Raw genomic sequence first — 72089 nt, forward strand, 5'->3', positions numbered from 1 at the left:
CCAAGGTGCTACAAAAAATTGCTCAGGGTTTAACCTCAAGCCTCTACTGCCAGGAGTCATTCTACCCACCATAGTCGTGGTCAAGACAGTCACAGATCTTATAGGAAAGTAAAGCCCATACCTGTATCTGATGTTTTCAGAGCTTTAGAACAAAACCATGAAACTATAGCAATGAAGTAAGCAGCTAGATGCTGAAATCAGTTCTGTGACTTCCTTGAGTGATGCACACACACACATAATCTGCAAGGAAGTCAGTTTGATTTATAAGCTTTACGTGTTTAGGAAGAACAAATACAGAAACGCGAACAACATTTCAGAATGCGTACAACTGGCAGAGAATAATAATGCTAACTTACTTACACTTAGGTAGAGGTTTTCCAGGAGCATGAATCAGAAACCAAACAGAGGAACCACAACAAAAACTGACGGCATAGGCATGAGGTGAAATACCCCAGAATTAGAGTTTCTGTTCTTTGATATAAAAACCATCTTTTATATCAAAACTTCACATTAATCCAGATGAGTCCAGTGGACCCATCAAAAGCTATAATAGCCAGACCTCTGAATACCATTCCAGCATACAGTATATGCACGTTCCACACCTTCAACCAAAACAGTAACTTTTAGGAACAGTCATTTTCATTAATTTTGGGAGAGCAAAAAAACAAAGATACTAATGTAGGCTTATGGGCCACTCTAGGAGGCTCTGGATCTCATAAAAAGGATTTTTTTTTTTGAGAGGGACACATGCAAACACATTTGTGTTTTTATGGCTCTGAATTTACCACCGTGATGATCCTTGCATCGAATTATCGCCACTAATTCAGAAGGGTAGTTGGTGGTGGAAAGAACATAGATGGTCTCTTAAGCAGCTGCTCCAAGGGGATGGGACATCTTGCTGAAGAACGTTACACGACCTCTCTCTTTGCTGCCCTTCCGCTGGCAGACGAAACAGCTTTATTCAGAAAGATCTTTGGCCTTTAAGCTAGATCGTTACTGAGCAGAGTTTTAACTGGGTGTGTACTGTTTATTCTTTTTTTTTCTGCAGCATGTTAAATCAATTTTAATTTATTTGATTTAATTTTAAATTGAAGTTCTGTGTTTTTTTTTTAAAATCTCTTTAATTATTGCTATTTGCCTCCTAGGTGGAAAGTTGCAAGAGAAATGTAATTCATTAACTATTTAAATTCATGTCATATAGCATCAGTGAGGGTTTCAAGTTAATGGAGTACATGTGCTAGCATGGGAAATCTAAGAGGTGATGCACCATTACAGCGTGTCACGTCTCCTTTATAACTCACAAAGCAGTTCTTGCAGTTTCTCTTTTGTATGACTGGAGACCAAAATCAGGCTCCCACTTTGTAAGCTTACAATAAGAATTTCCCTGTTACTTTCAGTTCCCTTTGTGCTTTTGGGGTGCAGAGGGAAATATTAACTCACTCTTTCCTTCATATGTTCTACAACCTAATCTCTTGTCTTGTACAATTTCTCAAAGATTATTCTTCTGGGAATTCTTGCGCTAAGGTAGAGATAAAAGAAGGGTAACTTTTATTATCTTCCCTTTCATCCTATTTACACATTTGTCCTACAAACTGCTAGAGAAAATACCATACTATCTCTAGTTTTCACTTTGAGACTGTTCTTCTCTGACGTGTTGAATTCATTTTGCCTTAATTACTTGATTTGAAGCTTAAATGCATACTGCAGAAACAGTGTTTCCAAACAAACTCTGACATTGTAACTGTTAAGCAAATCCATATGGTGTGTTTCAAAAACCAAATCTGTATTTTCACAGAGGAGGTTGCAACGGGTCAGATAAGAATCAAAGGGGAAAATCTAAGCAGATCCTGCTGGCATGGATTCTATCAAAATGAAGGCTGAAATAATGAAGTCTAATACTGCTGACCCATTGATCAAAATGGAGCTATGAAACAGGTGCTTCATGCTAAATTAATGGATGAAATCATCACTGCACAGATTTAAAAACAAATAAACAAATTAATGATAGCAATGTAGAATTAATTAACTTTTATTCACATGCACGTATCTTCTTAACCCCCTCGGTTGCCATGAATAACAATGCTATTCCACACAGAAATCGTGAGTAGTATAAAGAATAAGTTGTTTTTTATGTGCTGCCAAGTCATATCTGAATTATGGCAATGCTATGAATGAGAAATCTCCAAAATGCCCTGTCCTCAACAGCCTTGCTCGGTGCTTGTAAACTCAAGCATGTGACTTCCTTTCGTTGTTGTTGTTGTTTAGTCGTTTAGTCGTGTCCGACTCTTCGTGACCCCATGGACCAGAGCACGCCAGGCCCTCCTGTCTTCCATTGCCTCCCGGAGTTGGGTCAAATTCATGTTGGTAGCTTCGATGAAACTGTCCAACTATCTCGTCCTCTGTCGGCCCCTTCTCCTCTTGCCTTCACTCTTTCCCAACATCAGAGTCTTTTCCAGGGAGTCTTCTCTTCTCATGAGATGGCCAAAGGATTGGAGCCTCAGCTTCAGGATCTGTCCTTCCAGTGAGCACTCAGGGTTGATTTCCTTCAGAATGGACAGGTTTGTTCTCCTTGCAGCCAAAAATACCACAGCTCCTCCTAAGTAGGAAACCTTACCTTCATTCCAAAGGTGTTTTTCCCACAAAGAGTTTTTCAGAACATTTCAGTTGCTCCACTTTTTCCATCATTGTCCACACCCACCCTGCTAGGACGAAAGGAAATTATCTTCACAAGCGCCACCAAGCCTGCTGTTTCCAACAAATGTACTAACAATCCACCAAATAGAGCTGTGCCAAATGATCTAATTAATTGGACGGACCCTGTTGAGTTCCCTTGCCCCCTGGCTGAGTACCTGGTGGGTCAGATTGATTTGGAGGACGACCTTTCAGCTGCTTATAAAGACCTGTCTACCATTGAGCAACAACTAATTACAGCTGGATCTGAGGAACTGAGATCCTGTTTGTCTCACCCAAACAAGAATGAGAAATGTTTGATTTCTTTCCCCCTGCAAAATTCCATGATTGTGCCTATATGTCCCATATCAATTCAAAACCTAGCCGGCTCTCCTAAGCATCTGATTGAGGTAGAAGCAGAGATCCACTCCCCATTGGACTTGGGGATGTCCAACCCTATGCAGCCTAGAGCGGTCAACCCTACATACCCTCCCCTTGATGTACCCACTGGTTCCAGCCTCAACAATGGTTGCATCAATTTTGATTCGAACAGTTCATTTGATCAGCTGGCTGAAACTAACTGACAATCAACAAAGCCCCAGCCCTCATTGGTGAAATTGCTATCCTGGAATATAGCTGGCTGGGCAGCCAAGAAAAGCGCCCTTGACCTCCGCTCTTACCTCCAACAATTTAATATCATCTGTCTTCAGGAAACTTGGACGGACTCCCTAATCCACCTAGAGGGCTTCCTAGCGTACTCCTTGCCTGGATTCAAAAATAATCCACGTGGTCGGTTCTAAGCAGGCCTATCTCTATTAGTCTCTCAGCAATCTAAAGTGCTGGAATTACCTCCTTGCAACCCCCTTGCCCACGCTTTTCGTTTTAGTCACAGCTTTGTGTTTATTGTCGTTAACGTTTACCTTCCCCCTTCTCCCGACAAAGCCTCGTTATGCCTCCTTTGGGAGAGTTTGACTACATACCTTGAGTATCTCGAACATCTCTTCCCCACGACAGATACTATTCTACTCGGAGACTTCAATGCCAGAATTGATAAAGACGATTGGGACCTCTTGGATGTCTTGAATCTAGATCCTAACATTTCCCTCCCTTGGTTTTTTAGGTCAGGCAGGATCTCCAAAGATCCTCACATCAATCAGGCCGGCATCCAATATACTAAGTTTTGTATCCAATTCGACAAACTAGTGCTAAATGGCTCCTCTGTCGGGGACTCCCTGGGGGAAATTACTTTTGCATCAACCCAAAGCTGCAGTGTTTTAGATTATGTTTTAATTCCCCCATCTTTTAAAGATAATTTAAAACACTTCTATATTGACATTTTGAGAGTGACTGTTACATACAGCACTGATGTTACCTGTCTGTCATGGGTTTGGAGGGAAAGTTCCATCCTATGGGGAGTGGAAGGCGGGACATCAGGAGGAGGGGCTGTACTGTATAAATATGTGATGCCTGTGTGGTGAGAGAGATGATGCTGAGAGACACTGGGTTGTGACGAAGCAGCAGCTGGGAAGAAGAAGCTGTTGTGGGAGTCAGTGTGTCAGACAGGGTACTACTGTGTGTCAGAGTACCAACCTGATAGGTTCAGGTGTCTGTTGGTTAGCCAGAACTGATAGGTTCAGGGTCTGTGCTTCAAGTTAAGGGTTCTGGGTGAACCAAACTGTATGCATGTATGAGTGAAATAAGCCACGTTACTTTATTTTATTCACCTGATTGTTTATTTTTCCCTGTGTGTATATAAATAAACCTTATTCTTTTTATTGTTTAAAAATCCATCCCTGGTCTGTGTGACTTATTAAAGGGAATGGTTGGTGGCAGCTTAGTGTAACTGTGTGACATATCCCAGTAGGTCTGGGTTTGTCACATTGATTGGTGTCCAGCGGGTGGGATACGACTGGTCCAGTTGTCCAGTGGTCCAGCAAAGCCTTGGCAAGTGTGCCCAGAGCAAGGGGGGTCTAGTCAGGGACAGTCTGAGGCGCGTAGGTAATCTTCTAGGTGTACCTCACGGGGAGGTGCGCTAGTAGAAGAACGTGCCAACTGGGGAGACTTAGATTAAGGTGCTCTGAGGTAGCCTAGTTTTGGCGGGAAAAAGCTGAGGCAAAACTGCGTAGTAACAGTGAGCTAGCTTGCCAGCTGAGAGGCCCAGCAGAGGGGGGTAGGCTCTGACTCGATACTGTTGCAGGTTTAGTGCTGAAGAACAGCAGCAATCTCTAGGGAGAGCTGGTTCTGAGGCAAAAAGGAAAAAAGTGGTCGTTTTATTTTGAGGCTTGACTTTTTAAAGCAGCCTGTTCTGAGGGGGGATTATGCCCTTGACTCGAAGCCAGATGGCAGAAATGAGTGAAGTGAAAGACCCCCAGATTGACCAAGGTTCTGAGGATGAATTTGGCTCAGTGCAAGGTGACAGCACAGGAGAGCAGAACCCAGAACTCAGAAAAATACTCCTAGCCCAACAGCATGAACTGAGGGTGAGGGAAATGGAGGAAAGGGAAAGAGAGAAACAGCGGCAATTTGAATTAGAGAGAGAGAGAGAGAGAATGGAGAGGGAGGAAAGATTGGAGAGAGAGAGAATGGCGTTTGAATTAAGAAAACTGGAACTGATGAACCAGAACAATAATAACAATAGGGATTCTGAGGGAGGCCAATTGTCTAAGGCTGACCTGAAGAAATTCCCTGTGTACCACAAGGGAGATTGTCCTGAGGTGTTCTTCTCCCTAGTGGAAAGAGCGTTTGTGGACTTCTCAGTGAGGGAAACTGAGAAGATGACCATCATGCGATCTTTAATCAGTGGTAGCCTGGCTGAGGTTTATGCCGAGATGCCTGAGGAACTGATGAAAGATTTTGCAGAGTTTAAAAAACTGGTGTTTGCCAGACATGGGATAAATGCAGAGCAGCTGAGACAAAGATTCAGGTCCCTCACAAAAAAACCAGAACAGACTTTTACCCAAGTGGGGGCCCAATTGGTGAGGCTGCTTGAGAAATGGCTATCGCAGGAAGGGACAGAGACCTATGAGCAGCTTAAAGACTTGATAGCACTGGAACAGTTCTATTCAGTCCTGCATGGGGAATTGAAATTCCAGGTGAGGGAAAGGAAACCGAAATCTGTGGCAGAAGCCGCGGAGGTCGCAGATTTTATTTCCCAAATAAGAAAGCCCTTGGGTGAGGGGAAATCTGTAGGTAAACCCAAAGAAACCTACAGCAAGTACTCTCAGGGACCAGGGAAAAGCCAGCAAGGGGGAGGGGCCCATGGTGAAGGGAAGCCCTCAGACATGAAACCAAGACCTCAGATTTTGGAGGGAAAACCAAAACAAGATGAGAGAGAATCAAAATACACCAGAAAATGTTATTTCTGTCAGGGAAAGGGTCATCTAATCTCAGAGTGTGAGAAATTAAAGCAGCTAAAAGGAATGGTGCCTCAGAATTCTAGTGGGACCAAGCCAAAAGCTGTGTTCTGTGTCCAGAAAGAGCAAGGCTCAGTGTCACAGAGGGAGCCGGTTGCCATGACTACTCAGTCTGGAACAGCTACCTCTGCTGATCAGGCTGAGGAAAATGGTCCTCTTGTGGAGGTAAAACGCTGCTTGCTGATAAAAACAGATTCTCAGTTGTTTGAGACAGCAGGGGTGGACGTAGGAATACTTGACCGTCAGTATAGGGGGCTGCGGGACACTTGTTCCCAGGTAACCCTGTGCCATCCAGATATCATTCCTAGGGAGTTGATAATCCCAAATGAGAGCATAAAGGTGGCAGGGATTGAGGGGCAGGTAATCTCTCTGCCAGTAGGAGAGGTACCTGTCAACTTTCAAGGCTGGAGGGGAGTTTGGCGGCTAGCGATTTCATCGACTCTGCCAGCAGCCGTGCTCGTGGGAAATGACCTGGCTGAACATGTGAAACGGGTGCTAGTGATTACACGCTCACAAGCCACCACAGGGACAGTTCAGGGGGGTAATGATGAGCCAGAGACGGAAGCAGAAGGGAGTTCAGAAGCTGTGGTGGAAACCTTAACCACAGACAGCAGATTTGGACAGGAGCAAAAGGCAGACGCCACTCTCCAAAAGTGTTTTGAACAGGTGACTGACGCCCAGCTAACACCTGAAACCCCAGTGAGATTTCTGGAGAAAAAGGGGATTTTATACAGAGAAACCCTGAGGAATATCTCAAAAGGGGGAGATGGGATCAGAAGTCAGCTGGTGGTACCTGAAAAGTATCGCCCCATGATCTTACAAAGGGGGCACTCTGACATGTTTGCTGCACACTTAGGGGTGAACAAAACACAGCAGAGAATCACACAGAATTTCTACTGGCCTGACATAGGGAAGCAGATCAGGGAGTTCTGTAAACAATGTGATGTGTGTCAAAGGCAGGGGAATAGCCGCGACAGGACCAAAGCAAAGTTGTGCCCTTTGCCTGTGATTGACACTCCGTTCAAATGCATAGGGGTGGATATTGTGGGACCTTTGCCCAAGGCCACAAAGAGGGGGAACAGGTTCATTCTAACAATTGTGGACCATGCCACAAGGTATCCTGAAGCCATACCCTTGACCAACATTGAAACTAACACAGTGGCCGATGCTTTGGTGGGGTATATGTCCAGGATGGGATTTGCCTCAGAGATAATCACAGATTTGGGCGCATCGTTCACATCAAAGCTCATGAAACGCTTATGGCAAATCTGTGGAATTAAGCACAAGGAAACCACTGCCTATCATCCAGAAAGTAATGGGTTAACTGAGAAGTTCAATGGGACTCTAATGAGCATGATTAGGGCTTACTTGGCAGAGAATCCAAACAATTGGGACCAGAAGCTGCAATCCCTTTTGTTTGCTTATCGATCAGTGCCACAAGCCAGTACCGGGTTTAGTCCATTTGAACTTTTATTTGGGAGAAGGGTGAAAGGGCCCCTTGATTTGATCAAACAAAATTGGGAGCAGATCACCCAGGATGACCCACAAGACGTTGTAACATACATAGACACCTTGATGAATGACCTAAAGAGAAATCTAGAGCTGGCAGCAGAAAACCTGCAAGCTCAGAAGGTCAGACAGAAAACATGGTATGACCACAAAGCTAGAGAGAGGCACTTTGACCCAGGGGAGGAAGTGCTTTGGCTTAGGCCCTGCAGAGAGAATAAACTGCAGCTCAAATGGGCAGGACCATATAGGGTCATTTCCAAGATGTCAGACCTGAACTACCTAATAGAGCAGGAGGAGAGCCAAGCAAGGAGGGTGGTTCATGTGAATGCCCTAAAACCCTACTACAGAGGGGAACAGAGGGTTTTATTCGCGATAAAAGCAGCTGAGAGTGAGGAAGCGGAATTACCCTTCTGGGAGGGTAGAGGGGAAGTAAAATACAACCCAGAGGAGGTAAAGATCAGTCCTGCACTCACCCAAGACCAGCAGCAAGAACTAAAAATGCTGCTTAGTAAATATCAACAGGTGTTTTCCAACAAGCCGGGGATAGTGAAGGGAGTGATGCATCGGATCCACACAGGGGATGCACCCCCGCAGGCAGTATCCCCATACCGAGTAACGGGACCCTATAGGGACAAGGTGCGGAAGGAGCTGGACGAGATGCTTAGGGAGAACATAATCGTCCCCTCTTCTAGTCCTTGGTCCTCTCCGATAGTCCTTGTGGACAAGCCTGATGGGAGCATTAGGTTTTGTGTCGATTACAGGAAATTAAACCGTGTAACCACTCCTGATGCCTACCCAATGCCCAGGCTAGACAACCTGATTGAAACCATAGGGGGTTGTCGGTTCATCTCATCATTGGACCTGGTAAAGGGATATTGGCAATTAAGAATTGATCCCAGGGATCAAGAAAAGACTGCCTTTTGCAGCCCTTTTGGTCTCTATGAGTTTCGAGTCCTGAGCTTTGGTCTCAGAAATGCACCAGCCACATTCCAAAGGCTGATGGACCAGACCTTGGCAGGGCTCAGTGACTTTACAGTGGCCTACATTGACGACATAGGGATCTTCAGTAATACCTGGGAAGATCACCTGATACACCTGGAGTTAGTGCTGCAGAGGTTAAGTGCAGCAGGGCTAACAGTAAAGGCCAGCAAGTGTCAGCTGGGTAGCCCAGAAATAAAATACTTGGGTCACATGGTAGGGGGAGGAGTGATAAAACCCCTGGAGGCCAAAATAGAAGCTGTTCGTGATTGGCCTAGACCCAACACCAAGAAAAAAGTCAAATCATTTCTTGGGTTGGTGGGCTACTACAGAAAGTTCATCCCGAGGTTTAGCGAGATTGCGGCTCCGCTGACCGATCTGACGAGGAAGAAGGCTGATGACCGCATCCCGTGGACCAGCGACTGTGAGGCGGCGTTCCAGAGGTTGAAGGAGGCGTTAATCAACTATCCTGTCCTGCGTGCTCCAGACTTCGACCGGGAGTTCATCATCTACACCGATGCGTCTAACAGCGGGGTAGGAGCAGTTCTGTGCCAGGAGGATGAGAATGGTGACCAGCATCCAGTGTCCTACCTGAGTAGGAAACTTCAAAAAGGTGAGAGACATTTGGCAACCGTGGAGAAGGAGTGTTTGGCCATAGTCTACGCGATCCAGAAGGCCAAGCCTTACATCTGGGGAAGACATTTTGTTCTGTGTACTGACCATTCACCATTGCAATGGTTAAAGACAATGAAAACCCACAATAGCAAACTTATGAGGTGGGCTTTAAACCTACAGGACTATGACTTTGAAGTGAAGGTGGTCAGAGGGTCAGTGAACTGTGTTGCTGACGCCTTATCAAGAAGACCTGAAGAATGAAGACGGCGAAAGAACATGGACTATATGTGTATATAATGATGACAAAAGTTAAATGTACCTGGTTTTTCTGAATTTGGTTTGTATGAATAAAGGTAAAATTGATGTAATGTATATGGTAACTGTTTAAATGCCTAAATGGTAAATGTTTAACTTCGAATGTAAGTATAAGTAAGTATGGTATGTATAGCTGTTGTTGTGTATTTTATTCAGGTTGTTTTTTGGTGAAAAGCACGTTAGCTTTTCCCCTACAAAACAACTTATAAAGAGGGGAGGTGTTACATACAGCACTGATGTTACCTGTCTGTCATGGGTTTGGAGGGAAAGTTCCATCCTATGGGGAGTGGAAGGCGGGACATCAGGAGGAGGGGCTGTACTGTATAAATATGTGATGCCTGTGTGGTGAGAGAGATGATGCTGAGAGACACTGGGTTGTGACGAAGCAGCAGCTGGGAAGAAGAAGCTGTTGTGGGAGTCAGTGTGTCAGACAGGGTACTACTGTGTGTCAGAGTACCAACCTGATAGGTTCAGGTGTCTGTTGGTTAGCCAGAACTGATAGGTTCAGGGTCTGTGCTTCAAGTTAAGGGTTCTGGGTGAACCAAACTGTATGCATGTATGAGTGAAATAAGCCACGTTACTTTATTTTATTCACCTGATTGTTTATTTTTCCCTGTGTGTATATAAATAAACCTTATTCTTTTTATTGTTTAAAAATCCATCCCTGGTCTGTGTGACTTATTAAAGGGAATGGTTGGTGGCAGCTTAGTGTAACTGTGTGACATATCCCAGTAGGTCTGGGTTTGTCACAGTGACCACTTCCCCTTGGTTTTTATATTTCATAATCCATCACCTCTCGATGATAATTCAGCCTGTGAAACAGTAGATATGTCTGTTGGGTCCCTCCCCAGACTAAATTGGTCACGCAACCTTGCCATGAAAATCCTTTACTAATTACTGAGCAAGCAGTTCAGAATTCACGTCTTACCCTTTTGTCTTCCATGAATCCCGAGGAAGTCATCCTTTCTGATGATAATCTTGTTACTAATCTTACCTCCTTGCTCAATCATTCCTGACCCATGGTCCCTAAAAGCAAATTTAAATACAATCCTTGGCACAACAGAGAATGTCTCCATTTGAAGTCACTCTTCGCTCCATTTTCCATTGCTATAGCAGCCAAAATAAGCGCGGCCTACCAAAAGATTATTTTGTTATTAAACATCAGTTGTCAGATATGGTCAACACTAAGAAGCTCCAGCTCTCCAGGACCCAATGGGAGCATTTGATTGAACCTTCAAGGTCCAACAATAGCGGGGAATTTTGGGCTTTAATCTCTGGAGACCTGCAGGGGAAACCCCATCCAATAACAATTCCCCCCTCCCAGATCTGATACTCATATTTTATAAACCTTTTTGGTAGCGATGGGGCAAATTTCTCCATTTCCCTTGAAACTGACATTGGTGAACACCCTGAGTGGCTATCAGTATCCCCTGAGGACATTATCACCTCGATTTCGCAACTTAAATCCAAAAATGCCCCTGGCCCTGACACAGTCATCCCAGAACTATTGAAGTTCCATCCAGAATGGTGGACTCCTCCTTTAGCTGACATTTTAAAGAGGTTTTTTTATGATAAATAGCACTGGAATAATGCCCAAGACATGGACCCATGCCATCATTGTCCCTATCTACAAAAAGGGCAATCCTTCATTGCCCGAGAATTATCAGCCGATTAGTCTTTTATCAGTTGTCGACAAGCTTTATGCTAAACTTCTCTTAGCGAAATTAGAAGGCTGGCTGACAACTTGCAACATATTAGGCCCTGAACAAATAGGGTTTCGCCATAGCAAGTCCACCCTCGACCACTGTGTCGTATTATCACATTTAGTTTCTAAATACAGTGGGAAATCTGGAAGCAAACTCTTCGCTGCCTTCTTAGACCTCAAGGCGGCATTTGATTCAATCCTGAGAGAACTGCTTTGGGTTAAGTTGGCCAAGATGAACATGGACCCCAGATTGCTTTTCCTGATTAAAAACCTGTATACTGTACATGTACCAGCTGCCAAGTTAGGCACAATCTTCAGGGGAACTTAACTCCAGAAATCCCAATCTAAATTTCTTGACCTCCATACTCACTGCATAATAATACCCCTTTCTTGTCCTCGGTGTCAGGGCCAGACCTACTGCCCTTTCCACATCCTCATTCCAGTTTGCCAGACCTCTGGGGGAAGAGTCTCCAGGAACTCGTTAGCTCCTGGATCTAACTCTCTGAACCGCTCAATCTGTTGGCATGATAATGCATCAGCTAAGCTATTGTCGATGCCGGGTATATGTCTGCCCTGTACCAAAACATTAAATTTCATGGCATGTAATGTGAATGCCCTAACCAAGGCCATGACCCCCTCTGACTGGGACGTGAGGTTATTAACAATATGGACCACCACCTGGTTATCACACCAGAATCGTACCACTGAGTTGGCCCATTTGCCTGCCCAAAGCCATAAATCACCAACTATGGGGAAAAAAACCTCTTTAAAATGTCAGATCTCTGGTGATACTAGCTTGGTGCCACTCCTCTGACCACCTGCCGGCACACCCCCCCCTCTAAAATAAATACAAAAACCCAAGGAGCCTGCTGCATCTGACTGGACCTGAAACTCAGCCTTAAGCATTCTCTGACCTCTCCAAAAGGAAATGCCATTGAAATCTTCTAAAAACTACCTCCAAGCTTCCAAATCCTCCCTTATGCCAAATGTAATCCTTGTCCTATGCAATGGACGATGCAGCCCCTACATTGCATTACAAAGCCGATGCAGGAAAGCGCGACCCGGCACCACAACTCTGCAGGCAATATCTAGATGCCCAACCATCTCCTGTAATTCCTGCAGGGTCACTTTCTTTCCTTTGTGGCATCAAGGCTACCCTAACCTTAAGGTCAGCTAATTTTTCTTTTTGCAACCTAGATGATTCCTGCACTGTGTCCAATCTGATACTCTTACGTAGCTTTCTGACAAGCTATGATATCTGTAAATATCTTTTCCAGCAGTAGATTTCAAATAAGTGAAATGTGTGTATACACTTTATGTAGTGTATAAAATGTAGGTATACACTTAAAAATTTGCACTCCTATATATAGCTGCTTTTCTGAGGGTAGCTTACTTTGGAGGAAACAAGTTCAGGATTTCAAGGTACTTAATAAGCTTTATAAATAGGGTGCATTTAATTCAGTGTAGCATTTTGCACTTGACTTTTTTTTCTAAAAGAGCTGTCAGATGGAGGAATCAATAAAGAACCAGAGAATCAAAATGTGTAAATGACATCAGTTGTTTTTTTTCTAAACTAAAATCTCAGTATTCAGGTTTAATTGCAGTGTTAGCACTTTGAAATAAATAATTTGGTTTTGTGTTGCCGTTTGGGCACTTGGGCTCAAAAAGTTTTGCCATCACTGCTGAGAGCTTGTTGAAAAATTGAATACTGGGGACTGGCCAATAATTATCCAATGCAGTGGGATTCAGGGAGGGCTTTTTAAGAGATTCTGGCACCTTACCTTGTTGCAATGAAGCATTCCCCAGTCCCCTCACCCACCCCAGTGGCTGCTTTGATAAGCCAGGAAGGGCAAGGCACACTTTTGCTGGCTTTCAAACACTCCAGTGATCCTGTCCACATTATCAGGCTGCCCACGTTATCAGGACAAGCAGGGCTCAATGTTACATCAACAAGATTTGTGACAATTACAGCATCTAAGTCAGAGCAAATCCGAGTGAATTTCTCTGCAAAGTGCTGGGCAAAATCTTCACAGTGCTCCATTGAGTGGTCAGCATCCACTCTTGTGGCTATCTACGCAACAGGCCCTTGGCCACCGGAAAGAGCTCTGCTGGATGGCTTTGTGCAGATGTGATAGTGGCAGAGAAGAACATCTTCGCTGCCTCCACTGCCATGGAGTCGGCTTTCCAATGGGCTTTCACCTGTGTTCAAGCAGATCTGCTCCTGGTTTTCTACCACCATCATGCTAGTCTCCATCATCCCCCTCATGTCATCATCCTCATCTACTTAGTAGCTAGTTCAACTGCACTTTGTGGGAAGGGACTCTAAGGAGTGATCATGTCAATAGCCTTGGCCTCTTGCGCGTTTTAGAGATCCACCAAAGCCTCAAAATGATCACCAGCCAAGACAGAAAGAAACTCCACACGAACTATCAGGTAACCATTTGGCTTCATCAGACTCTTAGGGTGGATCATTTTAATTGCCCCACCTCCACCCTTGCAGAGGTTCGGAGATCCGATAAGCCTAAACTCTACCAAGTGGTGATCTGTCCATGACCAAGAGTTCCTTGAGACCCAGATTACCACTGTCCTTTCCTGAGAAACCAGGGCAAGAGTGAACCCTGCAACATAAGTGGACCCAGATACCATGGTTGTCATGGCAGACATGAAGCTCTGAGCTGCTCTTGATAAACTGTTATCCGCATGGATGCTAACGTCCCCTGCTCAACAAGCTGCGGCAACTGCAGTACCACACATGATACTAGATCAGACAGGGAGGCTGCTGTGCAGTGGGGTGGGTGGTACACCTGCAGGATCCCTATTTTGTCCTGGGCACCCACTCTCAGGTACAGGTGTTCAAATCCCTCAGTCTAGGGCACAGGGCACCTGGCAAGGGGGTTTGAATTTCAATAGACTATTGCAACTCCTCCTCCCAGACCCCTTGGGTCTGGTCTGTGCCGAGAACCCAGGTGGAGAAAGCTGAAAGAGAGACTCCTTCAGCTTCATCCAATCAGTTCTGCGTAATGGAAACCAGCATGTTCATCCAGGATAAAATCCTGGAGATTAGTTGACTTACCTTTCACTTGTTAGTGTATGAATTACACATGGTAATTCAGCAGGTCCTGGTGGTAAAGTGACTCATGCAGACACAATCAGCTTCTTCAGCACCAGACGTATATTTACAACAGTATTTACAGATGTACAGACCAACAGCATGACAGCATGAGCTCATCAAGAAGAGAAGGAATACATGTATTTATTTTATTTATTTATTTATTTGATTTTTACCCGGCCCCTCTAGACAACGTCTACTCGGGGCGGCTATATACAGTCCACATATATACACTTGTGTATCTGGCTGTGTCCAAGCAGCACAGATGTTGCATCATCCCTGAGCCAGCCCTCCTGAGTCACTATGACTCAGCAGTTTAACACACTTGAACATTATGGCTGCTCATTAAGACATTTGCACTGCTCAGGCCTGTAAATTTTTTACTTTGACATCACTGACCACCTGGCATCTAGCAATGGCACCTTTACGCCAGGGGGTTTGGCATCAAGGCTATCCAGGCTATTTCAGTTGAGAGTCATTTTTTTGGGGGGGGAGGCAACCAGGATTCTGTTTTCTTCTGTTGTCCTGAGACATTATTGACGTCCCCCAACTCTTATCTGCACTTGCCTTCTGCAATTGCAATGGCTGCTCCCTGCCTTGTGGAGCCTTGTGGTGCAGTACTGCAAGGGTTGCTCACGACCGGGGGTTCAAATCCTAGGTAGCCGGCTCAAGGTTGACTCAGCCTTCTATCCTTCCGAGGTCAGTAAAATGAGTACCCAGCTCACTGGGGGAGGGGGGGAGGGGTAGCCTGCATAATTAACTTGTAAACCACTGAGAGAGTACTTTAAGTGCTATGGAGGTGGTATATAAGCAGCACACTCTTTCGCTTTTTCTTTCTTCCCTTGCAACATCAACCCTCCTTTGAAAACATTTCCTTCCTTGGCAGACAAAGACCTCATAGCATCAAACAGGGAGGCAGGCACAAGCCACATTCAGTAAATCCCTGCAGATGACATGCAGGACCTCTTTTCTCCCCTGCTCAGGAAGGTGAGTAGCGGCACCCCTCACACTAACCCTGACTTTTCCCCTTCTTCTGTTTCTTGAGCTGGTGCTTCTGATCTGATGACTTCTCAGGTTCAAAACTAGAACTGTTGACAGCCCTCTGTGTCTCTTTGCTGCCTGTAATTCCATACGTACCTGTGTAGCTGACCCAGATGCTGCTTCCTCTGTCTGATGCCCCGCAACTGCTGTCAACTGCCTAGCAGTTCCAGATCCCAGCTGTTCCAGATATTCTACCAGGATGTCTAAGATGTCTGAGATTCCTTGCAGCACTTTCCCCTTTTCTGTGGCTGAAGATCTTTGTTGTTCCTCTGTATCTACTGGCACTGGATCATGTGCTGGGCCTTGACTCCTAGTAGCTTCCCTTCATGGTGCTAGCACCTCCCAGAACTTCCATGCTTGTTCCATCTCTCCTCTAGCAGAAAGCCGTGAAGGTTCCTATCTCTGACTCAATGCCATCTGCCTGGGTGCCATCCTACAACTAAACAACCAGATTAATACATTGCAATGGAAAAAGTTCCTACAATTCAGCCACTGTGGGATCAGACCTGGCACTCTCCTCTGCCTGTAACACATTATTATGTGTGACAGGCAGAGAGGGGAGGTTAAGGTCACCCCTTCAGCTAGATGGCCAATTAGCACCCTTTATTAGCATCATCTAGGTGACTCAGTGCTTTTCCCTCAACAGCTATGCTTAACGAAGTGCCAACTGAGTAGCCCTATCACCTTTTTCAATGAATGATGAGGTAGCTGAGTGGTCTTACTTCTTAGACAATAGTGAAATGGTGGGTGGATGACTTACCCCAACAACTAAAAGTGATGTTCTTACTGTATGCTGCAGTAAAATCACGAATCAGATCCTGACCTATATTGGTAGGTTCAATGTGCTTTCTTTCCTGTTTGATTGTTTGATTGATTGGTTGGCTGGTTGGTTGGTCGATTGGTCGATTGGTCGATTGGTCGATTGATTGATTGATTGATTGATTGATTGATTGATTGATTGATTGATTGATTGAGTGAGTGAGTGAGTGAGTGAGTGAGTGAGTGAGTGAGTGAGTGAGCTCCCCTACCAAAGAAGGCCACTGCCATTTCCAGCAGCAATTCAGCTCTCTCTGTTCTGGCTCAACCACCCTCTTCCACTTCTTTAAGCTTCCTCACAGCCTCTCATTCTTGCCACTGCTTCCACATTTCCTAATGTTGTTGCACTCCCTGTTGTCATATCACATCATTCCTTGCCACCAGCTGCCACTGCTGTCTTCCCATCACTTCCTCTGCCTCTTACTCCTGCTTGCCTCTTAGATGACACTGCTGCTCTGATCCCAAGTTGGAGCAATCAGAGCCATCTTCAGTGAAGATGTAATGTCAATCGACTAGAGAAAGCTCCCAGTACCACTTCAATTCCTGCTTGGTGGACCAGATTGCAAATTCCTCCATTCTGGTCTTCCAAACAGCCTATGTGCCATGCCTCCTGATTGGCTGCAGCATCTGGACAGCCAACATTCTCCATAGGCCCATTTTGAATCCTAGGCAGCCTTTGATTTGGCCAGCCACAATCCTTCCTTTCAGTCTGATGCAAAGTTCAAGAATTGCAGCAACATGACAATGGGAACTTTAAGCATAGCCAGACGTTGATGCCCCACAAACCAGGGTCTAGGCAGAATGGGAATGGGAGGACCCAGCTTCTCCTGTTGACAAAGGTATCTCCCCAACCGTCTTTCTCCCTCCCCTTCCCTCCATGAAATAGGAAGTAATCTTCACCTAGCTCAAAACTTAGTTTACCGGGGAGGTATTTCCTGTAAGATGTGATATTAGAAAGATAGCTTTCCATATATATTTCTAAAGAAAATAGCTCTTTGGCTTCCCAGTGGTAAATTGCTCCATGTCTTCAAGAGTCACCAAAAAACTAGAAGCAATAAAACTTACTTAAGCAAAATATTAAGAAAACAATATGTTGAATGTTTTCTCTTTATTGTAAATGCTTGAAGTAGACTAAAGTAAAAAATATAACACCAATTGCTGAAAGTAATGAACATGACAATAAAACGATCTATTAACACGCTTTTCAGGTGTAACTCACAGCATGAAAAATCAGGGAAAAATCAGGAGAATGTCTTTGTCTCTTTAAGATGGGGAAGTGCAGAAATTTCATCACTGCCTCCATTGTAGCCAAAATAGTGTGACATAGCAAGACAGTTTACTATTTTTTAATCCCTACATGAAATCTTGACTGTAATGCTACCCAGAGACAAGTGCCTTTATTTCTTCCTATTTTGTGCTATTTTCCATACACATCTTAAAGCAAAAGTAGTGTCTTTTTCCTTTGTTAAAGCTGAGTGCAACACAAAACAACCACAGAAAGGACTTGCTGAATGCATCTAACAATCCAATTACATTTGATTATGCGTGCAATAGTGTCACAATTATAAATTGTGTGTATGTACAGAAATACGCAAAAATCAGTCTTGAAATTGCACAAAATTTCACTGAGACCATCTTAAAGTTTTTTTAAAAATCCAATTTTCATTTTTGTAATGGATGAAGATAGATTTAGTCAGTATTTACTTCTCTACTTTGATAGTACTGGTGATTATCTCTAACTCTCTTTCTGTCTCTTTTTGGTTAATTTTTTTATCTTAACCAGAGAAAATTTAAGAGTCAGGCTTATAATTTAAATTAACATATTTATGAAAAGTACTTATTTCAAATCAGCAAACATAAACTATTTATATACCGCTTTTCCACATTACAGCATAGCCCTGGGGTACTGAGACACGCAGACCTAAACATTATGTACCTAATGGAGCATTTTGATAAGTAGCTGGATATTGAGGAACATGTCATGGATCAAGTGTGACATTTTATATACAAAACAGACACACCACTGTTAAGATCCAAATGTTTTCCCAAAGATACCTTCTGTCTGGACTGGAGTCCATGGCTTTCCTTTATTGCACTGATATATATGTGAATTTCGTTGTATGGGTATACTGTGTATATACTTACAATGACAATAAATTATATTATTATTATATTAAGGTGACACAGGGAGGGCAATTTAAGACATTTTTGTGCCTGGGATAAAATACACAGTCCCCTTCTCAATTCCATGTATGCAAGTTGACTGGATCAACAATTGAACCTGACTTCCAAAGCAGTAGAGACTTCCAACATGTGTGAGCCCAGCAAATTATTTAAAAGGTGCAGGACAGACAGAAGTTTTTCTCCATCACAGAGGAAAACTTAGGTTTGTTTAACTGAGGGTTCTGTGAAAGTTGGTCCACATTGCCTAATGGCAGGGCTGGACCTCAACAGAGAAAGCTTTAGGTGGAAGGTATGAGATACCCCACAGTTTCTTAATCTTTGTTTTCTCCATTTTTGGCTGTTAGCATTTCTTTCTTACATTACAAAGTGGTTAATAATGTTGGGATCACCTCACAGCTGTGGTGGATTTCTTTCCAACAGCCAGGCTACACGGAATGAAACTGTCCTGCTACTTTGGTGAGCCTGATTTTCCTTCTGCTGGCAAAGCTCACCTTGCTGAAGGCAAGCCATATGTTGTCACCTGTGTCGGTATTTAACAGACCTGTCTTAGTGATGAAGTACTGAATTCTGGCAGAGTGCAGGAGAATTTCGAATTATGAAAACTGGGCTTTTATAAAGGATAGATTAGAACGACGAAAATAAAATGCCTCCTCTTCACTAATTTCGTTCTCACCCAGAGCAAAAACATCAAGGAAGGCAAACTGGCATTTTTGTATGACTAACAAAATCCTTCTGTTGTGTGTTGAAGAGAAAATCAACCTGCTGAGTTAAGGCTTTGTTGCCTAATGACCTACAAAATTTTGAAGAGAGAAATTTTGAAGAAGGAGAAATCATTCATGAGTTATAAATACTATAGTCAAGGGGAATCATGATATACTATTTCTAGTCATGTGGTCTAGGTTGCAGATCATGTGACTTCTGGTTCATATGTGGCCTCAGGGCTATGTTTGCAGTGCTCCATTACCAACAACCCCAATTCCAACTCCCAAATTACACTATTAAATTTTGGTGGCAAGTTGCAGCACTGAGATTTTGTGGTAAGAAGGACAGGCATTCAAAACAACCATTCCATGTTTGCTGAAAAATGTTGGCAGAAAAATGATAGACTGTATTTAAAAGCAAGCCAAATGTTGGTTTAAGTTGTGCCACCCTCCAGATATTGTTGAATGGTGATGGCAGAATTTGCTGAATAACTTTGATAGTATAGATTTGGCAAGTTATTGGGCACAACATTTGGCCCTAGACCCCTTCAAATTGCCTACCCATGATTTAGACCAGAGATTCCCAACCTTGTATCCCCAGAATTTCTTGGACTACAACCCACAGAAATCCTGGCCAGTATAGCTATAAGTAAAGGCTTCTGGGAGTTTTAGTCCAAGAACATCTGGAGACCTAAGGTTGGGAACCACCGGTCTAGAGACCATCCAAAGGTAAATGAGATAAAGGTAAAGGTTTCCCTTGACATTTAGTCTAGTTGTGTCCAACTCCAGGCTGTGGAGCCAGCGTTTGTCCATAGACAATCTTCAATGGTCACATAGCGAGAGCAACTAGACATGGAACGCCGTTACCTTCCCACTGAGGTGGTACCTGTTTATCTACTCGCATTTACATGCTTTCAAACTGCTAGGTTGGCAGGAGCTGGGACAAGTGATGGGAGCTCACTCCATCGTGTGGATTCAATCTTATGACTGCAGGTCTTCTGACTTTGCAGCACAGAAGCTTCTGTGGTTTAACCCTCAGCGCCACCATGTCCCATAAAGGTAAATGGAGGGGAGTGCAATATATCTTTAAATGTGTATTCACTTTCTATAAACATATGATCTGGTGAAAACTACTTCTAGGGTGAGCTGCATTCCAGCAATTCAGATCAAAATAGGAAGGGTGTAAAAGGGAGGCAAATTTGCCTTATGTTTACTGTGAGGCAGTATAAAGGGCAGTAAATAAATCTTTTAAATTTCTATTGCTTGCTGAGACAAACTGTCCTCTCAGGTTCTAAGGCTCTTTAGGGATCCTTTTAAACCTGGGAAAGCCTTTGAGAGCCTCAGAATGTCTTCAAGACCTGAAAATATCCACCACTGGCCCCACAAGCAGGACCAGGACTGCTGGCAGCAATTTTAAGGCATTAAAGTCTCCCCGTTGTTCTGAGGTTCTCAAATGCTTTTTTTAGGTTGAAAAGGATCCCTAGGAAGCATTTGAACATGGAGATGCAGGAGGGGATAGGAAACCTAAAGGTTATGGTTGGTGGCTGATGACATTACCAGCATTTTCTACAATAGAATCATGAAAGACAAATTCAAAGCAAAAGCAAAGCATGCTTGCACTTCATGCACTCTCTGGGCGGTTTACATGCAGGCTACACGTTGCCCCTCCCAGCAAGCTGGGTACTCATTTTACCAACCTCGGAAGGATAGAAGGCTGAGTCAACCTTGAGCTGGCTACCTGGGATTGAACCTCATGTCGTGAGCACAGTTTTGGCTGCAGTACAGCAGTTTAACCACTGCACCATTACTTTCCATGTGATTCACACATTGCATTGCGTTAGCGGTAAATCAAGACAGAAAACACTCTGAATTGGATTCCGGTTCTTTCCAATGTTGTACCTTGGAAAGATGCATAAATGTGCAAAAAAAAAGAAAACTAAACAATGCTATCCTTTGCATTTAGGACGAGTAAGAGAATTGCATAAAAATTAAAAAAAACTCCTGTAAAAATTCCTCTAAAACGGTCCTTTAAAGACAACTTGTTGAAAATAACCAGATTATCTGCTATATCAAAGTAACCTAGTCTAAGATGTTACTCATTATATCAAAAACACCCAGTCCGCTGATGAGCCCTTCATCATAGCACGAGACATTAAAGTTTTTCAGGAGCCTTGAGAGAGAAGGGATGGGGGAAACATATTTAAAGAAGAGCTCGTCCTACCTTGGGTCTCTTCCTTTTCAGCATCCCACCCGCCCGCCTACTCTGCTAGCGTGAGTTTTGCTGGTCGCCTTTTGGGGCCGGATAGGAATTTTTGACCCACAACCTGATAGGCCTTTGGAAGTGGGGATTTTTATTTTTATTTTTATTTTGCCTACCCCACACTTGCTGAGGTGCGCAGGCATATCAAAGGGTGACTAATTTGGTCACACAGGTGGGTAGTGCAGATAAAACAGGTTTCGGTGAGTCCCCTAACAAACACAGACAATGTTCATCTGATCTTCCAGGGCTGCGCATCGTGCGATTACAGTGCTTAGGGGAGAAAGTCTGCTGGAGTCACTCCCGGACCAACAGTCAACAAGAAGAAGGGGACTTGAGGTCTCGGGGTGGTCAAATTTGGGCCGGCTGGGTTCTTGCGGTCTTCACGAGTGCAAGATCTTGGGGCTCGGGACTCGCCCATAGTTTGGTAGGGGTCCGTTGAGACCCCTCTGCAGAACCTGATTCCGCACTACAGCAGGATGCCTCTTTTTTCAATTGAGGATAGAGATGAATATTTAATAAAGTGTGGCCCATGTTTTATTCCATAACAGTTGTCTTGTGTCTTATTCCGGGGTAAAGGGATAATGCATTACGGCTGCAAAACTGACATGCATAGACAGCTGATGTGGGTGTGCTACATGTGGACTCCACAATGCATATTAGTTGCCTACTGGTCACGATGGGAGATATTTGATGTGGATGCATCTTCCTAGCTAATGTAATTAGCTGCATGCAATATGCAGGAGTACATCTTAAATAAAACTAGTGAATGCATACCAGGGAGGGGAAAAATCCCTTAAAGATACTCTCATGACAGCTCATCCAAACCTGCTACTGAAGTCCTCTCACCCCCAGCGGGTTTAAATTATGGGAGTCCTATAACCATTGATGTGACTTTGGCTAACATGAAAGTTTCCTGCATCTGGATGTGAACCTTTGGATTATTAAAACCTAGGTCTTGAGGAATGGGCTAATTTGTCAGACAATATCATTCCCTTTCCTTGGACAATGTCTCACCCAAGATAAATGCTGTTTAATAAGGGCTGCTGCCAAAAATTGTTAACAGCTTTGTTTGGATGTAGCCAGCTGTCTGTGACCTCATCAATTTACCCTGCCTCATTATCGGCATGAAAAAGGAGCTTCCTTGTTCCTCAGGCCTTTCCCTGAACTGATATGATGACTGAGAAATGCCAGGGAGGGGAGGCAGAGGGAATGAAAAGTGGATAGGACAAATTCCAAAACAATGAGATCGTTGGCCATGGGTGAGTGATGAAAAGAAGGAGTTGTGACCCTCCAAAAATGAGCCTGGCTCATGCACCTCATAAATCACTCAGCAGCTCCTTAGTTCAGTACCTCTGCCAGACATTTGGGCAGGGAACATTTTTGTTGCATTCTATTATATTCCCCATAGTTTTGAACAGCCACCCCTCATTGAAATATACTTCTAGTGGAATGACATATTTCTTTTCACTATGTCTGACGTTTTCTGCTGTTCAACGCAAGCAGAGCTCTAAAAAGCAGGGTTTTCAAATTTTATAAGGACAATAGAACCAGCAAAAAGAGAGCAGGAAAGGGAATAAACAATACTGTAGCTAGTGCTGTGCTTGGGGAAAAACACTTTTGATTTCTTCTCCCAAAGAACAACATTTCTGTGAAATTCTCATGAGTGTGGTACAGGTTTTTTAATGTTAACTTTTGTTATGAAGTGGTCAAATTGTGAGCATGTAGTACAGTCTCCCCTCTAAGAGTGTTCAGGTTTTAATTAAAGTCCCGTGTTTTAATTAAAGTCTATCGAAAGACATAAGGAGGTGACATCTCTATCCAGGCGGAGTGGATTTCAGATCAGGGCTGGAATTACACATTTACAATAATCCTTAGCAGAGATATTTACTGCAGATTAGCTGCAAACAGGCACAAACACACATGTGATGCATTGAATCACAGAATCATAGAATAATTGAGTTGGAAGGGGCCTATAAGGCCATGAAGTTCAACCCCCTACTCGATGCAGGAATCCAAATCCAAGCAGATCTGACATGTCTTATTTTAATGCAGTTCCTTACATTAGTACACATTAAAGTAGCTGAGTGAATTGAGCCTCAGAAGTCCCAAGGGGAAGCTCTTGCTATAGCAGAACACTGTTATAACCTTGCTTTTAATCCAGAAATGAATAATCCCCATTAACAGCAACATCTATGGAAAGGGACATCAGGGTGTAGAGAAAACGGAGCCCTCAATACTCATTTCCAGTCCATCCAAGGGAAATCTTTACCATATTTGGATATGGGACAAGAGTAAGTCTGGATTTACTGGTAGATCTGTAGGAGACCTGAAATATTTCAGGATGAATGCCCATAAGTTGCCAGATCAACAACATTGCAACAAGATCTGAGACCTGATGACCCAACCTCACCAAAATAAGTTCTAATGCACCCTGAGAAAGAAGGAGAAACCATCTAGAGGAGAAAAATATCAGGAAACTATAGATTAATAAGCTGGATGGACAGCTCAGTGAGTTAGGTAGACATTGGCAGTTCAGTTCCCCACTGTACATTCCAGAAGAGCCAGCCTGTGTGGCCTTGGGCGAGCTGCACAATCCCAGGGTGCCCCCAGAGGAAGGGAACTTTTGTGTGCTCCATAACTATGGGACCCTGAGAAGGGTCATCATAAGTCAGAATTGACTTGATAGCACACAATCATTATTAGATTATATACCAGAAGTCATTGCAACAGCCAGTTAGCATGTATTTTGCAATGTGATTTTTCTTGCTCAACAGTTTTCTATATTACACACTATAAGCAGAGAAGGTAACCATGGATGTAGAGATCGGGGCCAAACACCTACAGTCGCGCCCCGCTTAACGATTACCCTGCATTATGGCGAATCCACTTCACGATGATGTTTTGCGATCGCAATTGCGATCGCAAAACGATGTTTTAAATGGGGTTTTTTCGCTTTGCGAAGATTGGTTCACTGCTTCAGGAACCAATTCTTCACATTACGATGATCAAAACAGCTGATCGTCAGGTTTTCAAAATGGCCGCTGGGTGCTCAAAATACAGTGGTGCCCCGTATAGCGAGGTTAATCCGTTCCAGATTAACCTTCGCTATACGAAAACATCGCTGTGCGGGTAAGGAAAGCCTATTGGAACGCATTAAACTTAGTTTAATGCGTTCCAATAAGCGTCGAAACTTACCCCTCCAGCAATGTTTTCACATCCGGCTGCCATTTTGGCCGTAAGCAAGGGGAGGGCGCGAAAACACTGATAGGGGCCATTTCGGGTCATGCGGCGGCCATTTTGGAGCCGCCGATCAGCTGTTCGGTGGCTCCAAAATGGCCACCAGACGCCCCAATCGTCGCAAAGCAAGTGCGGTGATTGGGGCTGATCCGTATAGCGATCCCCAAAAAGGGATCGCTATACGGATTCTTCGTTAAACGGTGCGCTCGTTAAGCGAGGCACCACTGTAGCTCCCTGCTGTGCTTAGGGACAAATTCCTCGCTATACAGGCACCGAAAATGGCCGCCGTATGGAGGATCTTCACTGGACGGTGAGGTTTTAGCCCATTGGAATGCATTAACCAGTTTTTGATGCATTTCAATGGGTTTTTTATTTTGGCTTTATGACGTTTTCACTCTACAGCGATTTCACTGGAACAAATTAACGTCGTTAAGTAAGGCACCACTGTATTTTGCATCTAACATCATTGACTTTCATATTTTACTCAGATTTCTACCACTGCCCAAATATGGGCAGTTAGAAGAATGCATTACATTCTTCAGGGTAATTTAAAGCTTCTTTTCTGTGAAGTGAAGGAACTTTCTTTGTGCTTCCTACTTTTTATCCCTGTCATTCAAAGCTTACGACAGGTCGTCTTTTCTTGGCATGCTCTTTCTACTTTAGAATATTATTTGCAAACATGCCACTAGGAACACACAAATAATAAAAGCATAAGTAACCTTTTCTCTCTGCTTTTACAATCAGAGTTGTCGTGGAGTGGGAAAGAAAATTGAGATACAATTTACTAACAAGACACAATTTAATATAATTTTTACCTATGAAGTGTGTGAAGGTGTAACCTCTTTTGTCTGCTCTTCAAAAAGGATTTATGTGAAACAATGTAAAGCTCCCTTTTGGAGTTGAGACTGTAATTCTCAAAAAAACCACCAACCATTATATTGTGCTATGAAGGAGCTTTTTAAAAGGACGTAAATGGAAAGACTGACAATGTTAATGCCTTACACAATTCATATGCTCAGGAGAGGGTTCATGATCATTTTGCAAGTGCTCTTCGTAGGTGTTTGTAACATTTAAAAGACCAACATAACCTGTTTCTGGTCTGGATAAAAGGAACCAAGGTTGTGCACTGTGTTTGGTGGGCTGCTAAAATACTAATTGAATCAGGGCTATTTGTGCATCTTTGTGGTGACCACAGGGCAAAGCAAAAAGTTCAAGGGCTCTCAAGGGATAGAGGAGTAACCACCCCCCTCAAAGATTCCTCATGTTAAACACAACAATTCTGAGGTTAAACATTTTGAAATAAAAAGGAGGCATACTTTTTCTGGGATTTTTCCCAGGGGTCCCCTGGATCTCCAAAGGTCCAAGGTCTGTGGGATCTTGCTGTTTCTCACCCACGCCAGGTTCAAAAAACTCTGATCTGCCATTGCTGGAAGACTCACCCAGCAAAACCATGACAACACCCTTTGTTGAACGCTGTACTTCTGAGATCGTTAAATAATCACAAAACAAACAAACATGCTGATCAGAAGTTCCTCCCTGCACCCCAAAATCCTTCAATGTATCTGCAAGACAGAAGCTCTCCCACCAAGACTATACAGACTCCCCAAAATTCACAAGGACTCAATCCCACTCAGGCCCATTGTAAGTGGCATCAGCTCCTCAACATATGAATTAGCCAAATACATAGTGACCCTCCTACAGACCCACATTGGACAAACCTCATCCTACATCAAAAACTCAGGACATTTCATAAGCAAGATCAGCACCCTAAAACTCAACCCTGGGGACAGATTGATCAGCTTTGACATGGTATCCCTGTTCACTAAGGTATCGATAAAGGACACCCTGACACTCATCCAGCAGATATTTCCAGAAGACATCAAGGCCCTTTCTCAACACTGCCTAACGACCAGCTATTTTCAGTGGGATAATGAATTCTATGAACAGACAGATGGAGTGGCCATGGGCAGCCCCCTCAGCCCGATTATAGCAAACTTCTACATGGAGCATTTTGAAAAACTGGCCCTGGCTTCAGCACCCCTCGCACCCACAGTCTGGTTCTGATATGTGGATGACACCTTTGCAATTTGGAGTCACGGTGAAGAAAAATTGGAAGAATTTCTCAACCATCTCAACAGCATCCACCCAAATATACAATTCACCATGGAAAAAGAAATAGAGGCCCAACTCCCATTCTTAGATCTCATGGTCCTGCGCAAAATTGACCTCCAAATGGGACGCAAGGTCTACAGAAAACCCACCCACACAGACCGGTACCTACACAAAAACTCCAACCACCACCCACAGCAAAAAAGAGGCATAATCAAAACACTGGTAGACCGAGCAAATCAGAACTGTGAAGCTCAGTTTCTCAGCACTGGACTCAACCATCTGAATTGGGCCCTACAGGCGAATGGGTATTCCAAGAATGAAATCAAAAGAGCCATCAAACCAGCACCAAACTGAAGAAGAAAAACAGCCACCCACAAATAAGGTATTTCTGCCATACATCAAAGGGGTCATGGACCGCATGGGGAAACTTTTGAAAAAACACAACCTACAGACAGTATTCAGACCCACCACAAAAATACAACAAATGTTACAGTCAGCAAAGGACAGAAGCGACCCCCTCACCACTGCAGGAATATACCAGATACCATGCAGTTGTGGACAGGTATATATTGGAACCACAAAATGAAGCATCCGCACCAGAATCAAAGAACATGAGAGACACTGCAGATTAAAACAACCAGAAAAATCTGCAGTAGCTGAACATGCCCTAAAACAAACAGGACATGAAATGCTATTTCAAAATACTGAAATACTGGACAACACCAGCAATCATTACGTCAGACTGCACAGGGAAGCCATTGAAACCCACAAGCAGCAGCAGAACTTCAACAAAAAAGAGGAAAGTGTGCAGCTCAACAAAACTTGGCTCCCAGCTCTCAAAAATACAGCATGCAAAAGGTCAACGAACTCTACCCAGCCACAAGGACAGGGGATCACTACACACAAAAGACCAGCTAATGACACCCATCAACCACAGTGACAGATAATCTCTTCTCCTTAGCACAACAATACACCCACAGCAAGACACACTAATCACCCATCTACAGAAAAAAACAAAAGCCTATCTCACAGCCATAAATACTGCACTCCCAAGCCAACTACACCAGAGCACAGAGTGATGTCCTCTAAAGATGCCAGCTACAGAGACTAGCAAAACATTAGGAAGAACAACCTTCAGAATACAGCCAAAGAGCCCGAAAAACCCACAACAACCGTTAAATAATCCTTTACTCCACATATGTTTTGTCAATGACCAGTCACACATTAATTATCTTGTCAGCTCGGGAGCAAAAAAAAGGGATGAACTATAAAAGAAATCCATAGAAATGGACAAAAATAAAATCCAAGTTGGCTGAAAAAAGCATTCCCTTAGATACTTGGGTGGGTGGGGACACACATAGCAATATCAAATCTAGCTACAATTCTGGTGTCAAGTGTGGGGTTTTTTTTAATTGATTTTTTTTTTTTTTGGTTTTGATTCTCACTTCCAGAATTCATTGGCCCTGTTATTGAATAGAAATTCAATTCTTCCAAAATCCTTCAGTTTATGAATGTGGGGCATTGTGCTTCTGTATACACAATTCAGAACATAAGGAAATGGCCCATTATTGTTGCACAATATTGTTGCCTGCATTGCTAGCAGGGAAAAGGATGCCAAGCTTTACATAGCAAAAGGCAGCCTGAATGTTGACAACACCAATGGCAGCAGTCAAGATGCTCTACTGGATACCCTCTTCTGTGCTTGCTACCATTCTCACTGGTCAAGAAGTGGCCCTGAAAATTGTTTTGTGTTTGGGTGAGAAGTGGTTATCTCATGAGAAAAAGGAATCAGCTTCTGGGATTTTCCCTTGCTTGGAGTTTCTAGGTGAAGGGTAGTGAATGGAGAATTGAAAATCTAAAATACATGGTGTGAGAGCTGGACGGTGAAGAAAGCCGAGAGGAAGAAAATTGATTCATTTGAAATTATGTTAGAGGAGAGCTTTGCACCTATCTTGGGACTGCCAGAAGACAGTTCCAAGTGGTTCAAGTGGTTCTCAGAACAAATCAAGAATCAACTTTCTCTGGAGGCTAAAATGATGAAACAGAGATGGTCATACTCTGGGAACATCACGAGAAGGCAAGATTCACTGGAAAAAAATAACAATGCTGCAAAACGTTGTGGGTAGCAGGGGAAAAAGTAAGACGAAATGTAAGATAGATTGACTACATAAAGGAAGCCACTGTCTTAAGTTTACAAGAGCTGAGCAGGACTATTGAGGGTAGGACATTTTGAAGAGGATTCATTCATTGGGTCACCATAATTTCTAAAACAAAATATTAACTGAGATATCTTTGAGTGAGCATGTTCAAGTGATATGTTTGTAGCATCTTCTTTGCATTTTCTATAGTTCCTGTAATCACACTTTTAATACATGAAGCTGCTTTTCAGTCTATCTGAACTAGATATTCCACTGAAGATAAAGTAAATATGATTAGAAAAACATTTTTTCTTGATTTCATATTATATGAAGCCACAGTTTTAGGCTGCCACCAGCAGGTTATGTTTAAATGGGGAAAAAGTTCAAAAATAAATGTCGCAATAAAAAGGACTGCAATACATGAGAGTTCACAATGAAATAAATCTGTTAGTCTGTATGGTGCCCTAATAAATGTGATTTTAAAAAATGTTTTGTGTTTGTTTAAATGGAAAATATCCGTCAGTTTAGTTTTTATGTCACTCAAGCCTATAAAATACTATCTTGTGTTGACTAACATTCACAGACTGACACTACACAAGGGAAAATCCCAGAAGCCGACTCCTTTTCTCATCAGATAACCAATTCTGTTTCTCGACAAGTGAGAATGGCAATGAGCACCGAAGAGGGTATAATGTAGACTATCTTGACTGCTGCCATTCACATTGTCAACATTCAGGCTGCCCTCTGCTATGCAAAGCTTGCCATCCTTTTTCCTGCTAGCAACACAGACACAATATTGTGTAGCAATTTTGGGTCATTTCCTGGCACTTTGAATTGTGGAAATAGAAGCACAATATTGCATTACTACATAATAAATTAAGAGGAAATGAAAGGCATGAAATGAAAGGACGTTCGTTTTGGGTTCATGTTGTATTCCATCTCTTCTCCAAATTGCTGAAGGCAGGACCCATGATAACCACAACTGTCCTATGAGGTAGGTTACATTGGGAGATCCCTCATTTTACAACAACAAAGGGGCATAGTCATCATTAGTCTGTATAGGAGAGACCTAAAAATCACAACTTTGAGGCCAAAGTCAGCTAGCGGTTTTCATAGGACCAAGAAGGGAAATCCTACACCCAAGGCTATATGGTGAATCAGTGGCAGAGGTGTGATGTCATATCTGTTGAAAAGAGCATGACATTCTTACTTGCCTCTTGTGTATGCTTCAAAATACAAATGCAAGCTCCAGTCCCATTCAGCACACCTTGCTCAATCCATGAGTGGCACCGAATGAGATAAGATAAAATGAAATAAAAGAAAAATGGAATGAAATATTCTTTCTAGCAAGGCACAAAGCATGCTCAATAGTTACAAAATGGCTCTTTTTCCTGTTTGAAGAAGCCATTTTAAGTTACCAGTTTTTCTACAACTACTATATAGATTTGCTTCAAACGAACAAAAAAGGGTGGGGTATAAGATATTCAATGACTTTTAAAGGAAAAACATTAGTTGTTTGTAATACACTTCAGCAATTTCTTATCTCCTGGAGAGAAAGGTTGTCGGTGTCTGCACAGTGGGGTAAATCATGCCTATACTTAACAAATTATAACATTGAACTTATTGGGCAAAAAGTCACCAAATCTGGCACAGAGTAGTGTTAGACTGACTACTCCTATTCTGCCCAATTTGTTGCTGATTTGAAGCCTGGTTTAAAAGTTGCAATTTTTGTTTGGGATTACCTCATTTTTTAAAATTACCATGTAGAATTCTGTTTTGCTCTGCCAGCAAAATATCACCACTGCACTCCTGTGTAGTGACAATAACCCCACTGGCTCCTAGTATTAAGTAAAGGAGCAGGGAGTTAAATGTGTAAAGAATTTAACAGGAGTAAAAAGAATCCTGAACTGACACAGTAAAATCTTCAATGCCATCTCCTATGGATGCTGGTCCATAGATATTTGTCTGCCATTTCTCTAGCCAAAAGTACAGAGGGAGAAAAGGCATTAAGTGATCTTACCAAAGAAGGAAACTGAAGAGCATCAAGCTATCTTTGGATCTTTAAAAAAAGAGGTAAGGGAGAAACCTCATAGCTATCCACATTCTTACTGCCTTACTATTAGCACAGATCGCTTTTTAAATGGATTGGTGCTCTACACTAGCAGAGAGAAGGATTAGATCAGGTAGCTCCTAAGCAAGTTAAGAAACCATCCTGTTTTAAATGTACTGGTTAGCAATAAATCATCAGCGGACACCACACTTACTATGATTTCTAGCTCATAATAGCTCAAAAAAGCAAAAAGGTTCATATGTTCTCCTACCTTCTGGAGATGTGAGGATGTGGAAAGGGTGTTGGAAATTCCAGAGTGATAACATCAAAGACCATGTTTTTTATTTGGTATTTTTTTAATCATTAGGTATTACTAGAGAGATGGTAAGATGTAAAGGCTGCTGTTTCCAACAGCTTCATGCCTCCTGCAATATTTAGCGCTGGCCTTAAACTGTCTGCTTGGCTGGAGCCGAATCAGACATAATCTTATCAACATTTAGTGCCTTCGGCTCTGTGAGGGATGGAAAAAAAAAACTCTGCATGCAGCACATGCACACATACGGACACAGGATAAGAAGAAGAGATAAGAGGCTGATGAGAAGAATAAAATATTGTTGTTTAATTGTAGCAGCCACATCTCTCTACATCTGATGCCGCCAGACCCCAGAGCACTCTATGTCAAGCAAACAGCAAGTGGCACGTGCTGTAGAACAGATCACACAAACCCACTCAGAAATGGACTGATAAAATAAAATAGATCTGACTAGATAAAACACAATGGTGGCCATGTTCATGGACGAGAGATTTAAAAGACAGGGGGAAAATGCCAGATATGCTAACATGTATGGAAAATGCCATTTCAAAAATATATTGTTTTCCAGAATATTAAAGCCTGTTTGGTTCCTGTAGGGATCCGTCCCTTACCAACCAGTCATCACTGGACACTCTAGAGGGGAATGGCAAATATTTCAGGGTGTCATGCAGTACAATGAAGTTGCTGTATAATGTGGCCACATGCCTTCTTTATTAGTTTATTGATTGATTACATTCATAGCTTGCCTTTCCACTAGAGTAGCACTCCAGGTGGCTTACAAGCTTCATAAAACAATAACAACAAGTAAAAACAAATTGAATCATAAAATCATTACAATCGAATAAAACAAACCCTACCATCAAAATCAACTAGGTGCACAGTTAAAAACAACACAGAAGATTACACTGTATATGCCAGTTGAAACAGATGCGTCTGCACACCCTTCTCAAAAGCACCAAGAATGGAAACTTACCCCACCTCTAACAGGTAACAGGCTAGGTACTACATATTGAAAAATGAAGATTCTGGATCTTCTTCAAGAGAAGCCCATGTAAAGTGCCATAGTCAAGGGTGGATGTCACTAAGATATGGATAGCATGTTGATATAGTGTCCTTCAAAAGCGGGTTTGCTGAAAAAGCAGCCCTGACAGTTACTTTTTGTTTGGTTGAGAAGAGGTTAACTTATGAAAAGGAGTCACCTTCTGGGATTTTCCCTTCTATGGTGTCAGTTTGTGAATGATAGTGAGCAGAAGAAGGTTGTCATCATTCAAACTGCCCTTTGGTGTGTAAAGGGTGGCATTTATTTATTTATTTATTTATTTATTTATTTATTTATTTATTTATTTATTTATTTATTTATTTATTTATTTATTTATTTATTCGATTTATATGCCACCCACACTACCCAGAGGTCTCTGGGCGGCTTACAATAATTATTTATTTATTTATTTAAAAAGGTAAAGGTTCCCCTTGACAATTTTTGTCCAGTCGTGTCCGACTCTAGGGGGTGGTGCTCATCCCCGTTTCCAAGCCATAGAGCCAGCGTTTTGTCCGAAGACAATCTTCCGTGGTCACATGGCCAGTGCGACTTAGACACGGAACGCTCTTACCTTCCCACCGAGGTGGTCCCTATTAATCTACTTGCATTTGCATGCTTTCGAACCACTAGGTTGGCAGGAGCTGGGTGCTCACTCCGTCACGTGGATTCGATCTTACAGTTGCAGATCTACAGACCTTACAGCACAGAAGCTTCTGCGGTTTAACCTGCAGCGCCACCACGTCCCTCTATTTATTTATTTATTTATTTATTTATTTATTTATTTATTTATTTATTTATTTATTTATTTATTTATTTATTTATTTATTTATACCCCACTTATTTGGACTACCAGAACACTCTAGGCGGCAGTTAACTCTCTCACCAGTTGATCCTGGGACTGGTCAGGTGTCAGCACCCCTGCATCCTGCGCGCCATCCTCCTGCACTCCAGTGGCAGTGTCTAAGGTGCCACTCTCTGTCGAAGTCACCTCAATCATCCCTGGAGCTGCAGAATATTCTTTTTCTAAGAGAGCAATGTGGGACGCCATAGGATTAAATGGACCCTGAACCACAAATTTATTTCTCCCTTTGGTGCAACAGTGCAAAAGCAGAAAGTGCAATGGTGCAACTCATTGAAGATTGTAGCAAAATATTTTGGCTACTGCTTCCATGGTACTGAAGAAAAGAATGTTACATCCAAAATGGCAGGAGGACACAGAATGGATTGATGAAGTCCCTTAGGTTCAGGCCATAATGTGCTGAAATGCTGAATACACTGTGCCTTGCAAGATGATGTTAATTCGCTCCACTGAAATTGCTGTCTTGTGAAAACATCATCTTGCAAAAAGTGTTTCCCCATTGGAATGCATTGAAATTTGTTTAATGTGTTCCAATGGGGAAAAATCGTCATCATCCAGTGAAAATCATCCATAGGGAAGCCGTTTTGCGAAGCGCCGATCAGCTGTAAAAATTGCTGTCTTGCGAAAAATGGTCCCAAAAACACTCATTTTGCGAAGCGCTGATTAGCTGTAACAATTGTCATCTTGCAAAAAACGGTCCCGAAAAAATACCCATCTTGTGAAGCACAGACCAAATCATCATCCAGCGCAAATCCCCCATAGGAAAAACTGTTTTGCGAATCACTATAGCAATCGCAAAAAGTCATCGTCTTGCGGATTACCCATTTTGCGGGGTAATCATCTAGCGAGCTACCACTGTATATAAATCTAGAGGTTATCCCTCCTTGCTGTCATGTTCTTGTATCTAATTATACTTAGCCACAGAAAATTAGATAAGCTGTGATATTCTGGATTTCTGTGCATAGCCACAAGTTGCTTCAGTTTCCTGGTCAAGGATGTATATAAATGACAGCTGGATCACGCGCTCAGTTTCATGTCTATACATACCTACACTATTAATTCTGCTGCTTTGTTTCAACAGCCATGGGCTTTTCAAGGACAGATTTTATTTACACTCACAACCCATTCTGGAACAATGGTTTTATGAGACTACTGACAGGTCTACCCAAAGCTGTGTTTGTGCAGAGCCCGAAACCCAAGAAGTGAACAGTCCTGGAAGCAGAGGAAGGCGTGGACCAAGACTCTGTCCCTTTCCTTAGCCTGGCACAGCATGTTTGTTTAGCAGGAAACCTCGCTGCAATGTTCAAGAGGGCATGGTTATCTTGTGTTATCTCTTTTCTCCACCCCCCTGAAATCTTTTAGACCAACTTGCTCCCCCTTGCCCGCCTTTATACTACTTTCTCAGTTGGTTTGGTTGGAAAGAAGGAGTGCTGCAAACATCTTCCCAATTCACATCTCTGAGGCTAACACCGGCTCTGGTTCCCCATCTTCCACCTACATAAGCCTCAGATAATATTTACTGTTTTAATAGGACTGCTTAAGAACTGGTAGAGGCAGGCATTTGTGTGAGGTAAGGGTTATTAGAAATATTAGTGTTCAACAGGTGTAAAGGACAATTGTTGCATAGAGAGCTTACCCTTTATACCTGGTGAGTTCTCGTGGCCCAACAATATCATTGGGGTGTTATAATTTCTTTGGTACTAATTAGTTCCTAGCTCCAAGAAGAAAGTCAAGCCAAGTGGACAAAGGCTGATTTTTATCCAAACTAGTTCCCCCTAGCAGTAGCTATAAGGTGGAGGGGGTAGACAGAAAAAGCAGATACATCCCCGCCCACTTTGGGCAGAAAAAAAAACCCTTGTTTTCTAAAGAACCTGGAACAGACCTACAAGGATGCCTGGAAAGGATGTTCAGTTCACAGAGATGCAGCATAAACGCCATAAGCCCAGGGATGACTTAACGGAAATCTACACTAAAAGAGTAATTGCTATTAACCTCAAAGAGTAAGGAATATTTTTCGCTCCATAAGACGCACCTTTCCATAAGACACACCAAATTTTTAGGAGAAGAAAAGAGGAAAATATAATCTGTTTTCTTCGCTCCATAAGACGCACAGACTTTCCACCCCCCTGTTTTGTGGGGAAAAAGTGTGTCTTATGGTGCGAAAAATACAGTAATCTTTATGTACCCCCAAATGAAGATTCTAGGGATCTCACTAATTGGAAATCACAAGGTCATACAGGATGGAGCCATGATAGTTAACATGTTAAGAAACGTTTGGAACTATGTAGTGCACACCTGCTTTTAAGACAATGGCAGGGCTCATCTTGGATTGGAGAATAGATCTAAACCTTGGACAGCAAGCTATGACAGAATGTCTGCCTGGCACTTCAGGCTGGCAAAGGGGCAATATGTTGTTTCAAAGGGAGAATTCACTCTTTCTTTTAATGGTCTTTAAAGGGACTCACAACATCATGGGTGGAGGCAAAGGCGGAGGGGGACTTCCTGTAGTGAAAGTATAAAGGATCTGTTTCAGCAGGAGGGCTCGAGTTCTTTCAGAGCAGCATTCAAGTATGGTTCATGTCAGAGCCAAAGCAGAGTGGTTGAAAATGCCAGCAATTTTGTCAGCCTTCCAGCTGTTGCTGCCAGGAATTGAGCATTAGGGGAAACATTTCAATTTTACAAATGTATACAACAAAGAGCAAGCCATACAAAAGCTAGGGAACCATTCAATGATGGTATTGTGTATGGAAGATGATTAGGAAGCCCGGGAGAGACTGGATTTAGTTTGAGATCTGCGGTTCCTCCCCCTGTCCGAGTGAGCCCACCACAGCTGGCCAGCTGGTGGCACAATTTTTGAGGAGGCTGCGAATCCGAGGAGTATAGAAGAGTTAAGCAGAGTTCTGATCCTATTTGGAGGATGGGATTTTGCACCTTGGATAACTCCGGTAAATTGCAGTATGAAATCCAGAATGGATTCACAGCATTTTTGAAATTGGAGTTGCCAGCTGCAGCTGCCCAGACTTATTTCCAGCAATCCATGCATGTGATTTGAAGCAGAATTGGCTCATGTTTCCTATAATGCACCACACTCCCAAAGCGCTGCCATGATTCCCAAATGCATCATCAGCCTTTTTAGCTCTAGAAGTATTATTTTTTAAATACACACGCACACACGCACGTGCAGACACACGCACACACATATACAGAATAACTATATTAGGGATATTTTAAGGGCCCTGCCTCAGCTACTCATTCTAAATCAGAACACTCCTTTCTTTTTATAATGAGATTCTGGATTTATGGCTGCTCTGAAAAATCACCTCTTTACCATAATGCACTAGTCATCAAAGGCTGAAATCTCAGTCTCACACTTTTTGCTAGTCCCCTTCAAATGGATAAAATAAATTGTTGTTCTTCCCTTTACTGTTCTGCTTAAGACATTCACTAGCTTAAGGAAAATAGAAAATGCTCTTCGCTGCATTTTCAATTTCTGAAAGTGAAACCCACTGTGCTGTCCATTTGGGTTATTTCTTCTATTCAGATTTATATTGTATACTCACCCGCTACCGATTTGGATGTCATGAATCCTGGGGAAAGCAATGAGTCACAGAATCTGCACAAATATTCCAGCTAATTAAGAAGGAGCCGAGGATACTGTAGATGTGTAGCATTCCTAAGGAAAAGTTGCTTTATCTAGTTATTACAAGTCCCACAGGTTTGCCTGGTAGAGATAGGAGTCATTGAAAATGGACATCTCTTTATCTTCTTAAGGTATAATTAAGTTATCTTAGTTGTCAAACCAGGGTAAAAGGGATGCCAGAAACTGACAGGAGTACCAATGTATTATCAACCTCTGATCATGCCAGGTGCTGTAGCCAAGCTTGTGGAAGGATCTAAATCATCTGCTATATATCGTATTCTTTTATTCTGCCTCTTTATTTGTTTTGTTGCATATTACCTCGACAGCCTTGTGAAGTGTAGTTGTTAGAGTGCTTGTTTGGAACTCTTGAGACTTGGGACCCAACTCTAACTAGAGAACAACATTCACTTGGGTGACTTTTAGCCAATCCCAGTTTCTCAGATTCACAGTTTTGCTGTGATGTTAATGTGGGAAAAGGGAAAGCCACGTGCACCTCCTTGGAGGAGAGACATGATATAAACAGAACAGACAGGTAGGCCAGACTCCTATTATGTATGCCTGTGTAAGTCAAATGGTATAAACCTCAGAGATGAACTGCCATTAGTTAAGGATTCAACACTTTTATTTTAGCCAGGGTGTAATGAAGAATATAAGCATGCCCTCCTTAAGTAGTTGATGATTGCTACCCAAAGTGATTCCAATATATGTAAGTAATAGGATTTCAGCTATTGATAGCTAGCTAGACAAGGAAAAAGAAGGAAGAGGAATAGTGACAGGATAAGGCTCCTTCCGTAGCTGCGTGCCCATCTGCCCAGCACACACAGGAAGGATGCTGGTGGCCTGATGGTGTGGGACGAAGCTTATTTTAAGAGGCTGCTCACCCTTGCCTCAGTCTCTCCTCTCTTGAACTGCTGCACAATGGGCAAGGCCGTTTTGCTTTTGCCTCATGGTGGTTGGAGCCTGTGGAGAGGCTTCAGGAGGGGGTGGCACAGTTGTGCGACCCCGCACAGATTGGAGAAACGTGGGGCGGGTGAGAAGGTGGGAGAAACAATAGTGCAAGGCACACTGTGGGCCTTCAGGCCATCATCCCAGTTCTGAGTCTGAGGGGGAAGGGTGTCTAAAAGTGGGTCTGTTTGGGACCAGGGCAGTAGATAGGGCCAGCTAGGGGCAGCTGGGATGCCAGGTAATCATAAATTTTTTAAAAATAACACAGAATAAATAAATAAAAAATAAATACCATAAAAACATTTTTAAAAAAGGAAAGAAAGGGGAAAATAAATAAAGTGGTAATAATGTTAAGGGGAGCAGAGGGTAGCTCATTATCTTAGGTCTCTGGCTGAGGAGCTGGAGTTTGGAAGTTTGGTCCTCATTGTGCCTCCTTGGGAGGGACTGGACTTGATGATCTAAGGGGTCCCTTCTTGCTCTGCAGTTCCTAAAAGTCATCTGATTAAATATATTAAGACTGAAATTTTTGGTCTGTGTGGGGAGCATGAGGGATACTAAGTAGCCCCTATGTGATGGTGGGCACTGCAGAAGGTATGGGTTTTAGGTGAGCTCCAATGGGATGTAAGTCAACCCACCTTCCAGCATTGGCGATCCAGAGGTTTTGGTGCTAGGAGGGAAGGAGGCAGAGGTCCTCCTGGGGGTGCGGACCACCTACAGTCTGGAGCGGTGTGTGCCCTGCGCCCTGAGGGATACCCAGCCATTATAAAGGGAACTCGCCCGGAGAAGGTCTGGGCCTGGGGAAAGGCCAGCCCCAGAACCAGATCATGATTCCGCATGACTGTAGGCCCCCTTCTGAAAGGGGATGTTTTGTTCAGTGGTTCAATAAAGTGTGGCCCTATTTCAACCCACTTCCTGTGTCTTGCCTCATTATTCTGGGCTGGTTGGGCAATATTGTAATAAACTGGATTCTATGCATTGATTATTGTATGATAGGAATTCCTTCCCTTTCAAAAATACTAAGTGATGTTTGTTTGTTCTTTTCCTGTGGTCTGAACTCAACAATAATGACTAGAATCTTATCCACGTTCATGTACGGTTTGGGTAACTTGATGCAGTAAATTGTGATCAACTCATGAGGGGCCAGGATGTATCTCAATTGTAAAACTAGGTATCTGATCAGGCATGTGATCAAGATGTGACCTGGAGACCCCTCAGTTAGCCACAGTTAGCCGTAAAGAATTACACAACCTGAGAACACTGATGAGGTTCTGGTCAATTATACACTTATCTTCTTACGTCTCTCTCTCTCTCTCCCCCACACCCTGGATGTTTGGTTCTGACAGAGTACAGACATGTCATATCCAGTGTTTATTTCAGTCAAGTGTTATTTCCTGAGATTGAGCAGAAAATATATTAGATAAAGTTGAATATTGTGTAGGATCTCTCATTGTCCCCTTATCCCGGAATAAGACACAAGACAACTGTTATGGAATAAATATGGCCCACACTTTATTGAATATTCAAATTTATCCTTTATGGAAAAAAGAGGAGGTTCTGCTGTAGTGTGGAATCAGGTTCTGCAGAGGGGTTTCAACGGACCCCTACTAAACAATGGGCGCGTCCCAGGCCCCAAGATCTCTCAGTCGTGAAGACAGTGAGAACCCAGCCAGCCCCAATTTGACCACCCCCGGACCTCAAGTCCCCTTCTTGTTGATTGTTGGTCCGGGTGCAGTCCCAGCAGATCTTCTCCCCTAAGCACTGTAATCACATGATCCGCAGTGCTGGGAGATCAGATGAGCTATACCTTACCTGTGTTTGTGAGGGGACTCACCAAAACCTATTATAGCCACACTACCCACCACAGCAAGGGGCAAGCTACATTTAAGGTACATGTCCACCATCGAGCCTCTCAAGCTCCAAAAGAAGCCCCCTCCCCCATGTCAGCCAAAAATATTTCCAAACCTCTGTCGGAGAGGTGTACTCCATCCTGATGAAAGAGCTCAGGCCTGTCAGCACGGATCTCCTGGTGACCAATCACCAATCCAAGGCCATCACATACAGCTCTGCACACCTCTCTGTTAACCCTCCTCCTTGCGGTGTTGACACGTTGAACCTGGCGCCCCTGCGCCAAACAGGGATGATCATGGACCAGAGAATATTCATCTTGGGATATGTCACTGCGGCAGAATGCCCACATCACTCCTGTCTATCATAGCTGAAGCTCATGTGCAGGACCCTATGAGAAGACAGGAGGGGCGGAGTCAATTAGACAGTTAAACAGAGGGCGGCAGTTAGAGAGGGAGAGTTCAGGAGGCGAATTGAGAAGTCGGAGAGTTGGAGAGAAGGAGAAAGAGATAAATTGAAGAGTAAAGCTAAATAGATAGTCAGAGAATATTAATAAGTTGGTTGGTGCTGTGGGCTAAACCGCAGAAGCCTGTGCTGCAGGGTCAGAAGACCAAGCAGTCGTAAGATCGAATCCACGCGACGGAGTGAGCGCCCGTTGCTTGTCCCAGCTCCCACCAACCTAGCAGTTCGAAAGCATGCAAATGCGAGTAGATAAATAGGTACCATCTCGGTGGGAAGGTAAACAGCGTTCCGTGTCTAAATCACACTGGCCATGTGACCACGGAAAGATTGTCTTCGGACAAACACTGGTTCTATGGCTTGAAGAGCGGGATGAGCGCCGCCCCCTAGAGTCGGACACGACTGGACAAAAAGTGTCAAGGGGAACCTTTACCTTTGTAATATGAATAAGTAAATACAACACCTGAACAATCAAATGTGTAATCAAATTTAAGAAGTTTTAATGAGTGATCGTACACAATAATAAAAGAACATCTGTGATTTAACAACCAAAAGATTAATAAAGAAATTATATTGGCAGCACGTGTCTGATGCATATATTTATTTATTTTATTTATTTATTTACAATATTTTTTAGCCGCACCATTGCCAGTGGTGCAGTGTGGATGAGAGACCCACTGGTGGTAGTGGAAGAAAGAGTAAACATATCCAAAGAGTGAACCTGTGTTTAGGGAAAACAAACAGGGAACACTGGGTGGAACATCACAGTTGCACTCAGCCATCTGAGGTCTTGAATAACATCCAAAACCAAGGCTTTGCCACCTTGCTTTGACAGGTCATTACCTCCCAGATGTATAATCAAGACATCTGGGGGTTGCATGCCAAATGCAGATGCTTTGCATAACTGGCTCCATAACAGCCCACAGACCCCTCGCCACACAATTTGGGCTCTGTCTGAGAGACCCAAATCGCTCCCCCACTCCAACTGCACAGCATATATGGCAGTCCAAAAACGAAGCTGTGGCCCACTGTCATTACCTGTTGCTGACTCTCCTGTAAGAGCGACCTGCAAGACAAAATATGCACCTGCCTAGACATGAGGGAGTACTCTTACTTATCTACGATAGGTGGTAGATGACCAACACTCCAAATACTTGATGTCATCAGGATGATAGCCTAGTGCAGCTGCCGTTGAGGCTGCTCCTATTCTAAATGAGTGAGTTCTGAACTTCATACCTTGGGCCCCTATACTTTGCTTAAGACCAAATCAGTCATTTTCCAGACCTGATATTTTGTCAAGGGGGTTCCATCCTCATGTATAAAAAAAATATCCTTGGCCCTGTAACTCGTAAATAATTACTTATCCCTTTTACAGGGCAAAGACTTGCCACAGAACAAGGACCCAGGGTCAGGTCAGCTCCTTTGCCCCGCTGTTCTGCATTGGATTGGCGAATATGTACCCACACTGTATTCTCCTCTCTTGGTACACCATGCAATTGTAAAGCCACTTTTGATACGTCCCCTTTACCTGATGCTACGGCCTCACTAATCCTCAATGCACCGAAAAATGTCAGCAATGAAGCTGCCTGGAACAGCACAGCTTCATACGCATCCCTGCAGATAAGAGGCCACATTTGACATATCTTCTCCAACAATGCCGGGAATATTTGTGTCCTTGAGTCCCTAACACGACCCCTTTCTTTATTCCAGCCTTTGATAATTTTCTTGATACAAAGGTCAGCAGTGTAGTCCTGATACCCATGAATCCTAGCATGAAAGGCTAAAGTTGACAACTTACCCTAGATAGAACCTGGGGCTAAACTTTCCCTAAATCAAACTATTAATCCAGTGAATTTATTATACTTTAAAGACTATAATATTATGAATTAACCAATGAATTAATATGAGCTCTATGTGGGGCTACCTTTGAGGCTGATGCGGAAACTCCAAGTGGTGCAGAATGCGGCGGCCAGACTCTTTAGTGGAGTGAGAAAATACCATCATATTTCTCCTATTCTGGCCGCACTGCATTGGCTACCCATTCGGTTCCACATCAAAGTTTTGATGCTTATGTATAAAGCCCTAAACGGTTTAGGGCCTCAATATCTGACAGAACGCCTACTCCCACCAAGATCTACCCATATCAGTCGATTGAGTCAGGAGGTGAGGTTGAGGAGCCTGATGCCGAGGGAGGCCCGGAAGGAAAATACACGAAACCGGGCCTTCTCGGTGGTGGCTCCTCGCCTCTGGAACAACCTCCCTCCAGAGATTTGTGCGGCCCCATCGCTGGGTATTTTTAAGAACCAATTAAAAACTTGGATGTTTAAGCAGGCCTTCCCTACAGTTAATACTTAATTTTCTCCTTTTCATTTACCCTTTGTTATTTTCCCATCTTGAAGAATCTGTTTATTGACTTAAATTTTTTTTCTTTAATTTGTTACATTTATATGTTGTTTTTTACTTGTTTTACTTGTTTGGAAGCTGCCTAGAGTGGTCGCAAGCCCAGATAGGTGGGGTATAAAACAAACAAACAAACAAACAAACAAACAAACAAACAAACAAACAAACAAACAAATTTTAACAAACCCCAATGAAACAACAGCCAATTAATAAAGTATATCCTGATAATAAAGCCAAATTAATGCCCAACAGCTTGTCCAATAAACTAAAGCAGACACTAATGCAATAGGAACTTATCCAGACGCAGAAAACCTCCCCCTTTAACTTCAACTAGGCACAATTAATTGAATAAAACTACTATACTATTAATTCTAAGAAGTCAGTTCTACCTAAATTGATAAACGCTTATTGTACTACTAAAATTGGTGTGTGGGGGGGAGGCGGAGGTGGGAGGTTGAATGCGCGCCTGCAAACATCCACTTCTTTATATATATATATATATATATAATGCCTCAATTTCACTTCTTTTTGATCCTTCCTATTTATTACTTAACTGCATACAGCAATGCTTCTGTCACTATTATTTGCAGGCTAAGTGGGCACGCAAGCCTGGCCTAACGGCTGCAATGTGCCCCATCCTATGCTCCTTCCCTGCCTTTCCCTTTCTGTCCCCCCCCCTTTTTAAAAAGAAGTAATTAAGAACGTGTCAGGCAATAGGCTCTGAGAGTCCGAGCTGAAGCCCAACAATCAAACCGTGGGGGGAGGCACCAATGCAAACCCCCCATCCAAAATGGCATCCAGCCACTGTGACGCAGCAACAATTATCTCCTCCAAGCAGCACTCCATCCACCTTCTCCAACTGCTGAAAATGAAGAGGCAGAAGGTAGGAGCAGTCTTAGCTTAAATACTCCTCCCCCAATCCTCTCATCTCTCTCTGTGAGCTTACCCAGTCTTGAGTTATCCCGGGAATGGGACAATGGTGGCTACACGCTGTCAAACAGCTCAGAAGCGGACTGGACATTCTTCGTGAATGTTTCCTGTGGTATGTCACTGTGTGAAAAGAGAGTGGTTGTGCTAATTGAGGATAAAAAAATAAACAAACCTCCACCAGATGTCAGTCAACTTTATTATTTGAAAGTAGAGGTTACCCACAAGAGATTGCCTTGAAATGTCTAATTAAATTCATTTCACTTGTGATGTTTCATTTCTTTTTACCCAAAACTGCAACAGAACAATAATCATGGGACATATACAGCACTAAGCTCTTTCTCTAAGTTTCTTTTCCTTACGAAACAGAAGTGTTACAGTTTTAAAGAACAAGAATGCTAGCGAAAAAGTATTACACACGCCATTACTGAATATAAATTTAAGTTGTCCTAACTAAAGAAAATCATCCTGTGATTCTTTATAAGGTCAGTTAAGGAAAACACATTCCTAAAAATGCTATTCCTGATTAACCTTTAGTTCCTCTTTATTTATATTAAAGTCTCTGACTTTATTTTATCTCTGTGTGAAATGCAATGAACTACATGGAGACAATTTACAGGATCATAACATATGGATTTTTAAAACCCCTAAGAGATCCATGCCGCGGCAAACCTTCGGTAAGAAGAGTAAAAATTCTTTGGAATTATTCGTTTTTCTGAATGACAACTTTTTGTCTTGCTAACATTTTTGTCTGATTTATTTATTACTTGCCATTTATTTATGCTGTAAAATCTATGTCTGAAACCCTGTAGAGCTATTCCAGTCAATAAGCTAGATGGACCAATTGTCTAAACCGAAAAGTCATGTAGGCATAAGTCAGAAAGCTGGGCTGACTTTAGCAATGCTGCGACTTCTTCCTCTTCTCTTAAAACAGTCTTCTGCAGTCCATTGATATTAGTATCTATATCCCTGTTGGCTTGTAACACAGTTGTACCTTCTTTGCCCCAGTTTAGGCTCTGATAGCATTACATGTCAATAAGAGGCAGGTCACTCAAACTTCATCTTGGTTTATTTACAGCTGTGTTATTCCATTGTAATGGCAGTCTAGCTCAACATGGTTCACTTGGAGCAGTGGCTTCAAATATTCTGCCCTAGAAATATTTTTTCCCACATAGATGCCATACTGTATTCGCGAAGGCTTTCATGGCCGGGATCTAATGGTTGTTGTGGGTTTTTCGGGCTCTTTGGCCGTGTTCTGAAGGTTGTTCTTCCTGACATTTTGCCAGTCTCTGTGGCCGGCATCTTCAGAGGACTGGAGTAGGAACTCTGTCCATGCTCTGTTGGTGTTTGTTGGATAGTATTTATAGATGTGGGAATGGCTTTTTGTCTTTTTTCAGGAGATAGTGTGATTAGCATGTTTTTGTTGTGATCTCTGGCCCTTTTACAGGTTGTATTTTTCAGAACTAAACCCGACTTGGTGGCCCATTCTGAAAAATACAACCTGCAAAAGGTCAACGAACTCTTACTCAGCCACAAGGGCCAGAGATCATTTCACAAAAAAGACCAGCTAACGACACCCATCAGTCACAGTCACCGATAATCTCTCCCTCTCCCCCTCCTCCCTCGTCACAACAAAAACATGCTAATCACCCTGTTATGTAATGCTAGTCAATGTTTTTATAATGTTGATTGATTCTGCCTGATATTTTTTAACAACAACAACATATAATCAACCATCTGTTATACATGGATAAACTAAAAATATATGCAAAAAGTTCCTGTGAGACAGAATCAGTGCTAAATACAGTGCAAATATTTAGCAAATACTGTATACTCAGATGAAATTTGGACATGATAAATATGGAGTTCTCTCTGTACAATGTGGCAAAATCCAAAAACTAGGTAGAACAGAAATTAAAAAATGGTGACATAAAAACATTATCAAGTGATGAGAATTATAAACATCTTGGAATACTAGAAACAGATTGTCTCCTGCATACAATGGTTAAAGATCTAACACAAAAGAAATACACCAAAAGGCAGTGGAAACTCTTAAAAATGAAATTAAATGGTGGAAATACAGTCAAAGCCATAAATATATGGGCAGTTCCAGTGATTAGGTATCCATCTGGGATAATAGACTGTGCTCAAAGTGAATTAAGAAAAATTGATAAAAAAACAGGGAAATTAATAAACATATATCACAGAAAACATTCAAAAAGTGATGTGAACAGATCATATTTAATGCAGAAAATTGGAGGCTGTGAATTACCACAAATATAACAAACTGCAAAAGCCTCTGGGCTACGAGGTTGAAAGATCAGCAGTTCAAATCCATATGACGGAATGAGCTCCTGTTGCTTATCCCAGCTCCTGCCAACCTAGCAGTTCGATAGCATGTAAAAATGCAAGTAGATAAATATGGTGGGAAGGTAACAGTGTTCTGTGTCTAGTCAGGCTGGCCACGTGACCACGGAAACTGCCAATGGACAAACACTGGCTCTATGGCTTGGAAATGGGGATGAGCACCACCCCCTAGAGTTGGACACGACTGGACAAATGGTCAAGGGGAACCTTTACCTAGAGCAGTGGTCTCAAACCTTTTTGGAGTCGCGTGCCCAAACTGGAAAAAACAAAACAAAAATTAGGGGGTGGTGTGCCACCGTCGTGGTGGTGGTGGTGGTGGAACCAAAAGTGGTGGCAGTGGAGCCGGCAGTGGTGGTGGAAGGGGGAATCCTGGGCACGGAGGTGCCTCAAGACCCCACTCAGGATCCGCCACCAGCACCAGCTGCTCCGGATCCTGAACCACCACCTGTCCGGGCACCAGCACAGCAGTTGCAGCCACCTGCTCAGGTTTGGCTGTGGGGGGGAGGGGGGAGTAGCGATCCAGTGGCTTATGGCTCATGTGCTGACAGAAAGGCCTCCGCGTGCCAGCTTTGACATGCATGCCATAGGTTCACCATTGCTGACCTAGAGGGGAAAAAGAAACCTAAATGAGTATATTAACAGAAGTAGAGAAAAATTACTTAATGCAGTTAAAATGGAAAACTTCTTGGAAAGTAAGAGAAACAAAGGTTAAATATTAAAAAAAAACAATTTGAAGATAAATTGAATAGCTGGAAAAATAAACCACCACATGGACAATATCTCAGGAAATATTGATGAAAAATATGATAATAATTAACTTGGACATAGCTAAATGTGGGGACGAGCAAGAAAGAAAGTGAAGGTTTAATCTTTGTTACACAAGAACAATCACTCCAAATGAATGTAATGAAACCTAAAACGCAAGAATTTAGTGGGAACAGCAAGTGTCAACTCTGCCAAGAAAAATATGAAACTATGTCACGCTTCGTCTCTGAATGTTCAAAGACTGGCAGACAGATTACAAAGCTAGACATGATAGAGTTGCAAAATTAATACACTGGTCATTATGTAAAAAATACAATTGGCCAGCATCCAACAATCTGTGGGAACATCAAATATAGGTGTCAGAAAATGACCAAGTTAAGATCTCGTGAGAATCATGGCTTCAAATGGACATACATCTTGAGCATAATACACCAGACATCAGAGTAATAGAATGAATAATTGACATTGCATTTCCAGGCAATGGTAGAGTTGAAGATAAAGAACTTGAAAAAAATAACAAGTTACAGGATCTGGAAATTGAAACAACTCTCTTGTGGATGAAACACATTTCCAATAATTGGTTGATAAAGAGACAACACGGAATTTTATAAAATATAATCAGCTGCAGATCTCTGAAATAATACCACCAGAGCTACAAAAATATATTAGTAAAGCATACTGAAATTTAACTGATAACTTAGGTTTTTGGTGGGAAAAAAATTATCTGTTATCTAATACCAGTCAAAGACGGGGTTTTGTCATTTTCAATAATAAGGACAATTATTTTTATTGTCTTGTGAGGAAAGCTACGGAGCATCTTACAATTTCACAGGGGAAGGAAAGTAATTTTCAAGTTCCTTCTGCTTATGCATGAAAACAAGCAAGGACTTACATCCTTTCCATTTTTATTAAGACACTTCATTGTTACTGAACTAATCAGAAACTTCCAAAATTCCCTAGACCACAGCTCGCAAACACAGCCACAATGGGTTTTTGTTGTTTTTTTAGCAGCAGTTGTGAATGTGAGGCCTTTCAGATATTATTGGATTGTATAAGGGCCATAGATAAGAGATGGTGGAAGTTCCGGTATAACTTTATTTGGGAAATGGATACTCCTGGTTTATAGGAAGGAAATAATTATTGTCATAGGCAGTAATCATATGTAAATGGTAATAGAATTTCCTAATGCAATCAATTATATTAACTCTGAACATAGTCTATGCTGAACTTTTAAAGGGAGAAGAAAGATTGATTTATAAGATCTGTAATTAGAATGCGGTGCATTAATTCCTCGCTTGGAGTCTGCCTCTGATTGCATTATCACAGCTTAACATTTCTTTAAAATATGTAAATTATTATTTTATGACTTAAATACAGCTGTCCGAAAGGGGAGAAGTCTAATTAATTAATTTCCTCTTGGCACTTGCCCTGATGTTTCTCCTTTTGATAAAAAGTTCCATAAGTCAATCATCTTTTCTCAGATAATTTAAAGAAGAAGAAGCTGACAGGAAGTAATGTTAACTTTTTTTTTACTTTTTCCGATAGACAGCTCCATTTTTTCACATGCTGACATTACATGTTGAGGATACTTACCTCTAAAGCAGATCTGTGTTTCTTAATCCTGCAGATAGAGATATTTATTTATTTATTTATTTATTTATTTATTTATTTATTTATTTATTTATTTATTTATTTATTTACCACCCCATAGCGTAGCACACTCTCTGGGTACTGTACAACAAAACATACATAAGAACTATAGATACAAACAACATACAGATACAACCGGACAAACAAATCAATCAATTTTTTTAAAAAAAAGCCACTGACTAGCTTACTTACTTTTAACTAAATAGTTTAAAATGACACTGGACATCACAGAATATCTAATAACTAATAAAGGGTAGCTTGAAACTGCTTTACTGCATGTATATTACAATCTCCAGTTTTATTCCTTATTTAAGAACAGGGTGCAGAATTGTTGTGAATTGATGTCCAAAGCATGGATACAACTGAGTAGACTAATAGGATCAATGGCATTTATCTAGGCATTGATGCATTACTCGGCAGTTGATTTAGTGGGTCTACTTTAGTTCGCTCTCTTCCAATTGGATTTATGCCAAAATATTAGAAAGCATGATTCTAGAAAGAAAATGTTGGAAGATGTATAAATTGTAGGTGCAATATGAATTGAAAATTAGTCAATTTATTTAGTAATTAATTTTTTATCCCACCCATCTAGTGGCTAGGCCACTACTCTGGGTGGCTTACAGGAACATGAGTAGCCAATGTGTGAAATAATCAACCATTTTGCATATTTGTCATATCTCACTGCAAATATACACATACTCTGACCCAAAATGTACCATCATCCCATAATGCTCCTTGCTCTGGACTGGACCTTTAGTCTGAGTGTCTTGTCATTTGGTCACAGACAACTAAATAAATAAAAATTGTGCAAAATACCTCAGTAAGCTGTTCAGCATTTACACGCATGTGGAATTTCAATGATAAGAGCTGTCGGGTCAGTCTCGTAAGGTTTGGGTGTGTGTATGTGTAATTTTCTTTAATTACTCTGGCAGTTCTTTTATGCCTAGCACATGCTTGCTTCCCTTCTCAAACGGCACTAGATTTGTATGTGCAAATTATGGACATCTTAAGGAGGGGAAAAAGCAGTCCTATCTTGCTGTTGTTTGCAGGTGAAAAATCTTGTGAGGTTTTGAAACTTCTCGCCACAGTGTCTCACTGAGACAAAACAATCTAAATGAATAAATGCAAAGAATTTAATATCCATTCTTTACTTAGCTAAGAGTAAACAGTTCAAAATGGCAAAACCTGGCAGTTGCACTTCCTGGTTGGATCAGTTTTTAATCGTCTATTGCTTTTTTAATTTTTATTTTATTTTATGGGTTAGGTGTAGAGACGGGGGACAAGGAGGCATGGGATAAACAGGGGGTGCAAATCAACATAAACATTTTAAAATACTCATTCTAATCTGTTACATTTCAAAGATACACAAGTTCCCGGTATAACTTAATTATAATATACAGTACATGCATTCTATTTCTAGATTAATCATAGGCTTTCAATTATCAAATATTAAGTTGCATTCTATTTCTGAGCCAGTCATACAATTTATGCCAACAATCCTCCTGGTTTGTCTTCCTTGTCAAATCTAGCCATTCTGATAATTTATCCATTTCCACCGTGTCCAGAATTTTTGCTATTAACTCCTCTTGTGATGGATTCTCTGGGTCTTTCCAATGTTTAGCAAAGAGAATTCTTGTAGCTGTCAAGATATGGATGGCTAAATGTGTTTTCATTTTCTAATGATTCCATAATTATCTTTAGAAGGGGTAACAGTTATCGGAATCTCTAGAACCTCTTGCAAAAGCATTTAAACCCTTTCGCAATATTTTTGGGCTTTCCTACATGACCACCATATATGAGAAAAAGAACCTTTTTCTGTTTACATCTCCAACACAGGCTTGAATTTTTTACATCCATTTTGGTTAATTTTGTGCGGGTTATATACCATCTGTAAAACATTTTATATATATTTTCTTTAAATGCTACTGACTTGGTAACTTTTATATTGTTTTTCCATATTTGTTCCCACTGATTCAAACTTGTATTGTGCCCAATATTCTGTGCCCACCTTATCATACATTCGTAAACCATCTCCTTCTGGGTATCAAAATCTAATAAAGATTATATAGGGCTTTAATATGGTTTTCTTTGGTATCCAGGAGGATTCTGTCAAAGGGAGTATTGTCCAAATATAAACTTTGTTGCTTATCTTTACCATATCTTGAAATTAATTGGGAATGTGGCCACCAATCCATATCAAATCCCTGCACTGCTAATTCATCTTTGTTTTCAATGTCCCATTTGGTTTTAATATTTCTTTATATCTTGAGGTTTTCCTGTTTTCTCTCACGTTTGGAAGAGAAAATGCCTCCACTGGTGTTACCCAACTAGGTATTTTGACATACATCTGTCTTAGAATTGTAGTCCAAAACCATAGTAAAGATTTTCTCAGAATATGATTATTAAATTGTTTGAAATTGTTCATTCTGCTGCACCAAAGAAAGGCATGTCACCCCCCCATTTCAAATCATGACCTTCCAATTTTAACAGTCTTTGATTTTCCAATAAAATCCAGTCTTTGATCCACATTAATGAGGCTGCCCTGTAATACAGCAGCCAGTTCGGGAGACCCATTCCTCCTCTCTGTTTCAGATCCTGAAGTACCTTTAATTTTATCCCTGGTTTCTTCTTGGCAATGAGGGACGTGGTGGCGCTGCGGGTTAAACCGCAGAAGTCTGTGCTGCAGGGTCAGAAGACCAAGCAGTCGTAAGATCGAATCCATGCGACGGAGTGAGCACCCGTCGCCTGTCCCAGCTCCCGCCAACCTAGCGGTTCGAAAGCATGCAAATGCAAGTAGATAAATAGGGACCACCTCGGTGGGAAGGTAACGGCATTCCGTGTCTAAGTCGCACTGGCCACGTGACCACGGAAGATTGTCTTTGGACAAAACGCTGGCTTGGAAACGGGGATGAGCACCACCCCCTAGAGTCGAACATGACTGGATAAAAATTGTCAAGGGGAACCTTTACCTTTACCTTCTTCTTGGCAAAAAACTTAGAAATAAGCTGGTTGAGTTCTTTAACTATTTATTGTTTCAAAATCACTGGAATGTTTTGAAATAAAAAGATCAACTTCGGTAGGATTTTCATTTTAACTGCTGCAATCCTGCCCATCATTGTTAATTGTATATTCCCCCATCTAGCCAAGTGTTTCTTTACTTCTTCCATCAATTTCAGGTAATTATCTTTCATACTTGGGTTTATTTTTGGTAAAGCTTATTCCAAGATATTTTACTTTCTTTCCCTCCTGGAAATTTGTAAGATTCAAGAGGTCACCTGTGTCTTTATGTTGCATGTTTTTGGATAGGATTTTTATCTTTCTATGGTTTATTTTCAGGCCTACCATTTCTCTAAACTCTTTTAATTCTTTCATAAGTGCTTCAGTTGATTCTTGTGGATCTTCCACCACTATAAGTAAGTAATCTGTGAAGGCCTGTACTTTAAATAACTTGCCTCTAATTTTGAGACCTTTGATTTTATCAAAAATTCTTATCTGATGCATTAAAATTTCAATTACGAGAAAAGAGCAATGGCGATAATGGGCAACTCTGTCTCATACCTTTTTGTATTTCAATTTCTTTTGATAGTTCTCCATTAATTCTTATTTTTGCTTCTTGATGGGAATAGGTTTTTATATTGTTGATAAAGGACTGGCCCACCTCAATTTCTTCTAATTGAGATAGCATAAAGTTCCAGTTTATGTTATCAAAGGCTTTCTATGCATCAATAAAAACACAATGCTGTTGATTTTTCTGGATACGGCTCATAGTACTCCAGGAAGTTTAGGATTAGGGTTAGATTCCTCACATTTTGTCTTAAATGTCTTTTTGGCAGAAATCCTGCTTGATCTTCATGGATTACATTTTATCAATACTTTCTTCAATTTTGTAGCTAGAATAGTTTTATATATTCTGTAGTCAACATTAAGAAGAGATATTAGTCTGTAATTTTGAATCTCTTCAGGATCAGTGTCTTTTTAATGAATTATTGTGATTATAGCTTCTTTCCATGTATTTGGTATAATTTTCTCTTGCTGAATTTCATTGAGTAGTTCCTTAAAAGGTAAAATCAAAATTTCCTTGAACTTTCTATAATACTCTGCACTAATCCCATCACTTCCTGGATATTTCATAAGTTTTTGTTTAGAGAAAGCAGTTGAAATTTCATTCATGGAGTATGGTTGATTTAAAATTTCCTGTTGTTGTTTGGATAATTAAAAATGTTTTTTTCCCCCTGTAAATATCTTTTTTGATCTTGGGATGGCAGTCCCTTCTCCGTGTAGAGTGTTGTATAGAATTTTTCCACATTTTTTTTAGATCTTTAAAGTTTGTAAAGTTCTCACCTACTTTATTCTTAAGACTTTGAACGTAGTTTTTGGATCTTTCTCTCTTCAGTTTGTATGCAAGCCATCTTCCTGTTTTGTTGATGTTTTCAAAATAATTTTGTTTAATAAATTTCAGTTTGGTTGCAATATCTTCTGTCAAAAGAGTAGTTTATGTTGGGTTATTTGAATTTTTTGTTTTATTTGCACTGCTGATGGATTTTTTCATTTGTTTTTCTAAATTTGCCAATTATTTCTCCAAATTTTTATATCTTGCTTCTTTTGACTTCCTTCTTTTTGCTCCAAGTCTTATTAAAATGTCTCTAAGGACTGGCTTCCTGGCTTCTGGGCATTCCTTTGGTAAAATTCCTCTGATAATAGTCCTTCATTTCTTCCTTTACTATCTTGGCGATTTCTTCATCTCTAAGTTTGTATTCAGTCACCACAGTATTGGTTGTTTAGATGTCTCCAGCTCTAATGTTATTATACAGTGGTCTGATATTGCTCTAGGAATTATTTCTGTCCCCACTAAATACTTTATCAATGTTTTCGGAATCCATAAAGTGTCGATTCTGGACCAAGATTGATGTCTATTTGAGAAGAAAGTCTAATCTCTAGATTTTGGTCATCTTGTTCTCCATGCATCTATCAATGAGAGTTCATCCACCATCTGTAGAAAAGAATTGGGGATTAAGGTTCAGCTTTCAGTTCCTTTTTTGCTCTGTGTCTTAGATGAATCTCTTTCTTTATCAAATACTGCATTGAAGTCCCCTACTATACAACATTACTCATATTCTCTAATTGTTGTATCTTCATATAATTTTTCAAAGAATGCCTTTTGGTTGCAGATCAGTGCATAAATATTGACTAGCAATACTCACTTTTTTTCTTTTTGGACTTCTACCATTATACTTCTTCCATCTTCAGATGCAAGGATTAATTTAACAAGCATTGCCACCCCCTTCCCCCCCCCCCCCGGGTCAGAAGATAAGAATAGCTTTCCCAGGCCTTTGTTTTCAATCAGTCTTATCTTTTTATATGGGTTTTTTGGAGACAGATTATATCCACATTAATTTTTCTCAAATATTGAAATGCTTTGACACACTTTTGAGTTGAGTTCAGACCACTGATATTCAAAGAACAGATCTGCCTTTTTCCCTTACACAGTTTTTGTTTTTTTTAATTAATTTTATCATCTTTCTGGTTCCTGGTTTTGCCTCTTGCTGCCCTCCTCGTTAGTGGTGGTGGTGCCGCTCCCATCAGATCCTCTTCTGATTGGCATTCTTGATCTTGTAAGTCTACTGGGTTTTCTTCTAGGTCTGACCATATTTCTGATTTATCTGAATGATCCGATTTATCCATATGATTATCCTCCTCTTCATCCTCCTTGGTGTTGTCCTTAATTTTTCTTAAGAAATATTTTGTTGCTATCTTCATTAGCCTCCAACAAGTTAAATGATGGGTGCTGTCAATAAAGAGCTCACCTCAGGGAATGTGCTGAGATTAAAGGGGCCATTCATGAGTCATTGATAGGTCCGTTGAACTTGGCGTTCATCATGCTCTAGAACATCAATTATAATGCACTTGTTTTCCTTTGTTGACCATTCAAGACAATGAAAAGATCTGAAAAGTCAGGCTTTTTGAGAAGGAAGACTGACACAGATCCTTTGATCCCTTTCTCATGGTGCATCTGCAAACTCTTGCTTTTCCAGAAGTAAGTGTTAACGAAGAACAGGCATCACAAGTAGCACTTCTTTTAGATTGCCTTCTTATTTCCTACCCCCCATATTTTACCCCATTTGTGATCCAATCCAATGCTTTTCTCTAGGAAGCTGGGCTGAGAGCGAAGGCCAGGTCTGTTTGCATGGATGCCTTTCTGAGTTTTTTTCCTGGGCTTTCTTTTTGTCTCCTGACCACATGGCCTGGGGGTGGGGCCTAGGGGTGGGACTTCCTGATTTAAAAGAGTGTGTCCCAGGACCCTGGACCCTTTTCCCTAGGAAGCTGGGCTGAGGGCGAAGGCCAGGTCTGTTTGCATGGATGCCTTGCTGAGTTTTTTTCCCCCTGGGCTTTCTTTTGTCTCCTGACCACATGGCCTGGGGTGGGGCCTAGGGGTGGGACTTCCTGCTTTAAAAGAGCGTGTCCCAGGACCCTGGACCCTTTTCCCTAGGAAGCTGGGCTGAGGGCAAAGGCCAGGTCTGTTTGCATGGATGCCTTGCTGAGTTTTTTTCCCCTGGGCTTTCTTTTGTCTCCTGACCACATGGCCTGGGTTGGGGCCTAGGGGTGGGACTTTCTGCTTTAAAAGAGCGTGTCCCAGGACCCTGGATGCTTTTCCCTAGGAAGCTGGGCTGAGGGCAAAGGCCAGGTCTGTTTGCATGGATTCTCAAATTGTATCTCTGGCCTTAATATGGTAAATAGGAAAGCCAATTAGATTTGCATAAGCCTGGGAGTTAGGAAAGTTTTAAGGATCAGATCATACTTTTGCACTATTAAAGAGCAAGCCGGGTAGGTGGGGCTCGTCAGCCATGGAAGGCAGCCCATCTAGGAGAAGGAAAACTCTGATTTCAAACCTCCACTGCCTTGTGGCTATATCCACTCATTGAAAAGGCTTCAGGAGTTAACCTTGAGGCAGAATCCGGAGCTGGAGTCCCAAAGGCAGCTTGTGTCATTCTGTCAACTCCTGCGATGTTGCTGGAACCAGTTGTATTGGCTCTTGCCTTTCCACTGGACCATTTCAGCAATGTGGAGGGGGGGGATCTGCTGCTTGGATAACAGCCTATCCTCCATATTACCTTACCCGGGCTTCATGCTCTGGAGAGGACACTCCTCGATTCAGAGTATGTTACCATAGTCTCTCGAGACTGAAGGATGCCTATACTGTGATCCAATGGATATATTAGTCAACACATATGTTTGTTTCTGTGTACAGATCACATAGGTACTTCTTTTTTTCTATTCAGGAAAGTGGCTTGTATTCAAGATTAGAATTTCTGTAATCCTGAAGAGTCTTTTTTTTTTAAAAAAAATAAGAAACCCAAAAAATCTGAATGCACATGTTAACATGAGCACAGACTTGCCAAAGGATGAAAGCTGCACACAAAATAAAGCACTTCTTCAGGAGGAAGCAACAAAAGAAGAAACAAACAGATCCAAAATGTAAATGTTGAGATATTTGGATTCTCTGACACCTAGATGTGAGATTTTCTGTACCCCTCCTGCCCAAATTCAGTTGAGCTCTCAACTTGATAAGCCTACAATGGCTTGGGGTGCTGGAAGATTAGAAAAGACAAAAACAGCTGTGTGCTGAGCAGTATTTGCCAATGTGTTTTCACACAAGTTAACTAGGTCAGAAAAATAATATCAGCGAGTGAATGAATGAGAATATGCATGCTCTGTACTGAATATTCAGTTTCACTTTAGGTACTGACTGGCCTTGGTACAGAAAATAGGAAGGTGCATAGTTGATTTTAAATAAATAAAGAACTTGGGAAATTATTTATGAACAGTATCACTGACTAAGCCGCTATAAGCCTCTATATATTTCTAGGAAGTGAGGGATATGGTTGGCTGTGATGTGTGCAAAATAAAGCACCTATTAATATGTCTCAGTCTCTTTTTCTCCCCCTTGTTCCCAATTGTTAAATTAGAAGAATAAATAGAATATATATGGGGAGATATATATGGGGATTCAAGGAAGCTCATAGTGTTAAAAATTGAATTAAAAACCACAATAAGTTATACATTAAAAGCAATTAAACTATAATAGCAATTAAAATACATTGAGTGATAAAGTAGATTCACAAGGTTCTTTCATTCAGTAGCTTGGAAAGTTGTTCGATGAATAGCAAATGCAATGATCCACATAAGGTGTTACTTGCAGTTGTTATACATGCATTTTTCCATTGATATTTTCATAATAATGGGTATTTGATGGTTTGTCCAATGACAACCAGCTCCACTCAAATTACTGCCCATACCACAGTATGAGAAAGTGTCATCTTTTCAAAGACACAGTATTCCGTGTTGTGCTTTTTGATGTCAAGTTGGAACCAATTTATATTGACACTAATAGGGCTTTCAAGGTAAGTGAGATATTTAAGGATCAGTTTTACTGGTGCCATCCACCTCCAGTGAGTTTCCACAGCTGATTGGGGTTTTGAAGCCAGGTCTACTGAGTTCTGATGCATCACTCTCTCCACCACACTACATTGGATATCCCCACCACTCTGGCTAGCATTACTTTCTGATGGAGAAATCTGTTCAAATTACATTGGCTGCCAGTTGCTGCTGGGGCCCAATTCAAAGTACTTCTTTTGACATATAAAACCCTAAATGGCTTCTGCCCTGGATACCTGAAGGACCGCCTCTTTCTATATGAACTTACCCAACAATTAAGATCTAGACAGAGGGCCCTCCTGGAAGAGCTGCCCCTCAAGGAGGTAAGAGGGATGGCTTGTAGACAAAGGGCCATTTCAGCAGCTGCCCCCAGACTATGGAACGCCATCCTGAGGGATATTCATCTGGTGCTGACATGGTTGACATTTCGGCACCAGGTCAAAACCTTCCTGTTTCAGAAGGTTTTTAATTGAAATAATATCAACTGTGGGTCCTGATGGCGATTTTTAGAGCACAGTATTTTTAATTGTATTTTTAATTGTTTTTATCTTTTTATTGAATTCAAATTGTTGTAAACCACCCAGAGACCTTTGGGTAGTATGGGCGGCATTTAAGATGAATGAATGAATGAATGAATGAATGAATGAATGAATGAATGAATAAATAAATAAATAAATAAATAAATAAATAAATAAATAAAATCTGCAAAACCTTTATGTTGGTAGAATGACTAAATCACATAGGCTGAGGCCATAGGGATACAAGACTAGTTGAGGCATTTTTGGGTTTCCATAGCATTAACCATTGTTAATACCCACTGGTTTATCCCGAATTCTTCTCTTAATGGTACTTTTGGCTTAACTAGATTTTTTTTTTTTAAAAAAAGTGAAAAGCAAAGGAGCTTTTCCTTTCTTTCATTTTTTTCTTTCTTTTGTGGATTCCTGAAAGAGGGGCTCTTGAACCCAAAGGATTTGTTTGCATGAAACAAGGGTACACAAACATTTCATGTCTTTTTTTCCCTATTTCCTTTTTTGGTCAACCTTCTTTTTCACTAAATGACCTGGGAAATTTTCCTTGACTCACTGTTGTTGCTGGATGCCTCTAGGTCCTTCCTTTGGCACTGTCAGCCCCTGCTCATTCTCCTCGCCCTCCTTTCCTCACAGCTGCTTGCATCTTTCACCCTCAGTCAACTCTGCTAGCTCTGCTTTTTCTCCCTCTCTGCCTTGGCTCACCACCTTCTTTTTCCACCTTGCCTACTGTCAGCTTTCCCAGCCTCATCATCTGCCATTTGCCTCTTTCCCCTTGGCACCCCTGCTGCTTTCCTCTCTGCTCTGCCATCCTCAAAGTTTCTTGTCTCCTTCCAAATAACCTGGGAAATTTTCCTCCCTCCCTTCATCTTTCACCACTGCTCACCTCTTTAGCCTTCTGTCTGCTCCCTCCTCCTCCTGGTTCACCCCTCCTTCCTTCCCTTGCGGCTATGGCCTCTTGCCTCCCTGCCTCCTGCCCCACCATCAGTTCTGCTAACTCCAGGGTTCCCCTCCCCTCTTTTCTCATTGCCACCATGGCTGCAGTGGCTGAATGGGGGAACAAAAAACAAAGCAACCCAAAGATGTGTTCCCTCCCTTTCATGACAAATGGAAAAAGAGACATGTGAAAAAGCAAAAACTAATCCACCCACCCCAATAACAAACCAAAGCACAAACAAAGGTTTCTGTAGTGTGCATATCTCTATTGACTGGTCTAGGATTCCCCAATCTAGACCATTTCTCCACATTATTTTTGGACAAGTAAATTGAGATTATTTGGAGGGCAGCATTGTGTGTGTGTGAGTCTGGCAGGAGAATAAAATGCAACAGTTTGTCAGGATCAGGGCATATAATGAGCAGTGAAAATTGTACTGTACTTCCTACAACCCATTTTCCTCCCTCCCTCCCTCCCTTCCTCCCTCCCTCCCTCCCTCCCTCCCTTCCTCCCTTCCTTCCTTCCTTCCTTCCTTCCTTCCTTCCTTCCTTCCTTCCTTCCTTCCTTCCTTCCTTCCTTCCCTGAAGCTACTTAAGCTGAATGCAGAATCATTATTTTGCACCTTCCACAATGCCCACAACTAGCATGATTCCAGGCAATGGGGTGAGATGTAGGGGAATGACAGCCTTCTGAGAAATTTCAGCTCCGCTCTAAACCTAAATCACTTTCTGGAAAGAAAGTGTAGTTCCACAAACTTTGATTATTAAATATTATCTTACCAATATCTAATTCTGATTCAAATCATTCAATATATATTACAGATTAAAGTTAAAAGTTGCCAGTGTTGAACAGCATGCAGTCTTTGTGGTCACATACCTAACAGCTGCATCAAATATGTACGGTATTTATAACAGCAATGAAAATATAGCTGAGGGCATTAAACTTAATGGAACTTACTGGCTCAACTCAATTTGCTCTTAAGGGGCTACTTTTATGAGTAAGCCAGCCAGTGTTTGAACTTAAAAGACAGAAATAAAGGTTGAGAAAGTTAAGAAAGTAATGTGATGATTTTAATGGAGTGGAAAGCCAGAGAGCCATGGAGGTGTATTGTTTTTCTGGGCTCCATAATGTGAATGCATCTCTGAGAAGCATGCAACACAAATCTAAACTAATTGATGAAGCAGGGGAAATATATCTAATTTAACCATGTGCATGACAATTCCCTAGATCCCTGCATTGTCTATAAAGACCTCCAAGTTGTTTGTGGTTGGCTTAGATTACAACACAATACATTGCTTCACACAATCAAATACCTGTGGCTCAGTGAACTGCTATGTGAAGCTGTGGAACATGCATTTAATTATAAAACAAGTGCACTAGAGCAATCTTCTCCAAGTCTGCTCCTATGGGGCTGTTTCAAATCAAGAGCATTTCCTCCTAGACCATATATGAAACCAAAATACTTTGGATCTGAAGTTACGGACTTAAGCTGCAGAGCCAGAATCTTGTTCGTCCTTATTATGCATGTAACAATCCATCATATGTGTGGTTTCTCCTTTCCTGATGCTTGCATATCTCTTAAGCCATTGTGCATGTAGAAAGCCCTGTTCTATAAAAGAGGTGAACTTTCTTTAGCATAAGTGCAAGCCAGAGATCATCGGAGCAAATGCAGAGTGATTTGCTTGCAGAGCCATTATATTCCATGTTTGCAGAAAAGATTCTGCCCCAGATGTTTAAGTAAATACCAAAAATAGGTAGTTTGTTCTTATAATTAAATTTCCACATTTTTGAGTAGTTCTGTCTCAAACTCTAATGTTACAGTAATTAGAGATTAAATAAGGAACATAGTAGCCAAGGAAACTGCAGAGTATTACGTGAAATCATGGGCCTGTTGACACTGATTGTTTCTACAGCTTCAGGCACAGTTTTTTGCCCAACCTTCTCTGGATATACAAGGTGTTAAACAGAGATGGGCATGACTCACCATTTTGGCGAGTTGTCCTGCTTTGTAATCCATCAAAGTTGACAAATCATGAAGCTCCCCCTCCCCATGAACCAATGAAGCACGAAAGGGCAGCCAGTGTCCCTTACTGCAGGCCATGGCTGTGGAGGCCACCACAGCAGGCAGCGCTGGATGACGGTGGTGCTGGATGGTGGCACTGGCTAAGGTAGGAAGAGGAGGGGGCAGACATGAATCTTGGATTTTTCTGCATGTAAAGCACATGATGTAGCCGAGTGATATACTCCTCATGTCCTTATTTTACAACTTCATTGTTCTTCTGACTCACACTGTCCTGCTTTCACGTTCGGCTACACCATTACATTCATGAACATTATATTTGTGTTGGAAAGACAATGGGTCCATGCCATTAGTAGTGCAGCTTTATAGTCTGTATGTTGAATATCTATGCTCTGAACACTGATGCTGCCACCCAAATGTGCAGACCTCATGTGTGACTTGGAACCTTAGTGCCAATCTTTGTTCTTAAATGTATCCAACATGGGCATCTGTATTCAGTGTCTGTTGGCCTTCTATAGCAGTGATGGTGAACCTTTTTGAGCCTGAGTGCCCAAACTGCAACACAAAATCAACCACAACTGCCCCGAAGAGTCCCACTCTTCCTGTCGCACAACCTTCAGCACCTGCCTGGGACATGCCTCACTCTACCTCTGGCTGCAATCCTTAAAGGTGCTGGTGGCAGGAACTGGGTGTTTCCATCCCGGGTGGGGGTGTCTGTGTGTGTGTTTGTGGTGGCAGCGGCAGGAACTTGGTGCTTCCATTTCTGTCTGGGCATGTGTGTGTATGTGTGTTTGTGGCAGTGGCAGCCATTGCCATTTTGGCTGTCCCTCCCTTCTCAAGAGTTCTTCCCGAAGCCTGGGATTGGAGGACAGGTAAGTATTTCTCAATGGCAACTTATGGCTCACATGTCCACAGAGAAGGCTCTGCATGGCAGTTGTGGCATGCGTACAATAGGTTCGCCATTGCTGTCCTATAGTGTAGCTTCACAAGCCAGAAGTGCAACACGAGTGCCTCTTCAATGTATGGAGTTTCTTTCATTGCATATGCCATGCAAAGGATGCTCGGTAGGTTTAACTCTTCAGTTAGTACCATATTCTATTAAATTCTCAGGCTCATAGAAGAAGCACACACACTGATGCTAAACCGGCAAGTAAAATATAGTCAGGTGAAGTGTCTTGGACCAGAAATCAGGACCACAGACAGCTCCTAGGGGACAATGTTGAATGAATTTAAGAAAGCTCTTTCACCAGTTGGAAGCTGAAGCCACCTGATATCCTGGTTGAGGAAATTTGATGTGTTTGGCTTGGGAAAGACGTAGGTAAAATAATAGCCATTTTCAAAAATCTGAAGAGCTGCCACATAGATGATGGAGTAAGCTTGTTTTCTGCTGTCTCAGAAGGCAAAACCTAAGCCATTGGATTCAAATTTCAATAAAGAAGATTTCAACAAGATATCAGGAAGAACTTTCTGAGAATAAGGTCTTCTCAGCTGTGGAACAGATTAACTGCAAAGCCCATGGGTTATTCTCTATTGGAGGAATTTTAACAGAGATTGAATGTTCATCTGCAAGAGGGGGTTTATTGGTGGATTCCTGCTTTGGCAGGAGGGATTTAAGTAGATGCCATTGGTGCACTTTTCTACTCTACAATTAAATAGATCTGTGAGATGAACATTTATCCAGCTTTCTGTTATTCTCTTGTAAAAGGCTGCTTGAGACCAGCTGGGAAGCTATGGGTTGTAACTTTCAGCTGTGAAATTTTTAAATGGATTCCAGGCATCATGAAATATCATATTGACCTAATAGTAACTGTTACATACAGCACTGATGTTACCTGTCTGTCATGGGTTTGGAGGGAAATTTCCATCCTATGGGGAGTGGAAGGCGGGACATCAGGAGGAGGGGCTGTACTGTATAAATATGTGATGCCTGTGTGGTGAACACACACACTGGAGGAGATGCTGAGAGACACTGGGATGTGACGAAGCAGCAGCTGGGAAGAAGAAGCTGTTGTGGGAGTCTGTGTGTCAGACAGGGTACTACTGTGTGTCAGAGTACCAACCTGATAGGTTCAGGTGTCTGTTGGTTAGCCAGAACTGATAGGTTCAGGGTCTGTGCTTTAAGTTAAAGGTTCTAGGTGAACCAAACTGTATGCTTGTGTGTGTGAGAATAAGCCACGTTACTTTATTTTATTCACCTGATTGTTTTATTTACCCTGTTTGTATTTAAAATAAACCTTATTCTTTTGTTGTTTAAAAATCCATCCCTGGTCTGTGTGACTTATTATAGGGAATGGTTGGTGGCAGCTTAGTAACTGTGTGATAGATCCCAGTAGGTCTGGGTTTGTCACATTGATTGGTGTCCAGCGTGTGGGATACGACTGGTCCAGTTGTCCAGCGGTCCAGCAAAGCCTTGGCAAGTGTGCCCAGAGCAAGGGGGGTCTAGTCAGGGACAGTCTGAGGCGCGTAGGTAATCTTCTAGGTGTACCTCACGGGGAGGTGCGCTAGTAGAAGAACGTGCCAACTGGGGAGACTTAGATTAAGGTGCTCTGAGGCAGCCTGATTTTGGCGGGAAAACGCTGAGGCAAAACTGCGTAGCAACAGTGAGCTAGCTTGCCAGCTGAGAGGCCCAGCAGAGGGGGGTAGGCTCTGACTCGATACTGTTGCAAATTTAGTGCTGAAGAACAGCAGCAATCTCTAGGAGAGCTGGTTCTGAGGCAAGAAGGAAAAAAGTGGTCGTTTTATTTTGAGGCTTGACTTTTTAAAGCAGCCTGGCTGAGGTTTATGCCGAGATGCCTGAGGAACGGATGAAAGATTTTGCAGAGTTTAAAAAACTGGTGTTCGCAAGACATGGGGAATTGAAATTCCAGGTGAGGGAAAGGAAACCGAAATCTGTGGCAGCAGCCGCAGAGATCGCGGATTTTATCTCCCAAATAAGAAAGCCCTTGGGTGAGGGGAAATCTGTAGGTAAACCCAAAGAAACCTACAGCAAGTACTCTCAGGGACCAGGGAAAAGCCAGCAAGGGGGAGGGGCCCATGGTGAAGGGAAGCCCTCAGGCATGAAACCAAGCCCTCAGAATTTGGAGGGAAAACCCAAACAAGAGGAGAGAGAATCAAAATACACCAGAAAATGCTATTTCTGTCAGGGAAAGGGTCATCTAATCTCAGAGTGTCAGAAATTAAAGCAGCTAAAAGGAATGGTGCCTCAGGAGTCTAGTGGAACCAAGCCAAAAGCTGTGTTCTGTGTCCAGAAAGAGCAAGGCTCAGTCTCACTGAGGGAGCCTGTTGCCATGGTTACTCAGTCTGGAACAGCTACCGCTGCTGATCAGGCTGAGGAAAATGGTCCTCTTGTGGAGGTAAAGCGCTGCTTGCTGATAAAAACAGATTCTCAGTTGTTTGAGACAGCCGGGGTGGACGTAGGAATACTTGACCGTCAGTATAGGGGGCTGCGGGACACTTGTTCCCAGGTAACCCTGTGCCATCCAGATATTATTCCTAGGGAGTTTATAATCCCAAATGAGAGCATGAAGGTGGCAGGGATTGAGGGGCAGGTAATCTCTCTGCCAGTAGCTGAGGTACCTGTCAACTTTCAAGGCTGGAGGGGAGCTTGGCGCCTAGCAATTTCATCGACTCTGCCAGCAGCCGTGCTCGTGGGAAATGACCTGGCTGAACATGTGAAACGGGTGCTAGTGATTACACGCTCACAAGCCACCACAGGGACAGTTCAGGGGGGTAATGATGAGCCAGAGACGGAAGCAGAGGGGAGTTCAGAAGCTGTGGTGGAAACCTTAACCACAGACAGCAGATTTGGACAGGAGCAGAAGGCAGACGCCACTCTCCAAAAGTGTTTTGAACAGGTGACTGACGCCCAGCTAACACCTGAAACCCCAGTGAGATTTCTGGAGAAAAAGGGGATTCTGTATAGAGAGACCCTGAGGAATATCTCAAAAGGGGGAGATGGGATCAGGAGTCAGCTAGTGGTACCTGAAAAGTATCGCCCCATGATCTTACAAAGGGGTCACTCTGACATGTTTGCTGCACACTTAGGAGTGAACAAAACACAGCAGAGAATCACACAGAATTTCTACTGGCCTGACATAGGGAAGCAGATCAGGGAGTTCTGTAAACAATGTGATGTGTGTCAAAGGCAGGGGAATAACCGCGACAGGACCAAAGCAAAGTTGTGCCCTTTGCCTGTGATTGACACTCCGTTCAAATGCATAGGGGTGGATATTGTGGGACCTTTGCCCAAGGCCACAAAGAGGGGGAATAGGTTCATACTAACAATTGTGGACCATGCCACAAGGTATCCTGAAGCCATACCCTTGACAAACATCGAAACTAACACAGTGGCCGATGCTTTGGTGGGGTACATGTCCAGGATGGGATTTGCCTCAGAGATAATCACAGATTTGGGCACATCGTTCACGTCAAAGCTCATGAAACGCTTATGGCAAATCTGTGGAATTAAGCACAAGGAAACCACTGCCTATCATCCGGAAAGTAATGGGTTAACTGAGAAGTTCAATGGGACTCTGATGCGCATGATAAGGGCTTACTTGGCAGAGAATCCAAACAATTGGGACCAGAAGCTGCAATCCCTTTTGTTTGCTTATCGATCAGTGCCACAAGCCAGTACCGGGTTCAGTCCATTCGAACTTTTATTTGGGAGAAGGGTGAAAGGGCCCCTTGATTTGATCAAACAAAATTGGGAGCAGATCACCCAGGATGACCCACAAGACGTTGTGACTTACATAGACACCTTGATGAATGACCTAAAGCGAAATCTAGAGCTGGCAGCAGAAAACCTGCAAGCGCAGAAGATCAAACAGAAAACATGGTATGACCGCAAAGCTAGAGAGAGGCACTTTGACCCAGGGGAGGAGGTGCTTTGGCTTAGGCCCTGCAGAGAGAATAAGCTGCAGCTCAAATGGGCAGGACCATATAGGGTCATTTCCAAGATGTCAGACCTGAACTACCTAATAGAGCAAGAGGAGAACCAAGCAAGGAGGGTGGTTCACGTGAATGCCCTAAAACCCTACTACAGAGGGGAACAGAGGGTTTTATTCGCGATAAAAGCAGCTGAGAGTGAGGAAGCTGAATTACCCTTCTGGGAGGGTAGAGGGGAAGTAAAATACAACCCAGAGGAGGTAAAGATCAGTCCTGCACTCACCCAAGACCAGCAGCAAGAATTAAAAATGCTGCTTAGTAAATATCAACAGGTGTTTTCCAACAAGCCGGGGATAGTGAAGGGAGTGATGCATCGGATCCATACAGGGGATGCACCCCCGCAGGCAGTATCCCCATACCGAGTAACGGGACCCTATAGGGACAAGGTGCGGAAGGAGCTGGACGAAATGCTGAGGGAGAACATAATCGTCCCCTCTTCTAGTCCTTGGTCCTCTCCGATAGTCCTTGTGGACAAGCCTGATGGGAGCATTAGGTTTTGTGTTGATTACAGGAAATTAAACCGTGTAACCACTCCTGATGCCTACCCAATGCCCAGGCTAGACAACCTGATTGAAACCATAGGGGGTTGTCGGTTCATCTCATCATTGGACCTGGTAAAGGGATATTGGCAATTAAGAATTGATCCCAGGGATCAAGAAAAAACTGCCTTTTGCAGCCCTTTTGGTCTCTATGAATTTCGAGTCCTGAGCTTTGGTCTCAGAAATGCACCAGCCACATTCCAAAGGCTGATGGACCAGACCTTGGCAGGGCTCAGTGACTTTACAGTGGCCTACATTGATGACATAGGGATCTTCAGTAATACCTGGGAAGATCACCTGATACACCTGGAGTTAGTGCTGCAGAGGTTAAGTGCAGCAGGGCTAACAGTAAAGGCCAGCAAGTGTCAGCTGGGTAGCCCAGAAATAAAATACTTGGGTCACATGGTAGGGGGAGGAATGATAAAACCCCTGGAGGCCAAAATAGAAGCAGTTCGTGATTGGCCTAGACCCAACACCAAGAAAAAAGTCAAATCATTTCTTGGGTTGGTGGGCTACTACAGAAAGTTCATCCCGAGGTTTGGCGAGATTGCGGCTCCGCTGACCGATCTGACGAGGAAGAAGGCTGATGACCGCATCCCGTGGACCAGCGACTGTGAGGCGGCGTTCCAGAGGTTGAAGAAGGCGTTAATCAACTATCCTGTCCTGCGTGCTCCAGACTTCGACCGGGAGTTCATCATCTACACCGATGCGTCTAACAGCGGGGTAGGAGCGGTTCTGTGCCAGGAGGATGAGAATGGTGACCAGCATCCAGTGTCCTACCTGAGTAGGAAACTTCAAAAAGGTGAGAGACATTTGGCAACCGTGGAGAAGGAGTGTTTGGCCATAGTCTACGCGATCCAGAAGGCCAAGCCTTACATCTGGGGAAGACATTTTATTCTGTGTACTGACCATTCACCATTGCAATGGTTAAAGACGATGAAAACCCACAATAGCAAACTTATGAGGTGGGCTTTGAACTTACAGGACTATGACTTTGAAGTGAAGGTGGTCAGAGGGTCAGTGAACTGTGTTGCTGACGCCTTATCAAGAAGACCTGAAGAATGAAGACGGCGAAAGAACATGGACTATGTGTATATAATGATGACAAAAAGTTAAATGTACCTGGTTTTGAATTTGGTTTGTATGAATAAAGGTAAATTGATGTACTGTATATGGTAAATGTTTAAATGCCTATTTGCTATGGTTAACTTAGAGTGTAAGGATAAGTAAGTATTATATGGTATGTATAACTGTTGTTGTATGTTTTATTCAGGTTGTTTTTTTGGTGAAAAGCACTTTTAGCTTTCCCCCTACAAAACAACTTATAAAGAGGGGAGGTGTTACATACAGCACTGATGTTACCTGTCTGTCATGGGTTTGGAGGGAAATTTCCATCCTATGGGGAGTGGAAGGCGGGACATCAGGAGGAGGGGCTGTACTGTATAAATATGTGATGCCTGTGTGGTGAACACACACACTGGAGGAGATGCTGAGAGACACTGGGATGTGACGAAGCAGCAGCTGGGAAGAAGAAGCTGTTGTGGGAGTCTGTGTGTCAGACAGGGTACTACTGTGTGTCAGAGTACCAACCTGATAGGTTCAGGTGTCTGTTGGTTAGCCAGAACTGATAGGTTCAGGGTCTGTGCTTTAAGTTAAAGGTTCTAGGTGAACCAAACTGTATGTGTGATTGAGTGAATCTAAGCCACGTTACTTTATGTTATTCACCTGATTGTTTTATTTACCCTGTGTGTATTTAAAATAAACCTTATTCTTTTTATTGTTTAAAAATCCATCCCTGGTCTGTGTGACTTCTTATAGGGAATGGTTGGTGGCAGCTTAGTGTAACTGTGTGGCAGATCCCAGTAGGTCTGGGTTTGTCACAGTAACAATCTAAGGAGCAAAGCAAAGTGTGTACCTGGGAAGCACAGAGGGGATAAAAGCTGAAATAAAATATCTCTCTCTATGTGAAACCAATGAAGTATGAATTAATTTATAAACAGAGAACAGACTTTAATTAAATATATGGTGATATGTTTCCTGCCCTGATGTTGGGAAAATGTGAAGGCAAGAGGAGAAGGGGACGACAGAGGATGAGATGGTTCGACAGTGTTATTGAAGCGACCGACATGAATCTGACCCAACTCCAGGAGGCAGTGGAAGACAGGAGGGCCTGGCATGCTCTGGTCCATGAGGTCATGAAGAGTTGGACATGACTTAACAACTAAACAGCAATGTTTCCTGCCAGTCTGTTGTATTAGAAAAGAGAAAGGTGAACTCTTCTAAAACATCAGCAGGAATGACATCATGTTTTGATATTCATAATTATTTGTTTTGGTATTTGGCCCTAAGGGAAATAGTATAGTAAATGCAAAGTATAATAGATTTTGTTGCAATTTGTTCGTCAGTATTAGAAGTATGAGGTTACAATTCTGGTAATGTTTGAAGTAGAATTTTACAGGAATCATCAAGATCCAGCGGGTAGAATCTAAGCATTTTATATGTATTCTCAATTACGGGTGCCCTCTATCACGGAAAAACGCCACAAGATTACTCTGCCTTTCAATCATTAGGAGAAGAGTGTTGGATCCAAGAACACAGAAGCAACAGTAAACATGTTAGGACTATCTGACCTGAATAACTGTGGATGGATGAGAGAATCAAACCATTTGCTCAAGGAATGCCTCAGGGCTCTCACTGAGATTATTATAAGGTCCAATTCAGCCAAAGCTGATGTCAACCTTTGAAGTATCAAATAGTCTTAGATTTGGAATTTTTTTATTTTATTTTATTTTTATGGGTTACATTTTGTTGTACCTATAGGAATCTCCTAAGGCTAGGGACGTAAATCTTCCGTGCTTCATACAGGACAAGGAACTGCATTTTTTTTTCATTATCAAAGATACCAAGAAATGTATCAGTGTGGATTTTGAACAAAACACTGTTTTAAACAATATAAGAACTTCATAAAGAGCAAAGTCACATCTCTTGCTATCTCTGATCATGGGATGGAATGTGAATTTTGCACAAAATTATCAAATGTTGTGCAGATTGACCAGTTTCACACAAAGTAAAGCAAATTGTATAATAAACACATGTCTTGTGGTAAGAATCTGAAGCACTAGAGAGGCATGTTGCATGTTTCTTAAAATTATATACTTGCTGTTTCTATGTGTATGTGTGTATGTGTGTGGTTGTTGTTGGAGAAGTTCTTTGTTTGGGGTCTCAGTCAACTAATTAAACTTTCATGTTATGCAAGAATTCTTTATTAGCAAGTCAGTGCATTGAGTCAGCTCAATATTGAGAGACCTGGCACTTAGCAAATGCATATCTATTTCATTATATAGGGATCAAACATAAACATCGAGGATACCCAATATGCATAAACATCAGCATTAATGATAATCCAAGGACCTATGATACAGAAATATGTAAGATCATTGTCCCCTCAGTAACCTTGTATTTTTTGCCAAGCGTAACTTTCATTTTCTCTCTTATCTCCTCTACGCTTCCTGATAAATAATTGTTTCTCAAATACTTGTCTCCAGCTAATTTATGCATTCCTCTCTTTGACCCTGTACACACAATAATAATACCTGTCTTTTGCATGGAACATTCTTCCTCCTTCATGTACCTGGCTCAATGCCCCTGTTCTAACTAGGCTGAAGGCCAAGCACTAATAAGATAGAATTCTGCCTTATGCCAGCTAAACTAAATTCCTAAAAATTAAATGAAATGAGAAACACTTTATTACATTGGTTAGTCATCAATATTTTAATATATAAAAGATTCATAGAAGAAGAGGGGCAATAATGGAGTTTCTTTCCAAATTCTCCCAAAGTGTGCCCTTTGTTTCTCAAAGGGAAAAGAACTGGAGACATTTGACACAAATAGTATGGCGCCATATACTTTGAGTGGGATTCTGGCATTGAGCTGGAATGGATGACCTTTAAGGGACCCTCCCAACTCCATTATGCTTTGATTTAATGGAAGGGGGGAGAACTTTTTGTTTTACTCCAAACTGGCAGCAAGGAATCTTGTTCGGTTTTACAATTCCTCATTGAACTGTCTCATGGGGAAAACACAGTTGCTGAGCATTCTTTCCACCCAAGCTTTAAGATTACTAGGATTCAGATGGGTGGGTGCTCGAGGCAGAGCCTATTTGACAGTAGATACCTACCTGTCATGCCTCTGGTACTCCTTCCAAGAAACAAGCACTTGGTTCCATACCAGCACCAACCTTTTAAACAGGCATCAACAATTTATTTATTTTAATTCTTCCTCAGGCAGTTCAAGGTGAAAAGTCATCACTCCAGTCCACCTGAGGACTTATCTTCCATATTGGCCTTCCTGATTGGTCAGGCAGTAACAAAGAAGGAAAAAGCCCAGAAATAGTACAGAGACCACTGAGAAGAAAAAAGCTCATTCTCCCCAGTCAGTCCCCTTTCTATGTGTACCAGGGTCCTGCCACTGAAGATGGCAAAGTGTGGCCCTGAAGGTAAGTCCAGGACCAGAGTGTGTATTTCAGAGTTGTGGTCATCTGTATCGTTGCTACTTCAATATTGTTTTCTTTTAAATAGTTTAAACTACTTTACTCTCAGTATGTTGCTGGTTTGAGAAGAGAAGACTCCCTGGAAAAAACCCAGATGTTGGGAAAGTGTGAAGGCAAGAGGAGAAGGGGGATGGCAGAGGATGAGATGGTTGGACGGTGTCATTGAAGCCACCAACATGAATTTGACACAACTCCGGGAGGCAGTGGAAGACAGGAGGGCCTGGCGTGCTCTGGTCCATGGGGTCACGAAGAGTCTGACATGACTTAATGACTAACCAACAACAATATGTTGCTGGTTGGTGAAATATTTTTAAAATATGGTTTAGTTGATTATTGGAATAGAATATATGGTAGCTTCCTGTTTTACTTATTGTATGTGGTGTGCCTTAGATGGTGTTATTCCAAAGTCAAGTTCATGGACTAAGGGAGATGTGTGTCATTTTCTTTCCAGATCTATGCCTGTTGGGCAATGTGTATAGCACTGGATCCCTCCATGTATACAGGCCATTGGTTATATTCCACTTAAGGAGCCTTGTGGTGTAGTGGGTAAACTTCAGTACTGCAGGGAAGATTCTGTTCACAACCTGAATTCAATCCTGGGCTCAGGAAAATGACTCGAGGTTGACTCACTCTTCCATCCAACAGGGGATCCCAACTCCCACTTCACCCCACCCGACCCTACCCTACCCCTAGAAGCTAGGGCAGAGATTCCTGCAATCACAACGTTCTGAGCACAGCCAAACAGGAAATAAGGAATACTCAGGAAATTCTTCATTCTCATCTGTTGAAGCTGTCCTTATTGATGAGGAATTTTGAAGCTTCACAAAATTCTTTCTCCCTTTCCTTAGGAAAGCGAGACAAGAAGTGCTATTTTTGTGTTGTGCAGGTCTCTGCAATTTGAGCAAATGGCCTCAGCACAAAATCAGCTTCTTTTCCATCTCAGAAGCAAAGTGAACACACACGGAGTGAAGAGGGGTCGGGGGAAGAGAAATCCCATCTAGAATATTAGCTGAAATACAATTTTCCATCAGTTCCTCCCTGGTAAACAAAGCACTATTGCTGCAATGCCCAAGAGTGCATGTGTGCACACACTGAGCCAAATTTGTGCGTGCGTGTGTGTGTGTGTGTGTGTGTGTGTGTGTGTGTGTGTGTGTGTGTGTGTGTGTGTGTGTGTGTCCCTGAGAATCACACTAGTGACAGTTTGCTTAGCAGGGAGGAATGAATGGCAAGTTGTGTTTGGGCTTCCACTGTGAACAGAATTTCAGTCACATATCCACACGGCAAGCACAAAACAAGAGTTTAATCCTTTTTTTAAAAAAAAAATTGGAATGTCACCATCCAATCCTTTTAATTCTGAGAAAGACCATGTTTCACAGCATCAGCCATTGTAATTTATACAATTTGCATTATTTGTAGTTTTGCATTATTTATGAAACATTGTCTAATGTGTGTGCGTGCGTGCGTGCGTGCGCGCACGTGTGCGCGAGCATACACACATCTACAATTCCTGTCCAGTTTTCAACAGAACCACAAAATACTTCAGGACATTGCAAAATACATCAGCCTCTCACAGTACTCACAGTAAGGGAATAATAATTCTGTAGTGCCTGATCCTCACATGAAAGCCAGGACAAAAGGAAGCAACCCTCCCTGTTCTCTGTCTTTCAGTATTCAAGTGTTGAGTCTGAAAACATATGGCACTTATAGGCGACGTAGGTAAGTCCTGCTTCCACCTGAACATTTACATCCTACAGATCTTCGCAAGTTAAGTGCAAATGAACTGCTTCAGTACTGTACATTCATTTGACCAAATGTGTGGCAGTGTTACTGTGATCTGCAGTCCTGTCAAACCTTAATCCCACCACAATTTAAGTCCTTCACATCTTCAGGATGAATGTGTGAATGCAGCTTTCCTTTTGTTTTCAAGCACCCTGGAGATACACACAGGCACAATAATTCATAGGAGTCACGTTTAAAAGGGGTGCAAAATGTACCTTCCTTTCAGTTCCATCCTATTTCAGATTTCTTTTTTGTCCTGTCTCTTTAAATATGTCAAAAGGAGACAGAAGGCTATTTAA

This window comes from Pogona vitticeps, chromosome 11 (assembly GCF_051106095.1).
Source record: "Pogona vitticeps strain Pit_001003342236 chromosome 11, PviZW2.1, whole genome shotgun sequence".
Taxonomy (NCBI): domain Eukaryota; kingdom Metazoa; phylum Chordata; class Lepidosauria; order Squamata; family Agamidae; genus Pogona; species Pogona vitticeps.